Genomic DNA, 72,089 nt, shown 5'->3' with positions numbered 1-72,089 from the left:
TCTTATGTGAAATAAGGTGTTGAACTGATACTGTTTGCTGATAATACAAGCATAATTATTAATCCAGTAAAAGAAAGTCCAATAGAAAATGATGCAAATAAGGTCTTTGGAAAAGTTATTAATTGATTTTCTTCGAATGGGCTTGCTCTGAACTTTGAAAACTACCCAGTACATCCAATTTTCTGCTCCAAAAATTATAATTCCTTCAATAAATATAACACATCAAAAGAAGTCAGTAGCCAGGGTACAGCATACTATGTTTTGGGGTGTACATATAGGTGAGAATCTTAATTGGAAAATTCGTGTTTTGGATCTCCTAAAGCGACTAGGTTCAGCAGCTTTTGCAATTAGAATAATTGCCAATTTTGAGGAAGCAGAAATTAGTAAGCTAACATACTTAGCATACTTCCACTCTCTGGTGTCATATGGAATAATATTCTGGGGCAACTCAACACTTAGGCAAAAGCTATTCACTGCTCAAAAGAAAGTAATTACAATGACGTGTGGAGTTCACAGTCGCGCATCTTGTAGGCATCTGTTTAAAAGGTTAGGAATTCTTACAACTCGTTTACAGTACATTTACTCAGTAATGAAATTTTTTTCTCAACAATATGGACCAGTTTAAAATCAACAGCAACATTCATGATTACAATACCAGAAAAAAAGAAAGACCTACACTATCCTTACCTAACCTGTCTTTGGCACAGAAAGGGGTAAAATACGCTGCTACAAAACTTTTTGATGAATTACCAGATGAAATAAAATGTCTAACAGACAGCAGTAATAGTCTGAAAAACAAATTGAAATCATACCTCCTTGACAAGTCCTTCTATACCATAGATGAATTCTTGAATATGAGTAAATAAATCTGGGGATGTAATATATGCACTGTGTGCCTTTTAAGGGGATGAGATAGATATCAGAAATATTTCGGTGTAACACTATAATATAAACCAAACAAAAACGTGTTTCCTGTGCGCATTTCTTATCCATTTGACGTGTTCCACATCATGACGGTTTTTCCGTGCTATTGATCAATGGAACGAGTAACTAACTAACTGACCAGCAGTGCAAATGTCCATATGCAAGAACGTTTGCTAAACAGTCGTTGAGGAGATGCCGCTTGGTTCATCTTGGCGGTCAGTTGGTCAACACTTACACGTCTGCGAAACTGTCCTTCAACACTGTGATTTATGGTCCAGGTGTATCACAGTTACCAGAGGCCCGGTTTGGACAGCGCCATTTTGCCATGCACGCTATACTTTAATCCAGGGGCGGGCAAACGTTGCACGCGGCTCATGAGCACACAGCGCTGCACGTGTGCTGCTCGCGTGCAATCGTCGAACGGAGCAGTGGCGCCAGCCGGCAGGTTGCCGCAGTGTAGTTCCAGGCTAAGCTGCGGACGTTGAAGCGAAGCGACCACTACGTAGTGAATTTCAGTAACCGGAAAATGCAGAGTGAATCAAGGAAACGGAGAATTGGAGATTTGCTATCTTTTAAAAAGGAATGGGAGAATCATTTTTTCTCAGTGCAAAAACGTGAAAATTGGAAATGTATAATATGTGGCAGTATTCTCGCTGATCAGCGGAAGTTTAATATGGAACGCCATTATAATAAATTTCAGTATGTTGCCGTTCTTAGTGCAATGAAAGAGGAATTTATCAAGCGATTTGGGGATATATGTTACTTATCCCAAGGTTTTGAATAGTTCTCGAGACAATCTGCTGTTTCTGTAGATGATATTCATCCCAGTTTGCAAATGGAATTAATAGTTCTACAGCGTAATTCTCTCTGTCTGAGAGACAGGTTCCTTTTGGCAAGACGTGTGATACATTTTTATCACGACTTTCCACAGCAAGTTTCCTCGTCTCCATCGTGAAGCCGCGAAGATAATGTCAATGTTTGGCTCGACATACGTTTGTGAGAGATTTTTTTCTGTTATGAAAATTAATAAGTCTCGGTTAAGAGCAAACATCAGTAATGAAAATTTGCGTAACTGTTTGCGTTTGTCTGTATGTAGAAATTTTGTTCCAGACATTAAACGTATTGTAACTCCACCTGTGAAACTTAAATAAAACGTATCATAGGTAATAGGTACTCTTTCAAACGATGATTACTTTCAAGCAATCCTACTACCCTTATTCCTTCATTCAATAAAGCAGGCCAGGAAACAAAACGCATTACAGAGGAAGAAGTGGAGAGACGGTATGGTGGGGAGGGGAGAGAATCGGGTGGCCAGCTTGCCCCTGTGTGCACGCAGAACACCTGTTTACTACACACGTGCATGTGCACCGCACACGTGCAGAATTCCTGCCCGCCCCTGCTTTAATCAAAGCCACACGCGAACAGTTTACGAACTTAACCGTTTCGGAAACGCTTCCACCCTTGGCCCAAAAACCATTGTACTGCCCTTTAGGACGTCAAATAAATTTTTCTGTTTCTGCTTTAGAATAACGGCTGCATTGTTTTCCAAGTCCGCCCGAAACGCCTTACACACCTTCCACTGCGAGTGCTGTAACCTCCAGTCTGTGAGTGGTTATTGCGTGATGACTCTGAACATAGGTAGTGGTCGCATTAATGTGACAGGACCGCGTACATATTTCAAAGAATATTTAGGTTTCTGTTGATCGTTCTATAATATTGTCGTACATATATATTTCACGTCGTACAACAGTCAAGTCCAAAGTCATAAGCAGATATGTAGGTGAAGTACAACACTTCCCGTAAAAGCACGCTTATCACGGACATCAGAGTACAGATAGAAAAAGACTGAGCACCTGGACGGAGCATGCTCTTACTTATACTAATACCGAATATCTAATAAATTTCCTTTACTTTATGTCTATGGTCACAAAATTTTGTTATCAGACTACTGGTTTTGGTATATAATGACCATCTTCAGATCTGTTTTACAAAAAACATGCCTTAATGTACGCAGTTATGGTGCTATCGCCAAATGTTAAACGCAAAATCAGCATTTGCATCATCATATATATGTAAATAACTACATATGCAAGAGTAATCTTGTCAGTAGCACTACTGTGCAAAACAAGAAGGGGACGCTACTGCTGCGGACAAGATTAATCTTGCATTTGTTGTTATTTACATATAGTTGACGATGTTGGTGCTGATTTTGTGTTTAACATTTGACGATGGCACTATGGCTGCATTACATTAGGACACGTTCTTTATAAAACAGATCTTAAGATGGTCATTATAGACCGAAACTGGTAGACTAATGACAAAAAATTTGTGACCATAAAGTAAAAGAAAGTTATCCTATATTCGGGTCACTGTTTTATTTGCGACCACGTTGCAGCTTTTGAATACCGAATATTCCACAATATACAAACTTTACAAACATAAGGAATTACGAGTGCTTTCCAGCCATGGTACTTGACCGAGCGAGGTGGCGCAGTGATTAGCACACTGGACTTGCATTCGGGAGGACGACGGTTCAATCCCGCGTCCGGCCATCCTGATTTAGGTTTTCCGTGATTTCCCTAAATCGCTCCAGGCGAATGCCGGGATGGTTTCTTTGAAAGGGCATGGCCCACTTCATTCACCATCCTTCTCTAAACCGATGAGACCGATGACCTCGCAGTTTGGTCTCTTCCCCAAAAACAACCCGACCCAACCCATGGTACTTGACTGCGAGTGTTCATCAGAAACAAGAGTATCATCAGCAGTGACAGAGAGAAGTGCGGCATTTAAATAATCTGGCTCAATGGATGGGCAGTATTCTGCGGTTGTTTGCTAGTGATGCTGCTGGAGTTCAGCGACTATAGGAGGATACGACTCAGACCAAATTTCTTGTTGGTGTGATGAACGGCAACTAGCTCCAGATGTACATATCTGTAAGTTAATGCAGTTGAGAAGGAGAAACACCCGTAATGTTCGGTTACGGAATTAGAAGTGTCCTGCTTGAGGGAGTACCTCGTTTAAATATCTGGTCGATATGAAATGGAATGAACATGTAAAGACTGTGTTAGGGAATGCAACAGGTGGACTTCGGTTTATTGGAAGAATTGTGGAAAAGTGTGTTTCGTTTGTAAGGGCAGCCACAAATGGTTCAAATGGCTCTGAGCACTATGCGACTTAACTTCTGAGATCATCAGTCGCCTAGAACTTAGAACTAATTAAACCTAACTAACCTAAGGACATCACACACATCCATGCCCGAGGCAGGATTCGAACCTGCGACCGGAGCGGTCGCTCGGCTCCAGACTATAGCGCCTAGAACCGCGCAGCCACACCGGCCGGCAGGGGAGCCACATTTACGAAGCTAGTGCAGCCTATTTTTTCTGCGAGGATGTTTGGTATCCGTTCCAGGTCGGACTAACGGAAGACATAGAAACATTCGAGGGGGGCGCTGCTACGTTTGTTACCGGTAGGTTCGGACAACGCGCAAGTGTTACAGTGATCATTAAAACAAAGGCGTTTTTCGTTGCGACGGGGTCTTCTCATGAAATTTCAATCACCAGTTTTCTCCTCAGATTGCGAAAACATTCTGTTGGCGCCCACCTACATAGGGAGAAATTATCATCACGATAAAATAAGAGAAATGAGGGCTCGCACGGAAAAATTTAATTGCTCGTTTTTTTTTCCTCGTGCCGTTCGAGAGTGTAACGGTAGAGAGACAGCATGAAGGTGGTTCATTGAACCCTCTGCCAGGCACTTTATTGTGAAAGGCACAATAATCACGTGGATGTAGATGTAGATGTGGATGTGATGCTTCGGGTACTCAAATGAGAAATCCCTGAAGGAGAGGCGACGTTCTTTTCTAGAAACTCTATTGAAAAAAATCTAGATAACCGTCATTTGAAGCTGACTGAAGAACGATAATGCCGCTAACATACATTTGGCGTAAGGACGAAGAAGATAGACCACGAAGACACACGGCATACTAAGGGCTCATTCGGAGGCATATACAGGCTGTTCATTTTAATTGACGACATTGAAATATCTTGAAAACTACACTTCGGATCAAAAACAGTTATAATTCCAATTTGTTTGTCTCGGAGAAGGGCATCCAGTCACACCACACTCGACACCCTCCTCCCCCCCTCCCACTCCGCCCGCAGGTGGATGTCGTCGCGCAACTTTGAAATTTTCGATGGGTACCTCCGTTTTTTATTGCAGATTACGATTGTACGGAAAAATCTACATACGTTTTGTCAGAAGCATTTTCTTCGTTTCGCCATAGATGGCCGAGTAATCGGAGAAAAGGAAATGTGTACACAATCATACTTTACAACAAGCTTCTCAATGATGCTTGAATATCCAACGGCGCGTAGCATCCCCCCCCCCCCCCCCCCAACCGCTGCGAGGGTAGGACCGTCCAGTATTACGTTACCTCTAATTGGAAACCCATTCTCAACGTTGTATTCCTCCGACGTATCGAGCAGCGAACTACTCCACGCGGCACTGTGGCTGTGGTTCGAGGCGAACGATACTCTTATTTTCCAATTAGTGTAAGTGTTCTGAATTAGTACCCCCAACTTCAATACACTTAGTGATCCGCTTTTCCAATCACCGTACGGGGATCAGAAGTATATCTGCCGGAATGTGAGCGCATACGTTTCTGATGTGGTCGACTATGTCTTCACATCGTGTCAGCACTAGCTGGTAAACCTCATCTTTCAAAAATCCCCATAGATTAAATCCGTCGACATCAAATACGACGACTTAGCGGTCCAGTTAAAGGGCTACTTCTGGCGATCCACTGACCAGTGTGAACACGATCTAATACCACCCGTGCTTCAATTACGTAATGCTCTGGGCAACCGTCATGCAGCAAACACGTACGTTGTCGATCGTCCAGGGCAACATCTTAGAGTAGTACCGGTTGTTCCTGTTCCAAAATCGTTCGATATTTGGGTTCATATAATGTGCCTTCGGTAAAATACGGACTAGTGAGTTTGTCCCCCAAGATGTCACACCATACGTTAACCGACCAAGGACGTTGACGATCAATTTGCCATAACCAATGGTCACGGTGGTGCGTCAAGTTGTCTCCTGTTCAATATGTTGGAGGAATACAACCTTGCGAATGGGCTTTCCAATTAGAAGATACGAAGTAATGGCCTGTCCTACACTCTTAGCAGGAACGTGGGGTCCCATGTGCCACATTTACACTCTTCCGATTACAGCCCCATCTGTGGCGAAAGGAAGAAAATGCTTCAGACAATACGTATGTAGATTTTGCCGTAAAATCTTAATCTGCAGTAAAAAAGGGGATTCCATTGAAGATTTCAAAGTTGTCCTACGCCACGCAGGTATCAGGTGGGTAGCGGTCTGAGTGCTGTATCGTTTGATGTCCACCTCCAAATTGGAATCATAAATTTTTTTTCATTCGAAATGTAGTTTTCGAAATATTTCAATGTCTCCAGTTAAAATGTACAGCCTGTAGACAGTCGTATTTTCCTCACTCTACTTGACAGTGGAAAAGGAAAATAAATGACCAGTAGTGGTACAGTTTACCCTCCGCCACGTACCGTACGGTGACTTGCAGAGTATGTACGTAGATGTAAGTCTAGACCACCTGATTCGTTGCAGTTCAGTTTGAAATGGAGACTCGCAGCGCGCTAGCCGGCTACGCTAAACGCTACGCCACATATTAGGGAATACGTAATATGAAAGTGTCCGACGTTAGGATGGCAGTTTAGAATATTTTCATTCTGGGTGATTGTCAGTGACCAGAATAGCATTTCACCTGTCTGATATAGTTCCCGCTAGCGACAGACATATTGAAACCAACAAACAACGTATCCCTCGTAAGTGGAGGACCATTTTACAGTAAACGTGTTCGTGTGTCAGAGATGAAAACTTGATTTACGGCCTCATAAATGATATAAACGACGCTCTCTTATTCTTTCCTAGCGTTTACCCCGCCGTGTGGGCTCTGCTGCGCTCGTGAGTTGACGAACATATGTCACCGTCGTGGTCGCAACTTTTCCTGTTTAGATGCTCATCTTCGACCCTAAGGGAGGGAAGTCGTGTGTGCCGTTTGCCTGTGAATCTTGTAAAGTTCGTTCTGTGCCTTACTGCATTTTTTGCTGTTTGTATGTTTTATTATCTGAGGCAGTGATTAAAGACCGGCACAGCATTTGCCTAAGTGAATGTTCAAAATCTCCGAAAACCACATTCAGGTTGCCCAGTTTACCAGAGCAGCGGCCGCTCAACACTGCACCGAATCGATCGGGATCTGGCTCACCCCGTTATCTCGAAAACGAACTGACTCTATAGTTGTAAAATTGTGTACTTGTCAAACATGTTCACTTAGCGATGATCCCTTTCAAGGTTCACGTACGACCAAATATGTTCCTTCCATTGCTCACAACATATTTGAGTGTCATTTTCCGTGAGACTATGAAAGAGCTTAGCCCCCTAAGTCTCTCGGTGGAACGGAAGGTTTCTGTAGGTAGACATGATGAAACTTATCACAGCGTAAGGATACCGGTACGTGTTAAAATTGTAAAATATAAGACCCACTCAAGCAGTTACCGTTCGAAGGCCGCACAGTTCAGAATCGGTACGCCAATCAATTAAAATTTCTGTGGGCGTCAAGACAATCATCCCACTGATGTATCAGTTTCAAGATGCCCGGTTGGTAAATGTGTCCTGATGTATGAAGGAATCCGTAACTGCCTCACGTCCTCGTACGACAGGAGTGGCCGACTCTTCAGGGCCTTTTTATAAGGGACTGAAGGCGTGATAGTCCCATGGGCAGAGATCAGGACTACAGGCCGAGTGCTAGAATGTCTCCAACTTTAGTTGCCATAACTTCTGCGTTACGACATTTGCGATATGGGGACGTGTGTTATTATTAAGCAGCAGCAACCCTTGTCGTTTTCCCGGACGTTTCGACTTAATTGCACTCCGCAATTTCCCAAGAGTAGCACAGGTGATGTCACCGTCGTGGTCGGACTTTTCCTGTTTAGATACTCATCTTCGACCCTAAGGGAGGGAAGTCGTGTGTGCCGTTTGCCTGTGAATCTTGTAAAGTTCATTCTGTGCCTTACTGCATTTTTTGCTGTTTGCATGTTTTCAGGTTCCTTGAAATGTTTAGCAATTGGCCACGGTAAGCAAAGAACAGCTAGAGCATCACCTCTCCAGCAGATGGCTAGCTCTAAAACTTGTTGGAACGAAAGGAAAATGGATCCAACCGCTTTTGAACCCGTTTCCCAGTGGTGAAACAAGTTTTGCTCGCAAGCAACAATGTGCTCAAAGAGAATATTGCCTTCTGGTTTGAAACGCGTCACTTGCTTCAGGGAAACAGCCATCCAGTTTGTCTGTTGCTTTCAGCATCTGGGGTATCAACTGACTGCACACCTTACGAAGGCCTGTGAGGTAATGGGCGAAATGTGGCCGCCTGAAATTATTCGAAGTGCGGAGTTGGCGTGGCCGCACGGGCCGCTCGCAAGTTGGGAAGCCGGGGCTCGTCAGCAAACGTATGGTGCCGAACATTAGACGGAGATAGAGGGGTATTATCAGTGTTTGGGCCGTGTGGCTGGGTATTCCATGTTGACGCTGTGTCCAGGACCGTGTTTTGTGTCGATGAAGGAGATTTGTGTGCCAGTAGTGACAAAGATGGCGGACTTGGTGAAACCATAATGCCAGACATTTCACAGTTCATGGGAAGTTAATAATAGCGAGAGGAATCATGATACCTTAAAAAGAAACATGTAAATTACGATTATCTGCACAACGATTCTGATGTTGTAATGCGATTTTCAATATTTTTACTAGTTTACAGTATAGTATCTGACTGAAACCACCCAGCAACGAATTTCCAAAATCTAAATGGTTCATCCGATTTTGTCGATCGAGTGTCTTTAGAAAACTATTAACGTAAATTTACATTTGTATGAATTACTGGCATGAAACCTGAATAGTACATGAGTTATTGGAGGTCAAGGTGGCTGATTACTGTTGACTGCGTCAGGCCATAAGTAACTCCCAATTACACGAAAAAACGGTATCAGCACGCTTATAAATTTATTTATTCATCTATGTCTCTGTTTATATCCAAAATATATACCATTCATGAAGAAACTGATAAAATATTTACTGTGTTTTAGAAAGCACAAACACATTAGGCTACTGGCCTACTTTTGCTTCTATTCCTTTAATGTATGTTTATTTAATTTGTTTATGTATTTAATAATGTGTGTTAGAGCGTGTTTATGGTCCAGCCGCAAGAATATTCATTTAATTTCAAGTTAATTAAATGTAAATCCAGTATTTCGCTAGTGTTTCAACATGTTTGTGAGTGTGCATTGGCTTGGAGACATGGCGGGAGCACTCTAGCCAATCACAGCTCTTGTTACTACGGTAGGCAATACTGATGTCAATGGAGAGACTGTATGGAAGTGGGGGAGGAGCATTGGGTCACTTAGGACACGGGGATGTGCTGGACGGGAAAGCGCGACGGACAGTCACGGGAAATACTTGCTGAGTGTTGAGCAGTTTGCACATGGTGGCGGGAGATAGAAATACTTCGTAGTGCTGATTTGTGCAGTTGTGAGATTTCTGTGGCTTCTGCAGTGAAGACGAATTATCCGATTACAAGTGAATATCTCTCGAGCAATGTAGTTGCTCATAACTAATTGTGTGAAGTAGGGATCTATTGTTTCCCTGGTATTCAACTCATATTTTATTTAACTGCTGGACCATCGACACCAGTAAGTGGTTTGCAATAATAAACGGCATTCTTAAAGGTACTTCTGCTATAGTACTCATCATTAAAAGTCGTTAAAAATAGTACCTGCAGATTTTGTTTAATTGCAATCTTTCATCTATAAATTTCTATGTTACATTCAAAATTCGCAATTGCCGAGTGATAGGAACCTTCGACCATTCGATTCTACATCTACATCTACATCTATACTCCGCGAGCCACCTTACGGTGTGTGGCGGAGGGTACTTATTGTACCACTATCTGATCCCCCCTTCCCTGTTCCATTCACGAATTGTGCGTGGGAAGAACGACTGCTTGTAAGTCTCCGTATTTGCTCTAATTTCTCGGATCTTTTCGTTGTGATCATTACGCGAGATATATGTGGGCGGTAGTAATATGTTGCCCATCTCTTCCCGGAATGTGCTCTCTCGTAATTTCGATAATAAACCTCTCCGTATTGCGTAACGCCTTTCTTGAAGTGTCCGCCACTGGAGCTTGTTCAGCATCTCCGTAACGCTCTCGCGCTGACTAAATGTCCCCATGACGAATCGCGCTGCTTTTCGCTGGATCATGTCTATCTCTTCTATTAATCCAACCTGGTAAGGGTCCCATACTGATGAGCAATACTCAAGAATCGGACGAACAAGCGTTTTGTAAGCTACTTCTTTCGTCGATGAGTCACATTTTCTTAGAATTCTTCCTATGAATCTCAACCTGGCGCCTGCTTTTCCCACTATTTTTTTATGTGATCATTCCACTTCAGATCGCTCCGGATAGTAACTCCTAAGTATTTTACGGTCGTTACCGCTTCCAATGATTTACCACCTATGGCATAATCGTACTGGAATGGATTTCTGCCCCTATGTATGCGCATTATATTACATTTATCTACGTTTAGGGAAAGCTGCCAGCTGTCGCACCATTCATTAATCCTCTGCAGGTCTTCCTGGAGTACGTACGAGTCTTCTGATGTTGCTACTTTCTTGTAGACAACCGTGTCATCTGCAAATAGCCTCACGGAGCTACCGATGTTGTCAACTAGGTCATTTATGTATATTGTAAACAATAAAGGTCCTATCACGCTTCCTTGCGGTACTCCCGAAATTACCTCTACATCTGCAGATTTTGAACCGTTAAGAATGACATGTTGTGTTCTTTCTTCTAGGAAATCCTGAATCCAATCACAAACCTGGTCCGATATTCCGTAAGCTCGTATTTTTTTCACTAAACGTAAGTGCGGAACCGTATCAAATGCCTTCCTGAAGTCCAGGAATACGGCATCAATCTGCTCGCCAGTGTCTACGGCACTGTGAATTTCTTGGACAAATAGGGCGAGCTGAGTTTCACATGATCTCTGTTTGCGGAATCCATGTTGGTTATGATGAAGGAGATTTGTATTATCTAAGAACGTCATAATACGAGAACATAAAACATGTTCCATTATTCTACAACAGATTGACGTAAGCGAAATAGGCCTATAATTATTCGCATCTGATTTATGACCCTTCTTGAAAATGGGAACGACCTGCGCTTTCTTCCAGTCGCTAGGTACTTTACGTTCTTCCAGAGATCTACGATAAATTGCTGATAGAAAGGGGGCAAGTTCTTTAGCATAATCACTGTAGAATCTTACGGGTATCTCGTCTGGTCCGGATGCTTTTCCGCTACTAAGTGATAGCAGTTGTTTTTCAATTCCGATATCGTTTATTTCAATATTTTCCATTTTGGCGTCCGTGCGACGGCTGAAGTCAGGGACCGTGTATATTCATATTGTATACTGTAGATTCAGCAGTATCCGGTTTCTAATGTGGCAACCACGTACACCAGCACCTAGAGCGAGTCTGAGGGTACGTGGATGAGGATCACATTCTCTCTCTTTTTTTTTTTTTTTTTACTCCAGAAGTCTGCATTTTGGAGCTCATCTGGTTGAAACTGTGTAGAAATGGCAGTGTGTGCAGATTTTTGTCCGATCACAGCGGAATGTAGCAAGTGTGGAAGTTCGAAAATTCTACGACAAGGTAGCAGCAATTTGTGTAATGTAGTAGCAGAGGGGAAAGTTGTGTACGATTCACGTAAAGTTAATTTGTCGATGGAGGATAGTAAGGTTTCTGATGTGAATTTATGTAGTGATTTAAATGGTGTACCAGCAGACATGGTTGCTGAGATGAATATTTATGGTGATGATGGCTTGGGCATCGATGTATTGTTTCAGGAAGATAAATTGTTTAACAGTGAATTGATGTGTAATTTTGTTGAAGCTGCAAGTGTCGATGTTTTGGATTGGGAAAACAGTAAAGTTATGGAAGTTAGGGGTAGTGAATCGGTGAAATGTATGGAAGAACTAATAGAAAATTTAGAGAGGGCTGAAGTAAATAGTGTGGATGGGGATAGTTTGTGTAATGAAGTTCGTACGAATTGGTATATGAAGGAGGAGCGAGATTTTAGTGGGACTGATTGGCGTTGGTACGGCAGAACGTTACAGTCGTTAGTGCCGCATATGTGGAAACGAGAGAATTTTAAAATTACTAGAGGTTTAGAAACGGAAGGAATGAATTTGAGGGGAAGGCAATATTTAATGAATTATTTCGGTATGAGATTGAGGGATGGATAGAACAGGATGTGTGTATGCTAGAATTGGAAGAGCGGGGTCGAGAGGTAAAAAAGATTTATTAATGTAGAAATATTCAGAATGAAAGAAAATGGTAAAAAATACAGTTAATTATTCAAATTAAGGCGGGCAAAAAAGTGGTAGATGCTGTTCTAGATTGAGGTAGTAATGTGTCAGCGGTATCAGAAAGTTTTATGAAAGTGATGAAAAATAGCAATGTAGTAATCTTCCAAGTCACTAGCGTTCGGATTAAAACGGCAGTTAGTGGTATGAGTGAGCCAATAAAACAACCAATACTTTTAGAATTTAAATGTGGAGAAAATGAATTCGAGACAGAATGTTTTCTAGTGAGTGGTCTAGTAAAGGAAGTAGTTTTAGGTACAGACTTCCTGTGCAAATACAATACTTCGCTTAATTGTGTAGGGAAATGCCTACAATTTGAATTTAAAAATGAAAAAGAGCAAGTAACATTTAAAAGACATTTAACAGATGAAAATCAGATTCCTCATACCATAGTTACTGAGGGTTGGAGTGAGGAAGTCGATATGCATAACAGAATTAAGTGATTGATGCAAGTCAAGGGTATATCAGGAGGGGAAAAGAGAGTTGTGTGGGATGTTGTACCGCTATGAGGACATATTCTCGGATCGACCTGGTAAAGTTACCGATTCGAGTACTCTATAAAAGTGAAAACTCACGAACTAATAAAATGCGTATCGTTTAAAATACCCTGTCTCACAAAACCTTTAGGTCTAATAAATGTGACGGAGTTTATGCTGTATATAGAGAAAGGGGAGAAATGGAAAGCTGTTTTAATTTGTAATTAGTGGTAGTAATTTCGGAGGGATAATTTTATATGTTTTACTTGTTTTATTTCTGCAAGAGGGGGAAGAAATTTAGGCAGTGAGGGTGCTTGGAGGTCAGTGACCTCGTGGACTTAAGCAAAATATGTATTGACTTATGTGCTCTGTATAAGTGCGTGGCAAAGAATTTGGTGGTCAATTTGAAGGGTATTGATATTGAAATTGTATGTGCAAGCATTTTTGGTGCATTTAGGTAGGAGGGATTTATTAAAGACAATTAAATAGAGCTTGTGTGAATTTGAGCTTACTGTGATTTAGGCATTGGCCTTGCGACTTTGTTCCTAAAGTATCGTTTTCCATTGGAGAGAATCTTTAGCGAGGATCCTCTTTGGGTTTCGGAAATGGATTGTCGACGGGTTTCTACTTTTAGTTTTCGTTGTAGTCAGATTTGTCACGGTTAACGGTGGAGCTCGGAATTCAGAGACAGACACCATTTCTGTGAGGTACTTGGTCAAAAGACTGATGAGAGTTGATCAATACATCGTGCTAATATCTGTGTGAGCATGTGTAGTGCGACGGAAAAATTAGTGCAAGAATGCGCCTAGGTGCTGAGTGAGTGGCACAAGAATGGCTAACAAAATCGCACATAAGTGAAAATGCATTTAAAAAAAATTATTTCTTGTCCAATAAAGATAGATTATCCATAACTGAAATGCAGGTATTTATTTAATATGCCGTTTCATTCACAATTTGTGTTAGTTTAAATTTATTTTGAAGTTCATTCTGTTCTCACACCACTACAAAAATTTTGTAACCACTATTGGCCAGGCATTTTAGCCATTTAATTCTGTTATTTGTAATTTGTTTTATTTGTACTTGCATGAACTGAAGGGCGCTACTTCTGAACATTCTGACAAGCCAGAATCTTAATAATTGGAGGTGTGTTAGGTAATGGGCGAGTTGTAGCGCCCTGAAAATATTCTAAGTTCGGAGGTAGCATGGCCGCACAGGCCACTCGGTAAGCCGGGGATTGTCAGCAACCACATGGTGCCGAACATTAGCCGGAGCTAGAGGGGCAGCCCCAGCGTCTGGTCCAGGCCGACCGCGTGGCTGGGGACTCCATGTTGACGCTGTGTCAGGGACTGTGCTTTGTGATGATGAAGGAGATTTGCATGCAGGGAGTGCCAAAGATGGCGTACTTTGTGAAACCTTAACGGCACACATTTCACAGTTCACATAGAAATTAATAATAGCCAGAGGGATCATTAGACCTTAAAAATAAACATGTACATTACCATTGTTTGCATCCCAATTCTGATGTTTTAATCAGTTTTCAATCACTTTATTAGTTTAAAGTTTAGTATCTGATTGTAATTTATGCACATATAACACCCAGAAACGAATTTTCAAAATTCATCCGATTTTGTTGATCAACGTGTCTTTAGAAAGCTATTAGTGTAAATCTAAAATCGTATGAATTACAGGCATGAAACTTGAATAGTACATGAGTTACTGGAGGCCAAAGTGGCCGATTACTATTGATTGCGTCAAGCCATAAGTACTCGACAGTTACACGTAAAAACGGTAGCAGCACGCTTATAAATTTATTTATTCATCTATGTCTTTGTTTATATCCGATATATAGTATTCATGAAGAAACTGGTCAAATATTTATTGTGTTTTAGAAAGCACAATCACATTACACTACTGGCCTACTTTTGCTTCTGTTCCTTTGATATATATATACACTCCTGGAAATTGAAATAAGAACACCGTGAATTCATTGTCCCAGGAAGGGGAAACTTTATTGACACATTCCTGGGGTCAGATACATCACATGATCACACTGACAGAACCACAGGCACATAGACACAGGCAACAGAGCATGCACAATGTCGGCACTAGTACAGTGTATATCCACATTTCGCAGCAATGCAGGCTGCTATTCTCCCATGGAGACGATCATAGAGATGCTGGATGTAGTCCTGTGGAACGGCTTGCCATGACATTTCCACCTGGCGCCTCAGTTGGACCAGCGTTCGTGCTGGACGTGCAGACCGCGTGAGACGACGCTTCATCCAGTCCCAAACATGCTCAATGGGGGACAGATCCGGAGATCTTGCTGGCCAGGGTAGTTGACTTACGCCTTCTAGAGCACGTTGGGTGGCACGGGATAAATGCGGACGTGCATTGTCCTGTTGGAACAGCAAGTTCCCTTGCCGGTCTAGGAATGGTAGAACGATGGGTTCGATGACGGTTTGGATGTACCGTGCACTATTCAGTGTCCCCTCGACGATCACCAGTGGTGTACGGCCAGTGTAGGAGATCGCTCCCCACACCATGATGCCGGGTGTTGGCCCTGTGTGCCTCGGTCGTATGCAGTCCTGATTGTGGCGCTCACCTGCACGGCGCCAAACACGAATACGACCATCATTGGCACCAAGGCAGAAGCGACTCTCATCGCTGAAGACGACAAGTCTCCATTCGTCCCTCCATTCACGCCTGTCGCGACACCACTGGAGGCGGGCTGCACGATGTTGGGGCGTGAGCGGAAGACGGCCTAACGGTGTGCGGGACCGTAGCCCAGCTTCATGGAGACGGTTGCGAATGGTCCTCGCCGATACCCCAGAAGCAACAGTGTCCCTAATTTGCTGGGAAGTGGCGGTGCGGTCCCCTACGGCACTGCGTAGGATCCTACGGTCTTGGCGTGCATCCGTGCGTCGCTGCGGTCCGGTCCCAGGTCGACGGGCACGTGCACCTTCCGCCGACCACTGGCGACAACATCGATGTACTGTGGAGACCTCACGCCCCACGTGTTGAGCAATTCGGCGGTACGTCCACCCGGCCTCCCGCATGCCCACTATACGCCCTCGCTCAAAGTCCGTCAACTGCACATACGGTTCACGTCCACGCTGTCGCGGCATGCTACCAGTGTTAAAGACTGCGATGGAGCTCCGTATGCCACGGCAAACTGGCTGACACTGACGGCGGCGGTGCACAAATGCTGCGCAGCTAGCGCCATTCGACGGCCAACACCGCGGTTCCTGGTGTGTCCGCTGTGCCGTGCGTGTGATCATTGCTTGTACAGCCCTCTCGCAGTGTCCGGAGCAAGTATGGTGGGTCTGACACACCGGTGTCAATGTGTTCTTTCTTCCATTTCCAGGAGTGTATATTTATTTATTTTTGTGTATGTATTTAATAATGTGTTAGAACGTGTTTATGGTCCAGCCGTAGGAATATTTATTTAATTTCAAGTTAATTAAATGTAAATCCAGGTTTTCATATGTGTTTCAACATGTTTGTGAGTGTGCATTGGCTTGGAGGCATGGCGGGAGCGCTCTAGCCAATCACAGCTCTTGTTAATACGGTACGCAATACTGCAGTCAATGGAGAGACTGTATGGAAGTGAGAAAGGTGCATTGGGTCGCTTAGGACACGGGGGAATGCTGGAATTCAAGGTGCGACGGATGGTCGTTGGAAATACCGCGAACGGTGTTGAACAGTTTGCGCATGGTCGCAGAGATAGAAATATTTCGTAGTGCTGACTTGTGCACTTGTGAGATTTCCGTGGCCTCTGCAGGGAAGACGTATTGTGCGTTCTGAAGTGAATATCTCACGAGCAATGTTGTTGCTCATAACTAATTACGTGAAGGAGGAATCTATTGTTTCCCTGTTATTCACCTTATATTTTATTTAATTGCAGGACCATCGACACCAATAAGTGTTTTGCAGCAATAAACGGCTTTCTCAAAAGTACTTCTGCTATCGTACTCATCATTTAAAGTCATTAAAAATACTACCGGCAGATTGTATTTAACTGTAATCTTTCCTCTATAAATTTCTATGTTATATTCAAGATTCGCAATTGCCGATTCATGGGAACGCTCGACCAATCGCTTCGTGTGTAAATTCATATTGTATACTGTATACTCAGCAGTAATTGGCTTTTAATACGGCAACTACTTATCCTAGCCCCTAGACAATGAAGCTAGCCAAAACCTTTAATGTTTCAACTGTGAGTCTGACGGTACGCATTTTAGGGTCACATTTTTTTGAAAGCCCAAAAGCTTAGCTCCAGCCAAATAATGTGTTGTACGCTACCGGGGCTGTGCCGAGATAGTTCGCTAGCGCAGGAATGGTTATGCGCTGGCTCGATCTAATCGCATCATCTGTCGCCCGCTTGTTGTTGTCAGCAATGTATGAGGCTTGCCTCCCAGATCTTGTGTCGAATGGCGACCATTACGGAATTTGGCACATCAGTTCATAACGGTGGTTTTCGAAAGACATGCTTCCCGATGCACATTCTTCATTTTCCGATCTATGTCTACCATTATCTGTCTTTCGGCATTCAAAAGGAGAATAACAGCACTCAACTCCTGTTTAGACGAATTTCATAGTACATAGCCGTAGTTCACGTTACAGTATTTACCACGTGCTCGTCGGACAGATACCAATGCCACACTAATGCCTTCCCCACAGCCTCTGCTCATATAACGGCATCAGTGTCGTGCTGGGTCGCACACACGCTGCAGCAACGCCTTCTAATGAGAACTCTCTTGCATGTACTAATGTTCTTTGAGTAACAGGTTCATAGGAATGCGAGGCGTACCGTTACTTCTCTGGCGATGAAATATTTAGGAAAGACCCAAGTTAAACGCCCACTTTATGTAGCATAATCGCCGTGGAAGAAACTTTAATCACCCGCAAGGGACATCACGCTAATGCCGTTTAAGGCCGTCTTTCGCCTAGATAATGATTCCAGCTTGCCGAGGGATGGAATCCAGATGTTTCTTTAGCTATGTCATACAGAGCTGAAAAGAATCACTGAAGCTTAGATTCCGTACAGGTACGCAGTACCGGGGTTGAGAAATGGTTGCGTTCGGCTCTGTGAACATATCTGTTGACATGGTGGACGACGGGAAGATCCAAAGTATACTCATCCATGAAAATCATGAAAGTGTAGGATAAGTTACGAACATAGGTCAACGAAGATACTGAAATAAAGATCCTGTTTGAGTTCATGGGAACCCAAGTGAGTGGGTCCAAGTCCTAGTATGATAAACACCCCCAAAAGATGACAAACGACGTCCGACTTGATCTACATTCTTAATTCACTTTGGTTGAGGGCTTCATTCAGCCGTCGGTGCTCTCCGCGCTTTCAATAATTTTAAAACAGACAAAATCAGATCACACCACACGGCTTCGGATTCCATATTGCTGGGTGCTGAGAATCTGCGAATAATGATGTTTTGCGTGGACATCAAGCCTTCTCAGGATCGTAGTATTGGTCTATTAGTAGCACGCTTGTTAACACGAAAAGCAAAGACCATGTAACCACAGGCAGAGTCATAAAATATTGATATACAACTTCCAGTATATCTAATCATACCGTAGCTATACGTTAATAGTATTGATATAACGGAGGAAGGCATTAAGTTGGATGGTTGACCATGGAACTGTGCCGGCCGCGGTAGTCTAGCGGTTCTAGGCGCTCAGTCCGGAGCTGCGCGACTGCTACGGTCGCAGGTTCGAATCCTGCCTCGGGCATGGGTGTGTGTGATGTCCTTAGGTTAGTTAGGTTTAAGTAGTTCTAAGTTCTAGGGGACTGAAGACCATAGATGTTAAGTCCCATAGTGCTCAGAGCCATTTGAACCATTTTGAACCATGTAACTGTAATGACGACTCAGCCATCAGAAAATACCTTAAAAAGCCTTCGTTCACTTATAAGAGACAGGAATCGTGAGGCCAAACAAAGTATCAACCATTTTCTTGCTGTTGCTCTGTCATCTCCTCAAATTGAGGGTTAAGCACCTCGGAGGACCTAAAGCTCCACTCCTATTAGCATAGAAATAACGAAGTCAAAACATGCTGCACCGAGAGTGTGCTGCCGCGAACACTGCATTCCGGTGGATATACAGACTGCAAGATATAAGCATGCGTCCCTGATAAATGTCCGATGCCAAGGGGAGTGAAAACCATTTTGTCTCTTCTTAGAGTTCGAAAGGAAGAGCGCCTTGGTCGAATAGATGGCTTGACCGGCTACAGCTTGTTGTTAGCCTCTTCCATGCACTTTCTTTCCGATACAAACATCACTCTGTTTGTTACCCACGATACGATTATCTGCAGCGGGACGTTACGATGATACTGTGGTATTGTCCTGGCATGATGCCTTTCGTTGCTCTGTCAGCTCATTCCCCTCGACTCCTTTTACATGAGGAGGATAGTGACCGGGGCCATCTGGCTAGAAACATTTGCCGAATACCCTGCATAGTATCAGACTCCCACTGTACGTAGTTCACTTCACATATTCGCTCGTAAACTGGTTGAGGTGGACCTACATTCACTGAACAAAAACAAATCCTGTTGGGCTCGAAATCGACTGTCATTGACAAGGCGCAATAATAGTCTCCAGTCGTTGTCCTTCTACGACCACTTCTTGTTACGCCGTTACACCAATATCAGTCAGACGCATTCCCGCTGTGGTCACTGGCACATCCAGACTTGGTAGTTCCTTTCTTCCATTTCACTTCACGTTGGCTCATCTGAGTCCATTTACTTATTTATCTATTTATTTTTGAGTCCTCAGTCTAATGACTGGTTTCATGCTGCCCGCCACGAATACCTATACTGAGCCAACCTATTCATGTCATAGTAGCACTTGCAATCTACACTCCTGGAAATGGAAAAAAGAACACATTGACACCGGTGTGTCAGACCAACCATACTTGCTCCGGACACTGCGAGAGGGCTGTACAAGCAATGATCACACGCACGGCACAGCGGACACACCAGGAACCGCGGTGTTGGCCGTCGAATGGCGCTAGCTGCGCAGCATTTGTGCACCGCCTCCGTCAGTGTCAGCCAGTTTGCCGTGGCATACGGAGCTCCATCGCAGTCTTTAACACTGGTAGCATGCCGCGACGGTGTGGACGTGAACCGTATGTGCAGTTGACGGACTTTGAGCGAGGGCGTATAGTGGGCATGCGGGAGGCCGGGTGGACGTACCGCCGAATTGCTCAACACGTGGGGCGTGAGGTCTCCACAGTACATCGATGTTGTCGCCAGTGGTCGGCGGAAGGTGCACGTGCCCGTTGACCTGGGACCGGACCGCAGCGACGCACGGATGCACGCCAAGACCGTAGGATCCTACGCAGTGCCGTAGGGGACCGCACCGCCACTTCCCAGCAAATTAGGGACACTGTTGCTCCTGGGGTATCGGCGAGGACCATTCGCAACCGTCTCCATGAAGCTGGGCTACGGTCCCGCACACCGTTAGGCCGTCTTCCGCTCACGCCCCAACATCGTGCAGCCCGCCTCCAGTGGTGTCGCGACAGGCGTGAATGGAGGGACGAATGGAGACGTGTCGTCTTCAGTGATGAGAGTCGCTTCTGCCTTGGTGCCAATGATGGTCGTATGCGTGTTTGGTGCCGTGCAGGTGAGCGCCACAATCAGGACTGCATACGACCGAGGCACACAGGGCCAACACCCGGCATCATGGTGTGGGGAGCGATCTCCTACACTGGCCGTACACCACTGGTGATCGTCGAGGGGACACTGAATAGTGCACGGTACATCCAAACCGTCATCGAACCCATCATTCTGCCATTCCTAGACCGGCAAGGGAACTTGCTGTTCCAACAGGACAATGCACGTCCGCATGTATCCCGTGCCACCCAACGTGCTCTAGAAGGTGTAAGTCAACTACCCTGGCCAGCAAGATCTCCGGATCTGTCCCCCATTGAGCATGTTTGGGACTGGATGAAGCGTCGTCTCACGCGGTCTGCACGTCCAGCATGAACGCTCGTCCAACTGAGGCGCCAGGTGGAAATGGCATGGCAAGCCGTTCCACAGGACTACATCCAGCATCTCTACGATCGTCTCCATGGGAGAATAGCAGCCTGCATTGCTGCGAAAGGTGGATATACACTGTACTAGTGCCGACATTGTGCATGCTCTGTTGCCTGTGTCTATGTGCCTGTGGTTCTGTCAGTGTGATCATGTGATGTATCTGACCCCAGGAATGTGTCAATAAAGTTTCCCCTTCCTGGGACAATGAATTCACGGTGTTCTTATTTCTATTTCCAGGAGTGTACCTCCTGAATTACCCGCTGAATGTATTCCAATCACCGTCTTTCTCTGTTCTAACCGTCTACAGCTCTCTCCATTACCATGGAAGTTACTGTGTGCTGTTTTAACAGATGCCCTACCATCCTGACACTTATTCTTGTCAGTATTTTCCTTACATACCACGTGAACTCTATCACTGGTGAAGGATCACGTGATCGCCTGATGCGAGTTAGGCACCACCTACAGCTCTACAAAGCGACCAGTGTGTTTTTTTTTTTTTTGGGAACTGACTAACATTATGAAGAGGCAGTTGTTCTTCACTAAGAGTCTTTTGAGATCCATTAATTTAAAGTTCAGTGCAAATAATGACGTGGGTAGAAACTTTAGTCATCACATACCCTATCATGACTTTTCTGCCCTAAATTTCGAGAAGAATTTTTTTTTCATGAATCGAGGCAACATTCGCCAGTGCGTGTGCTACCACTCTTTCTTTCATTAATATCTCGACTCGTTGACTCCACCTTCTAGTTGGCTCTTTGATATTGTGCATCAAATTCAGTATTTATCCGGAGTCAGCTGTCGGGAAGTTTTATTGCTGTCAATGCTTCTGCTGTTCTCTCGCTTACAGCTCACAAACGAAAATTTAAAATAAATATCGTTGATTGACGCGGTTATCTGTTGCGCAGTCCTCTGTATATTATTTTCACTGGAATGCAGCTTTATGAAACGCTTGAAAAATATGACTCCCGTAAAGGAAAGGCTACGGGTTTTGTAATCAGCATGACAATGAAAGAGTTTAATCTCCGTCATAACAGATATGCTACAGGAACTAGATGTTATCCGCATTAAATGAACTGCAACTCACTTTTATCGAGTCCTAGATCGAAAGATTTATAAAAGACTTATATACTATTTTCATTTCTTTTAAAAAGAACTTTCTCGTTTATTGCTCATCACTCAGTTTTTCTGACAACTTTAGCCACAAACTTTTATATTGCCGTCACTGTGCATTTATGAAGGCATTTCTTTAACGTTCGAAATAACAGAATACTTTTTTTATATTAAATTCTATAAAAAAAGGGGACCTTTTCCCTAAGCTGTCGTATTCAAATCTTATTGAGGCTACTATTCCAATCTATTAAATGGGATGATTTAATTTTACTCCGGTTGTATAAACTCATTTACATCTCCAGACAATTTACACCAATGAGATAAATCAGTAAGCTATGATGAAGACGAGCCTGATACTATAATAAAACACATTAAGGTAACTGCAGATGGGTATGATAGCGCTAAACCGGTCGAATAGGTAAACTAAGCTTTTGAAAGCAGTTTTACTTCACGAGTTCTCCATCAACAACTCTTAAGAACACTACAGTGGTCTAAACCCCTCTCCCCCAAATTACAGTGGAAAATTACGTCGTCATTGACAGTCGTAGTCTCAACATGTACTCAGAAAGTCATCCACCGGTGGCAGAAGAATAGCTCAAACGACGGTGAATAAGGAACGCAGAGTAACCATCCTTCCAGTCGAGGATTCGGGTCTCATGTGGCCCTCATCCTACGGACTAAAAACTTTTTTTTGCGCCATCAGTCTTCTGTCTGGTTTGATGCAGCCTGGCACGAATTCCTATCCTGCGCCAATCTTTTTCCGTCATAGTAACACTTGCAACATACGACCTTAGTTACTTCCTGGATGTATTAAAATCTCTGTGTTCCTTTACAATTTTTACTCTCTACAGCTTGTTCTGTTGCCATGGAAGTTATTCTCTGACATACTAACAGATGTCCTATCATTGTATCCCGTCTTCTTTTCAGAGTTTTCCATTGTATTCGTTTCCTCGTCTGCTCCGCGGACAGCCTCTTTATTTCTTGCTTTATCAGTCAACCTAATTTTCTACATTTTTTGTAGGACCACATCTCATACTTCTATTCTCTTTTGTCCCGGTTTTCCCTCAGTCCATGCGTCACTACCACTCGCTGCTTTGATGCAAACTTACATTCTCAGAAGTTTCTTCCTCAGGTGGGACCTATATTTGATATTCGCAGACTTCTCTTTGCAAAGAATGCACTTTTTGCAGTGCTAGTCTACTATTTACGTCCTCCTGGCTCCGTCTGTCATGAGTTATTTTGCCGCTTAGGTAGCACAATTTCTTAACTTGATCTACTTAGTGATCCTCAATTCTCATGTTATGTATATCACTGATGTCATTTCTGAGGAGAAGGAGGAGATTAGTGTTTAACATCCCGTCGACAACGAGGTCATTAGAGACCGTGTTCTCATTTCTGCTACTTCTCATTACTTTTGTATTTCTTCGATTTACTCTCAGTCCATATTCTGTATTCATTAGAGTGTTCATTTCATAAGCAGAACCTATAGTTCTTCTTCAGTTATACTGAAGATTGCAATGCCATTAACGAAGCTTATCGGCCGGCCGGAGTGGCCAAGCGGTTCTAGGTGATACGGTCGCCGGTTTGAATCCTGCCTCCGGCATCGATGTTTGTGATGTGCTTAGGTTAGTTACGTTTAAGTAGTTCTAAGTTCTAGGGGACTGATGACCACAACAGTTATGTCCCATAGTGCTCAGAGCCAATTTGAACGAAGCTTATCATTGATGACGTTTCACGTTGAATTTTAAAGCCACTTCTGAACCTTTATTTTATTTCCGTCATTGATTGTTCGATGAACAGATTGAACAGTAGGGCCAAAAGACTATATTCCTGTCTTACACCCTTTTTAATCCGAGCAATTCGTTCTTGGTCTTCGAGTCGTAAGGTGCCTTCTTGGTCCTTGTGCATACTGTACATTACCCGCCTTTCTCTATAGCTCGCCCCATTTTTCCCAGAACTTCGAACATCGTGCACCATTTGATGTTGTCGAATGATTTTTCAAGGTGGACAAATCCTATGAACGTGTCTTGATTTTTCTTCACCGTGCTTCCATTATCAAGCGCAACGTGACAACTACCTCAGTGGTGCGTTTACTTTTCCTAAAGCCAAACTGATCGTCATCTAATAGATCCTCAATTTTTTTCCGTTCTTCTGTATATTTTTCTTGTTAGCAACTTGGATGCATGAACTGTTAAGCTGATTGGACAGAAATTCTAGCACTTGTCGGCTGTTGTGTGGATGATATTTTTCTGGAAGTCTGATGATATATCGCCGGTCTCATACATTGTACACACCAACGTGAATAGTCGTTTTGTTACCACTTCCACCAATGATTTTAGAAATTCCGATGGAATGTTATTTATGCCTTCTTCTAAAGCCCTTTTAAATTTTGACTCTAGTATTGCATCCATTTTCTCTCCCTGTCGACTGTTCGCAGCTCTGGATCACGGGTTCCCGGGTTCTATTCCCGGCCGGGTTGGGGACTTTCTCTGCCCGGGGACTGGGGGTTTGTGTTGTGCTCATCATTTCATGATCATCATTATCATTCGTGACAGTGGCTGGATTGGTTTGTAGAAAAACTGAACCGTGTAAGAATTGGGAGTTTGTACGGGCGCTGATGACCGCGCAGTTGAGCGCCCCACAAACCAGACATCATCATCATCATTCCTGTCGACTCCTATTCCCCCTTCTATAGAGTCATCCAACAAGTCCTTTCCCTCTTCTTCTGTAGAGTCATCCGAGAAGTCCTTCTCCTCATAGAGGCCCTCAGTATACTCTGTCCACCAGTCCGCAGTCTCCTCTGCATTTAACAGCAGAATTTTCATTGCACTCTTAACGTTACCGCCAGTGCTCTTAAATTCACCGAAGATAATTTTGGATATTCTATATGCTGGGCCGATCGTGCTGACCATGATCTCTTTTCCGAATCTTTCGCATAGTTCGTGCATTCTTTCGCCTTAGCTTCGGTGCACCTCTTATTTATTTCGTTCCTAAATGGCTTGTATTTCTGTATCACTTTTGTACTTCTTTCTGTAGTCGATCAGTTGAAGTATTTCTTCTGTCACCGATGGCTTCTTATCAGTTACTCTTTCTGTACCTATGTGTTGATTCCCAATTTTCTGTGACTGCCCTTTTTAGAGACGTCCATTCCTCTTCAGCTGAACTGCCATCTAAGGTATTCATTATAGCAGTATAGTATAGAACCTCAGAGAATGCGTATCTCTTCTTTCCCCAATACTTCTGTATTCTAATTCTTCCTTTACAATCCAGTATCTGATTTCAGAATCTCTGCCTGACCATGATGTAATCTCACTGAAATCATCCTACATTTCCCTTAGCTTTCCAAGTATACCTCGTCCTCTTCTGACTCTTGAATAGAACAACCAGTATTAGTAACCAAAATTTATTGCAGAATTCAATATCCTTCCTTTTCATTCATTTCTACTACCAAGCCCACAATTTCTTCTGCTCCTTCCTCTAAAGGCGCATTTCAGTTCCGGAAGACTATTTGCTTTTCGTTTCTCTTTACCTGAATTACTCATTCAAAATCCTGATATACTTCATGTATCTTTCCATCTCCTGTTTGCTACGTCAGCATGTATATTTTAAATATTTTGTTGGTGTTGGTTAGCTATTCATGTTTTTGTATGTCCATGCTTTTAAGAGTACGTCTCTTGGGCGACGGCCGTTTACTATCGTGACAAAAAACAAAAACACCTAAAGCCGTCCTTATGATTTTATTTTATTTTGTCCCTACCAGTTTCGACGTTTCACTGCGTCTTCTTCAGGCTGTCTTGATGCGGTACGCGTTCATACGATCCCCATGCATAACCATCAGTTGCCAGCAATACTGGATTCGCAACTGATGGGTTATGTATGGGGACCGTATCAACCTGTACAGCGTCAAAACAGCCTGAAGATGACGCAATGAAGCGCTGAAACTGGTAGCGACAGAATAGAATAAAATCACAAGGACCGCTGCAGGTGTTTTTATTTTTTTGTCACGACATCACTGAAGTGTTCGCAATAACTCAGTCTCTGCCCATCTTCATATTCATAACGAATCTTACTTCCCTTACTATCGTTATAACATTTTCTGTTGCTGTCGATATTACCTTGTCTCATGTGAGCAGAAATCCTTATGTTCTTCTCATTTTACTTCAGTTACACCAACTACCAAGATAGAGCCTTTGCATTTCCCTTTTCAGATTATCTAACTTCCGTAGCACATTCAAAATTCTGACATTCCACGCCCCAATTCGTAGAACGTTATCCTTTCGCTGATTATTCCATCTTTTACTCATAGTCATCTTCCCCTTGGCCAATTCCTTCATAGAGATCTGAATGAGAGACTAGTCCGGTTTCTTTTAACAATGGTGAGATCATCATGAAACGTTTTCATTGATGCTTTGGTTTCCATTACCTTCTGAGTCATGCCGTTGATCACTGCTGATTCTTCCATCTTTCAGGGCCAGTTACCCACCATAAGGACAAGAGAGTGCTCTGAGGATGTGTCCGCTCCTCCGCCCCCTTTGACAGGACCGTTGGCGGAGTGAGAGTGACTTCTTTTACCGGAAGTATTTGGCCACCATTGCTGATGATTTTTTTCGATCGCAGGACTGAAGATGTTTTGGTTAGTAGTCACAGGAGAGTTGAACCTTCTAACGGCATTGAAAAATGTCGCCCAACGATCCGTAACAGGCCCATCCGAAGAAAGTCATCTGAATTCTCAGTATTCGGTACAAGCCGAGGCGTGTTACTAAAATGTGACGTGTACCACAAAGTGGTAAGTCAGTCCCACCTAATAGTGCAAATACAGCAGGAACAATCGCACTTGAAACAGTATTAAAGGTGATTACCGAATTACAGACACCGCAACGCATGATTATGAAACTTGGAGGTACTGCGTTGAACACCAACATCAAATAAACGGGAACTTTTTCGTACATTCAAGCGAATAGTGCCCCAGTAGGACAGTGAGATTGTTTTTTTTATATGTGATGTCAGTATTCCGCAGGAGTAATTTGGGCCAGATGCAACCAAAAGAGAGTTGTTATATATCTCGCACGATGGGAACTCAACTGTCCAGCGCACAGCGTGGCTTCAAAATGGGAGACAGACACCACACGAAAAGTTTATTTGACGTTAACATGGCAGATTGAGGGAGAAAATTTGCGTGGGTACAGTTTGAGGGTATCACATATTTTATTAAAGGAGAAAGATCTTGAAAAATATTCCCTGAGCTTTGAGAGGGGAAAAGTATGTAGCGGACATCCACGTCGCTGCAAGGACCTCCAAGGCGAAAGGCCTGCGCCAGACTGGGTTATACACAAAATTTTGCACCATCAGCAAATAACCACGGCTGCCTCTTCCCCCCCCCCCCCCCCCTCAGCACGTGCCATTTTATTTTCCGAGGTCAAAGCACGAATGTCAGCTAGACGCAGATATGGCGCATCGAAGTCAGTAGAATCTATATGAATACGTAAACACACGTGTGGCCTCTACTCTCTGCTAAATATCGGACTACCATGCACGACAAAGAAAAAAGAAGAAAAGAAAAAAGACAAACCGATACGTCCGGGCTCTGCTCTTAAACGCGATTTTTATCGCAAGTCACGTGCAGGTGGCAGTACGATGCGGGCTGCCAACCCTAATGTTTTAATCTGGTTTAGCAGGTAAATGCCGTGCGCTGCGCGTCGCGGCGGCCGCCTTTGTGTCGCGCCACTGATCCATATTTAATGAGACGGCCCCGACAAAGCGGGCCAAGACACACGAGCCGCCCGCCTCATTACCTGCCTGCAGTGTTGCCACACTCACCACTCCAAAGTCATTCCAAGCAGAATAGTTCCACTCCTATACCCACACCTTCACCGATGTTGAGTTTCTCCCTTTTCTTACTATTTAGCTAAAGTGTTTACGACGGGATTCACTCCATCGCGTCATCTTGCAACATATGTATCATGTTATCTTACCACAACTAAAGCATCCAAGTCCTCAAACAGCTTCTGTCATAATTTTCAGTGTCAGTAGTCAATTATAAATTTTTCTCTTGACATCACTTGTTTCAGTTTAACATTGTAAAATCCAAAGTCAGTATTTGACCCTTTCAAAATGTCAAAAATGATTTTCTCACATTTCCTGTTTTAACGGATGCAAAATACAATTCGTTTCTAAAACTATCTATTATTTAATTTCGACGTTTTTCTGCGTGTTTTGTGTCTTACCAACGTTAATTTTCAGTTTTTTTATATCATTTAACTTTATGAACCACTCTGTAATGGTGAAGTTCAATTTCAAGCATTATTTGAAGACAACGGCTTTTTATCTTCTTGTGCTTTTTTTTCGCGTTGGTTTAGTGTATGTCATCGCTCACTAAGTCCCACCAATTTCTGTTTATTTTTATTCCTCCTTATTTCTGCCCTTGTTTTGCCTGCCAGTAACATACTGTCTCTCGGTACCAACAAGTTTTCAACTCTTGGGCATTTTACGAGTATATACCTCCAAACATTGCTTGGAGTAAGTGACAGTACTCGTTATCTTCCACATGCCTGTCGAACCACGTTTCATGTTTCACTACGATCTGAAGTCCTTTTCTTCTTCCAAATTAGACAATCAAATCACTCGAAAACAGGAATACTCCACACAGCAACCCTTTGAATCCATCATCCGTTGTTCGGAATTTCACTCTGATTATAGCAATAATTTTCATTCTATTAAAATTAAATTCGACGACGGTGTGCTTATAACCGGACCGTGCAGTTACCTGAATCGTTTTCTGTAACCTTTTTATGTCTGTCGACAAAACTAGTGTGGTAGTTGATTTAATGTAAATGTGCGAAATGGCACACTACAAGGAGGCGCGTAGGAAACGCATCACACCCTTCTTGTCATACTTGGCCATCCCCTTACTATGTCTTTCGTACTTAAGTCCTAACGCGTGTGATACCACTTCAAATGTTTCTAAATTATTTCCCTGGCGCCAGCCTGCCTACGTTTTATTCTTTGAAGACGTGACAAGAAATCGTACAGGAAGCAAGTGACCATATTTTGTTACTGGAACAGTATAGTGTATGTATAACACGTTCTCGGATATCTTGGTACGTCATTTCAGTGCAAAACCTCCATCTTTCTGCGATTACCTCCATCGTCTTTACCATGAGCAACTGGTTGTCCAAACTGCTGATTTGGTGGGTTTATATAGCCCAAAGACGGCCTCTTATTGGCTGGGGATTACCTCATACTGTCGCAGATGGCGCCAGCATCCATGCACAAAAGATATTATATCCGCTGTCCTGGTTGAAGATTTTCTCTCACATTCTTATCTAGACAGCCTCTTTAATTACAGAACTACAGTATGTAGGCACCTGGGACAAAACTTCTGTTTCTCCAATCAGTATTTTATGTTCGTTTGTGAGACTGTGTACAGAAACTGCGGATTTCTTAAGTTCTCGATTTTTTATACGTCGATGATCTACACGCCTGTAGGAAACGGTGTGGATGGACTTACCGATGGAACTACTTCCACACTCACACTTGTAAATCCCAGTAATCCTGAGGCGGGTCTGCCCGTAATAACACGTCGCATTTCCTTTATCTTCTTAGGAGGTCGAGAAATAGGCCTGACATCTCCTCTTTCCAGGATTCTGCTTATTTTGCTGGATATAGCGTCACAGAAGGAAGAGAATGCATTCAGTGGCTTATCACGTGTATGTTCAACATTTTCACGTTTCCTTTTCTTGGAGACCGCTGACTTCATACCACATGCGCCAATGCTGTTCTATCAGAACACATATTTCAGATGATTAATTTCGGAATCCAAGTTGTCCTCAACAGAAACAGTTTTTGCTCTACGTACCACTACATTTAATGCTTTTCTTTTCTCGACTGGATGGTGAAAACTCTGGGCGTTGGGATATAAATCAGTGTGTGTCGGTTTACGTTACACTGAGTGGCCGAGAAGTGCATCCGATTTTCGTTATAGCAAAACATTTAGAAGTGGCGGCGAAATCCCTTGGCTAGCAGGCCAGAGCGGTTTAGGTTGCGGAAAGGGGACAAAATGAGATTGCTGTCAGTTGCACCCAACATACAAACTTTATTTATCCACACACAATTTTGCACAAGAATTCAGAACACTCAAAACTTTATCGATCTCCTTGATTAACCTTAAATCGGCGAAAGGCAACCCTCAAAATCCAAGATGCAAGGCCAACGTAAGAAATTGACTTAGAAGGTTCTTCTGGAGGTGTCACCCAGAAATATTTTCTAAACCTTCAATCTAAACAGGCTGAAGGCCTTAGCACTTTAGTTTTAATAGAACTCGGCTGGAGGCCGCATACTAAGCAATGAGAAGTGTTTCGATCCAACGGCGGAAAGCCTTATATTAAAACAATTGAAGCAAATTCGGCTGAAGGCCCCATACAAAACATCGCACTCATATATCTTAAGGGCAACACAAGAACATTAATTTGAGAGATATTAAAACTCGGTTGAAGGCCACACTCCAGCACAATAATTTAACAGCGTAAGGCCGTACATGATTTGATGTAAAATTCGGCTGAAGACACCTATAAGAACAACAATTTCATGGCTTAAGGGAAAGACAAGAACATTAACCCAGGATATATTAAAACTCGGCTGAAGACCACACATCAACCATCATCATCTTGGACAGTTTCCAGCCACTGGCTGGGTCTGTCGGGAACACAAGCCTCTCCATCATGTTCTGTCTTTCCACCATTCCCCCTCTTACACCTTCGGCCGGTTCTCTCCTCTTCTCATCACACATTCCTTCACTCCCTTCACCCATCTATCTCTTGGTCTTCCTCTGGGCCTCTTCCCCTCCAGTTGCAGATCAAACATCCTCTTTGGAATTCTTCCCTCATCCATTCTCTTCATGTGTCCATACCACTGCAGTCTTGATTTTTCTATCCTGTCCTGTACTGGTTCCTCCTTTAGTCTTCCCCTCACATACACATTTCGCAATCTGTCTCGTCTTGTTACACCCAACCTGCTCCTCTGGAACTTCATTTCACTAACCTGTATTCTACTTTTGTCGCTTTTGTGCATTACCCATGTCTCACTTCCGTATGCCAATATGGGGACAAAGTAGGTTCGGTATATAATTCCCTTGGATTTCTGTGGCACCTCCTTGCTCCAAATAAGCCCCATAATGCATTTGTAGAACTGCCCTGCTTTTATGCACCTTTCATTTATTTCCATTGCGTTTCCCCCCTTACTTTCAATCATGGTTCCCAGGTACTTGAAGTTCTCTACCACTTGTAGTTTTTCCCCTCCACAAGTTATATCCACATTTGGCCTATTCTTGTTCCTTGTTGTGAAAATTATTTCACTTTTCTTTGCAGAGAAATGCATTCCATATTGTGCTGCCGTTGCCTCCCATGCATCTAACTGCTCTTGCACCTCCTTCTGGCAATTTCCCCATAACATCAGGTCATCGGCAAAAAGCACTGCTTTCATTTTATGATCTCCATTTGCATCTGAAACTTGCTGTAGGATTTCATCCATAACAGTAATAAACAATATAGGCGAAAGTGCACTTCCCTGTCGCAGCCCATTTTCCAGCTTGAACCATGCAGTACGTTCCCTCCCCACTTCCACACAACTCTCACTTCCCTCATACATTTTTCTGACTTTTCGTGTTATCTCTTCATCTATCCCTTTTGCGTTCAGCCCATCCCAGAGCTTGTCCCTACAGATACTGTCATACGCCTTCTCAATATCTAAAAAGGCCATGATTAAGTCCTTCCCGTACTCATAGTGCCTTTCCTGCAGTTGCCTTACCGCAAATATGAGGTCCGTTGTTGATCTTCCCGGTCTGAAACCGTACCGCTCCTCTTGCAGTCTACTTTCAATACTGCTTCTTATTCTCTTCTCCAGGACATTTTCATAGATTTTTCCACAGTGGCATAGCAGGGTGATTCCTCTGTAGTTCTCACATCTCCCTTTATCCCCTTTCTTGAAGATCGGGACTATAATTCCTTTCTTCCAATCCTCAGGAATTCTGTTCTCCTTCCACACCACCCTCAGCACTCTGTATAGCCACTGGGTTCCTACTTCTCCTGCTGCTCGTATCATATCCACTGTTACTTCGTCCCAACCTGGTGCCTTGCCCCCTTTCATCCTCTTTATGGCTTCTTCCACTTCATTCCAAGTTAGATCATCAATTTCCCCACTACTATAATCGTCTGCTGCCTGAGGCTCTCCATCGCTGTTAGTTACCCGCTTGGCGGCATTCAACAGATTTTCAAAGTACTCCTTCCAAATCTTTTTGAGCTCATGCATTTCCTTCACAACTCTTCCATTATTATACATGATCCTCAGGCACTCGCTTCTGTCGTTCCTCTTATTTCTTACCATGGTGTAAAGTACTTTTTTGTTCCCTTCACTGTCCTCTTCTAACATTCTTGTCCATTTTTCCATCCAAATAACTAAAACTCAAACAGGGAGGTTACTATGTAACAGACACGGGACGCTGCTCAGAAGTTCCAAGGGTCGGCCTGCAATTATAGCACTAACGCCCGTTTAGGCGAGACAGGTAGCGTGACAGCTCTTTATCGGAAGGCAACCCAACCGACAGACGGCCGACCGACCAATGAACCAAATCAGTTCCGCTCGACAAAACCGGCAAAACGAATACAAGATTTAAATACAACGACACACAAAATATTGGCGCCCACAACGACCAACAACACCTTAGCCGTCGAACTCTGCTGGTCCGTCCGCGACTGCTGCTCCGTCGCGACTGCGCTGCTGGTGCGTCTCAAACTGACTTTCTTCCTTCGGACGGACGACGTCCCGGAGACACGGTCTCATACCCAACCATTCAGAGGTAACACAATCGACGTCTCTGCACAGGAAGGAACCGACCAAATACACGTCGTCGATTGGACGACCGACCGAACGAGCAAACAACGGTCGTCCCCGCTGGTACGGGCTGTGCCGACCCCACAGGGGCTCCGTCCCCAACGGGACTGCTGCTGCGTTCCGAGTGCCCTCCTGGTCCTTCTCCAACTGACATCCACACACACGATGACCCGGAAATACACTCCTGGAAATAGAAATAAGAACACCGTGAATTCATTGTCCCAGGAAGGGGAAACTTTATTGACACATTCCTGGGGTCAGATACATCACATGATCACACTGACAGAACCACAGGCACATAGACACAGGCAACAGAGCATGCACAATGTCGGCACTAGTACAGTGTATATCCACCTTTCGCAGCAATGCAGGCTGCTATTCTCCCATGGAGACGATCGTAGAGATGCTGGATGTAGTCCTGTGGAACGGCTTGCCATGCCATTTCCACCTGGCGCCTCAGTTGGACCAGCATTCGTGCTGGACGTGCAGACCGCGTGAGACGACGCGACGCTTCATCCAGTCCCAAACATGCTTAATGGGGGACAGATCCGGAGATCTTGCTGGCCAGGGTAGTTGACTTACACCTTCTAGAGCACGTTGGGTGGCACGGGATACATGCGGACGTGCATTGTCCTGTTGGAACAGCAAGTTCCCTTGCCGGTCTAGGAATGGTAGAACGATGTGTTCGATGACGGTTTGGATGTACCGTGCACTATTCAGTGTCCCCTCGACGATCACCAGTGGTGTACGGCCAGTGTAGGAGATCGCTCCCCACACCATGACACCGGGTGTTGGCCCTGTGTGCCTCGGTCGTATGCAGTCCTAATTGTGGCGCTCACCTGCACGGCGCCAAACACGCATACGACCATCATTGGCACCAAGGCAGAAGCGACTCTCATCGCTGAAGACGACACGTCTCCATTCGTCCCTCCATTCATGCCTGTCGCGACACCACTGGAGGCGGGCTGCACGATGTTGGGGCGTAAGCGGAAGACGGCCTAACGGTGTGCGGGACCGTAGCCCAGCTTCATGGAGACGGTTGCGAATGGTCCTCGCCGATACCCCAGGAGCAACAGTGTCCCTAATTTGCTGGGAAGTGGCGGTGCGGTCCCCTACGGCACTGCGTAGGATCCTACGGTCTTGGCGTGCATCCGTGCGTCGCTGCGGTCCGGTCCCAGAAGTAATACAGTTCATAATGGGAGATGAAAATCTAATAGCCATAGGGGATTGGAATGCGGTTGTAGGAGAAGGAGTAAAAGGAAAGGTCACTATAAAATATGGGCTTGGGACAATGCGCAAAGCACATACATCACTGCCACTATCTGTTGAACACCGTACTTCTTCGTCACACATTTGCAGACTAGTTACTGGCTGACTCAACGCCTCCCTTACATTGCTAGTGTCAGGACACTCCCCTAACAAATCGTTCACAACCTCCCTTTTATCGAAACCTTCCCTGTTTCCAGAAATTACACAGATTTTTGCAGAAGTACCCTCATTACCTTTCTCCCCCATACTAACTATTCAGTCCACTAATGACAGCTCAAAATTTTTCCGGCGTTCTCCCTTTCCTCTGTCTCTTCCTTTCTTTTCTTTACAGTTAATTGACTGCCCCCACTTTTGTTACAGTTTCCTGCCTCTCCCTTGTAGCCTCACAAATCTCGTCGTTTATAGACGCAAGTATTTCTTCTACACTGACATCACTAATATCCCGTAATTCTGTAGCTTCTGTACTTTCTCCCTCCCCAGAACATGACTCGATTTCAACTTGGTTGCTAAAGACTTTCTGGCAATCAGGTTCTGTCACATTTCCTGCTAATACATTACCCATTTCGTCTGTAATACAGTGCTTATTTTGTTTATGTGTGTCCAAAAATCCCCTAAACCTCCGTTAAATGTATAGATTTTTATGTAACTTGTTTCGTCTGTTGTTACTACCTTCTTCTGCTCCTCACTTATAATCTCTGTAGAAAGGGAGTTGCTAGCGGGTTCAAATTATTACTTCCCATCTTGTAGATGCTAGCCCTTTCTCAGAAGGCATTTAGTTTGACGAATTCTGGGACTTTGTACGTTTGGACACATTTGCTGTCGCCTGGGCGCAACATCATCCTCTCACACCGGAGAATACGATCGATAATTGTGCTCCCTGTTTTTTCGCTTATCGTTTGCTGGATAGTGCCACCTCCTAGCATCTCTGCCCCTGCTATTTCCACGGTACACGCCAATTCTGTAAATGTTTAAGTTCTGCCACGTTTCTGCATTATTTGGTGGTCTGATATTACGATTTGCATGCTCCTCCTCCTGCAACAGCTTCTCAACTCCCTCCAAATAACTTATGAATTTATGTACGTCATCCCTCGGAGCAGCAGTAATTTTGTTTCGCCAGTTCATGGGCAGTTTACCTTCCAGGCCCATAACAATTTGTTCTGGCTCTATTTTATTGCTTAAACAGAACAAATCTGTCATCCACTTTAACGCGAACTTTCTTACGATTTCCTTTCCTGGGATTAAACTTTCCCCCAGCCCAGAAGCTATTTAGCAACTCCATTTGTTTTTGCTTGCCCCAATATCGTACTGTTCAGTAGCGAAATCCCTGAAGTTCCAACCTCCCTCAAGAATTTAGACATAATAAACCCTATTTTTTTCTATCTGACCACAAACTAGGTAGAACACTTTGAAAATCATACCAGAATTCTTTTCGATGAACATTTCCTGCTGGGTCAAGACTTAAAAATTGCCTTGTAGTAACATATGATATTTCACACGATTTTACTACAAAACTACACCCACTATTGTTAGTTACATATCTGAGGTTAGTTTCAACTTAGCATAATCTACTTCTACGCTCATTCAACTTATTTTCAACCTCTGCTACCTCGTTAGTTAGCTGAAGAACATTTTGTTCAGACACACCCACTCGGTCAGACATAATTTTATTTCATTGTTACATTTGGCGTATCCAGCACTGATTTCACTGTCTTACATTTTTGTAATCATTTACACACATTAAATCTACCGCCGCTATTTTGACCTCTACTGTCTGCACACTTTCTTTTATCAAATCTACTATTTGTTTGTTTCCAGTAGCGATATATGGCGCCACGCCACGGGTGGTTACATTAAGAGTGCAACGGGAAGTCCACTGTTAAAAGCAGGGGAGAGAGCAGATAGGTGGAAAGAGTAGACTGAAGGCCTGTACAAGGGGAAAGACTTGTTTGATGTGACTGAAAAAGAAACAGGACTTGATTTAGAAGATATAGGGAATCTAGTATTAGAATCAGAATTTTAAAGAGCTCTGTACGATTTCAGATGAAATAAGACACAAGGGTAGATAAAATTCAATCAGAATTCCTAAAATCGTTGGGGGAAGTAGCAACAAAACGACTATACACGTTGGCGTATAGAATGTATGAGTCTGGCGACGTACCATCTGAATTTCGGAAAAATTTCATCCACACAATTCCGAAGACTGAAAGAGCAGACAAGTGCGAGAATTACCGCAAAATCAGCCAAACAGCTCATACATCCAAATTGCTGACAATAATAATATACTGAATATTGGAAACGAAAATTGAGGATGTGATAGATGACAATCACTTGGGCTTTAGAAAAGGGTAAAGACACAAGAGAGGCAGTTTTGACGTAGCGTTTGATAGTGGAAGCAAGGCTAAAGAAAATTTGGGACACGTCCATAGAATTTTTCGACCTGGGAAAAGCGTTCAGCAATGTAAAATGGTGCAAGATCTTCGATTTTCTGAGAAAAATAGGGGTAAACAATAGGGAGGGACGGGTAATATACGATATGCACAAGAGCCAAGATTGAATAAGGAAGGCTCAGGAGTGGAATTACAATTCAAGGTGGAAGTATATCAATGACATGACATTACTATTCTGAGTGAAATGAATTACATGATGTGCTGAATGGAATGAACTGTGTAATGAGTAGAGAAAATGGATTGAGAGTAAATCGGAGAATGACAGAAGTAATGAGAGGTAGCAGAAATGAAAACAGGAAGAAACTTAACATCAGGATTGAAGTACATGAAGTACATGAAGTACACGAAGTTAAGCAATTCTGCTACAAAGTCTGCAAAATAATCAATGAATGATGGAGCAAGGAGGACATCAAAAGCAGACTATCACTGGCGAAGAGGGCATTCCTGGTCAAGAGAAATCTGCTAGTATCAAACATTGGCCTTACTTTGAGGAAGATGTTTCTGAGACTGTACATTTGTAGCACAGCATTGTACTTTAGTAAAACATGGACTGTGGGAAACCCAGAACAGAAGAGACTCGAAACATTTGACCTGTGCTGCTACTGATGAATGTTGAAAATTAAGTGGACTGAAAAGGTAAGGGATAAGGAGGTTCTACGCAGAATCGGAGAGGAAAGGGATTTGTGGAAAGATAAGGAGAAGGGACAGGATGGTAGGGAGTGACTTCCACGGTACTAGAGGGAACTGTAGAGGGCAAAACTGTAGAGGAACACAGAGATGGAAATACATCTAGAAAATAATTGAGGGCATAGGTTGCAAGTGTTACTATGAGATGAAGAGGTTGGCACATGGAAGGAATTCGTGGCAGGCGGCATCAAATCAATCAAACGACAGATGGCTCACTATTGGTCTCCACAAGCTCATGCGCTTGGCCAAAATCCAGAATCCTTATCCCATTTTCATTGACAGTGACTTCCACCCCGATAACTGAGTGGTCAGCGCGACAGAGTGTCAAACCAAGGGGCCCGGCTTCGATTGCCGGCTAGGTCGGAGATTTTCTCCGCTCAGGGACTGGGTGTTGTGTTGTCTTCATCGTCATTATGTCACCCCCATTGATGCTCTAGTCGCCGAAGTGGCGCCATCTCGAAAGACTAGTCAAACGACATTTCCATTTCCATTGACAGTGCCGTATCCATTGCCACATTAGTCATATGCATTTCTTGCTGATCCTGCATGAGACTGAGGTCGCCTCCTATTATCAAATATTCTTCGGGATCAGTAGTGCGTGGAAGAGTAGCTTCATCATCGCATCCGGCTTGCGGCGCGTAGCTGGACACAATTCGAAGTGTAGAAGTGCCAGACTCGATTTTTACACTCATGAGTCGATCAGAGATCGATATACATTTGTGCCACTGTCATGATCTTGTCATTAGTGACAATATATGTGCCATTAGAGGTGCTGTTTGTGTCGTTATAGTAGAATTTGTATCCATCGTCGATCTCTCGTGCCTTCACTCCTTTCCATTTCGTTGCTGGGATACATGCAATGTATATGTCTGGTTTTTAAAGGTTTCAGATAATCCCTGGCTTCTTCCAGGCATGGTTCCTACGCTGACAGTAGTATTTCGCAGGTGGACAAGCTATTTTAGCCCGCCTCGTCCAGTGGCATGTAGCCCTTGTCCAGTGCCTACGTTTCCCAGATGATGGGAACGCGCTACACTTGCGGGACAGGTCCTGGCATTCATACTCAATTTTCGAACACACATGCTTTCATGAGGCGACTGATGTAGGCTTCAGCCGATGCGTCGCTCCACCTGTAGCTGGAGGCATTTTATGCTTGCTGCCAAGTATCAGGAACAAGTAGCTCCTCTGGAGAACAGACGCCTTTCGCAGCCGCCTCACCGGGGCACAGATACTACTCGATAATGATAGATCCTCTGCTTTATCCACCATTAGGACTTACTCCTCCGCCTTCAATAACGTTGACCATCTTCTGCTGTAACCCTTGCAGCGGCCCTCTCGAGGAACTGCCAGCTGTGCCAACTGTACCAAGGTTTTTTTAGGAGGTGTTACTCCTTTATCACTTTCCACTTTGTCCAGGCATGTGACGGGCAGAGCGTGGCTTCCCAAATTTCGTGTCCGAGTTGACGGGGTTATTCGATCTGCCTGCTTAAGACAGTAAAAATTTGTCTTCCCGCACACCTCTTTGCATTACGACGTCTCATTTACGTTAAATTAACTAATGGACTATTTTTGTCGTTACACATAAAACGGATACATCGGAACATTCAGATAACTGTCTGCTTTCGTTTCACAGTAATTGTGCTGATGGTTATCAAGCCCACAGCACATCCTGCCGCGGTAGTTTGCTACGCAGTAATTTTACTGATGTAAACTAGGGAAGATTGTATTAAACATTAAGTAAAACAGTCATCAGAAGCAAAATACATTAATATAGGGGTTCCGCAAGGTAGCATATTAGGCCCAATACTAATCCTGATATACATCAATGACTTTCCCTGTGCAGTTACTAATTGTGAAAAAATTGTCTTCGCTTATGACAGTAATATTATCAGTCAATTCTTAGCTACGGCATTCTTTTCTGGCTAAATACGAACACAATTTTCAAACTCCAGAAAAGAGCTGCAAGAATAATAACCAAAAATAGAAGCCGAGTTCATTGTAAACATCTGTTTAAAACACTGGGGATTTTACTGCTCGGTGTGGATACATTTACCAGTCACTTGTACACATCAAAGATAACATTGGTAACTACTGCACAAGCACCTCTGTCAATGACCGTGGAACAAGAGCTCGACTCAACATACATTTACCAAGAAAAAATAAACGAAGCAATAAAACTGAACAATAAATTACCAAAAGAGATGAAAGAAACAGCAAAAATACTCTTATTTAAGAATGCAACTAAAAAGTACCTGTTATGCAATACATTTTGTACATTGAAGAATTACTTAGATAAAGTAGAGTAGGGGTTTGGTAAAAAAAGTTTTATACAAATAAATAATAATAATGATTATAAAAAATCTATCGTTCCACATAATACCTTCAGAATATGTTCTTTTTCCCTTCTTCTTTCCTTTTCGAAGAAAACTTGCCCACAAGTTATGCATATCACAATTATCACCTCTTCCTCTTTCTGAGCTCAATATCTCAATCATTACAGAGGGATGCTGACTCAGCTTTTCAGGATAGCACATGGGAAGTTGCGGCACAGAAAATGGCCCAGCGATCACCAGTGTGTGCGTGTGTGTGTGTGTGTGTGTGTGTGTGTGTGTGTGTGTGTGTGTGTGTGTGTGTGGGCGTGCGTGTGTAATGAGTGAAGTGTTATGAAACAATGTGTGTATATGATTCTTCAATGACTCCAGGCGTATATTATGACGAAATAAATCGCGAGTGAACAGCCTGGTATGAGTGTGCATAGGACACAATATTTCGGCAATGGACCACGTTGCCATCATCAGGTGCGCTGATGTACTGACTGGCGGTGGGCCGGCGCCATTTATATATAGGACAATCCCCCTCCTGCTCCTCCCTCAGGCGCTTCCTACGAGTCGGTGCGGTCCGCGCCCCGCGCGTGGCCCAGGTACAGCGTTCGTTCTCCCGCCGTCTGGGAGCTGCGTCCTAGGTCTTCTCGTTCAGGAGATCTCTGATAAATATCCTTTTTCTTCTTAAGCCGGGTGATCGCGGGTCCCCACGCCTTGCTAAGGATGTAACCGCTGTCACGATTTCGTTGTGGCTCCCTTTCTCTGATCTCTATGGCCTCTTTGATGACACAGTCCCAGTATTTGGAAGTCTGTGTCAGGACTTTGGTCTGGTCATAATCCATGCTGTGGAGATCCGACAGGCAATGCTCAGCGATTGCCGACTTACTGGGCAGTCTAGTGTGCCGTTGATGTTCTTGGCATCGGTCCTCAATGGTACGAATGGTCTGCCCTATGTATACACTGCCGCATTGGCAAGGTATCTGATAAACCCATGATTTACGTAGACCAAGGTTGCCCTTGACACTACCACGAAGGCTCTTGGTTTTGCTTGGAGGACGGAAGACGGTTTTCACTTGGTGTTTACGTAGAATGCGTCCAATTTTTCCGGATGAAGCCACACAAAACGGAATAATAGCCAATGCCGCTTTCTCCTGAGGTTCATACTCAGTTTCCGCCGGTGCTGCAGGTGTGGGATGTAGAGCCTTCCAAATGGAACATTTCGAGGAGGAAGCTCTTGAATCAGCACATCTAAGACCGACCTGTTTCCTTAGATATGTGGATGATACCTTCGTTATCTGGTCACATGGAAGAGATAAACTGGCAGACTCCCTCACACATATCAACTCCAAGCACGAGAATATTAAGTTCACCTTGGACATCGAAACGGATGGGATGTTCCCTTTCCTAAATGTTTTGATTATAAGAAGAGCGGACGGCACTTTGGGCCACAGCGTGTATAGGAAGAAGACGCACACCGATTTGTACCTACATGCGGATAGTTGCCACCACCCGGCACAAAAGAATGGCGCGCTCAAAACTCTTGTACACAGAGCTCACACCATTTCCTAAGGGACAGTCTCCAACAAGAAATGGACTATCTGAAGACCGTGTTTCGGAGGAACGGTTACAAGGAAGGGCAAATTTGGAAGGCTCTACATCCCACACCTGCAGCACCGGCGGAAACTGAGGATGAACCTCAGGAGGAAGCGGCCTTGGCTATTATACTGTTTTGTCGGGCTTTATCCGGAAAAATTGAACGCATTTTACGTAAACACCAAGTGGAAACCGTCTTCCGTCCTCCAAAAAAAAACCAAGAGCCTTCTTGGTAGTATCAAGGAGAACCTTGGTCTACCTAAATCAGATACCTTACCAATGCGGCAGGCAAATGCCGGGATGGTTCCTTTCAAAGGGCACGGCCAACTTCCTTCCCCGTCCTTGCCTAATCCGATGAGACCGATGACCTCGCTGTGTGGTCTCCTTGCCCAAAACAACCAACCAAACAACCAACCAATGCGGCAGTGTATACATAGGGCAGACCATTCGTACCATTGAGGACAGATGCCGAGAACATCAACGACATACTAGACTGCTCACTAAGTCTGCAATCTTTGAGCATTGCCTGTCGGAACTCCACAGCATGGATTAAGACCAAACCAAAGTCCTGACACTGACTTCCAAATACTGGGACTGCGTCATTAAAGAAGCCATAGAGATCAGAGTGAGGGAGCCACAACTAAATCGTGAGAGCGGTTACATCCTTAGCAAGGCGTGGGAACCCGCGATCACCCGGATTAAGAAGAAAAAGGATATTTTCCAGAGTGTACCGACTTCGGGGGAGGAGGGAAGAATAACGATAGCGGTGCCGGCAGACCCTCCTGAACGAGAAGACCTAGGACGCAGTGCCCAGACGGCGGGAGAACGGATGCTGTATCTGGACCGCGTGCGGGGCGCGGACCGCACCGACTCATAGGAAGCGCCTGAGGGAGGAGCGGGAGGGGGATTGTCCTACATATAAATGGCGCCGGCCCACCGCCGGTCAGTACATCAGCGCACCTGATGATGGCAACGTGGTCGATTGCCGAAATATTGTGTCCTATGCACACTCATACCAGGCTGTTCACCCGCGATTTATTTCGTCAATGTGTGTATAGCGTGTGCAGTGACTGATAGTAAGATATGAGTGAACAGTGTATCATTACATTACTTAATAAGTAATTTCTAAAGAAAAGTATTGCATACCAAGAGTAAATCGGATGATTGTCTCTAACTAGGAGTCTGTAATTGGATGCGTATACGAATTAGCTTATTTTAAATTGGTCTAAACTTCTAAATACTTTGACATGTGCTATAGCCATGCGAAAAGAGATGTACAGATGAATAAATCTACTACTACTACTACTACTACTACTGCTACTGCTACTAGTAAATAGCATTGCATCGTTTGATTGCCTTTGTCAGTTGCGTATACGAGTGGAAGCAAGAACAACGACGACGGGAGTTCCGTCGCAGATGCTGTATGCTGAAAGCTGGAGTTCGTTGACATACAACCGACAGCTACATCCCGGACGAAGAAGCTGCCCTCATTTTGCTTGTTTCCTCAGTTAATTATTTGTATATGACAAGAATTCTTGATACTGAAAGAATAATGTCTTGTATTAAACCAGTGCAACAGTACTTATGACAACTGATCAGTAGGGGTGGGCGTGGGTTAGATAGGGGCTAGGAACTGAAATGTATAGCACAGTTGTGGAAGTTGTTGAGCAATTTCAAATTAAATTGGTACAAATATGAGTAACAAAGTGGAAAAAACGAAGGGAATTCGTGTTAGTTGATTTTCCCTTCACTTCTTCGCAGAACAGCTTCATAAAACAAATTTAAGCACAATATTCTGTATGTTCTATACAGAGAAGTTATTCTGTTAAGCGATTCTCCGATAAGGGCACCATCAGAGTACTTACACCCTGATGATGGCCTCCTAAGTCGAAAATCCGTTAACAAAAAATGTGAATACTGTAGTCCATAGACAAAACTGAGCTTTTAGTTTTTTCATGAGTGTGACTCATTTTTCGTATCCGTACACGTAGGGGGATGATGAGGGTGAGTGGTGAAATGGAAAATTTATCCGAGTTGCGCCTGATTGTTGACAACACATGACATTAGGTCCTCTACTTTTATGGTAGGATATGAAATGTGAAGACGTGTAACAATAATAGAAGGGGTCTGAAACTGCAGTCGAATAAAAAAAAAAATGTAACGTGATGATCCCAGTATTTCGAGGAAGTACATTATGTGCTATTCAGATTGACTTTGTTATGAAAAGGTAGCGGCCATGTAGATTTTACTTGCTACAGGCTTCACAAACCGTTAATATCGAATGCACGTAAATAATTATGCACGCGACTAGTCATACTGAAGAGGGACGTGGTGAAAATTTAATCATACAGAACCGTCACACTTCGCAATAAAATTATTTTCTCGGTTTATGTGGAAAATTAAGAACAACAGCATTCGTTTCGTTTCGTTGCGTCAGTGTTGGCCACTAGTAAATTGAGACCGATGATAATTCCAATGTGCGGCGGGTCCCGGCGGAGGTTCGAGTCCTCCCTCGGGCATGGGTGTGTGTGTTTGTCCTTAGAATACTTTAGGTTAAGTAGTGTGTATGCTTTGGGACTGATGATCTTAGCAGTTAAGTTCCATAAGATTTCCAAAACATTTGAACATTTTTGATGGTTCCATACATTACTACTAGAAACAAGTAATACAAAATAATATTAATTTCTGAAGCAGGAACAGTTGAGATTAGGTCCCATCACAGAAAATTGTAGTAGGTTTACTTGTTTTACAAGTTACGCCTCAAGTGCTTGAGGGATTTTCGGATCCTAGCTGGGCATATATATTAAAGACTTGAGAATGGTAATGTACGTGGAGACATATGCGACAAACCATCAAGTATCATCGGATGTACTGAGAAGAAACATATTAGTTTGCGTCAGCCTGCTGAGAAAGAAAGAACTGAGTCATAATATAGTGAAGTAACGCTTAACAATCGAGATTTGACCCAAATTATGAAAAACGGCGAAGCATTAGCAAGAAATGTTGGTGTAACAATACGACAAAAACTGGTATGAAAATGTGTTCCATGAGCCAAAGAGGGAATGTTTCATAATCAGCAATCCAGGCTATCATCACGTAACACAACTGCTAGCAAACACTGGCATAAAATATACGGCAGACATCATAGAAACAGGGAGTCTGCTAGGATAGTCTCGACGTTTCCATTGACAAAGATTTCTGAATTTGAAAGATAAGGTTTCCGATTTGTGTAACACAAGCGGATTGACGAAATAGTCGCATCATTCGTGAGGAAAGGTACAGATTTCATGAACACCTGTAACCAAAAGCTATATGTTCATCACAAACATGACACTTAGGATTATCGGTTACATTTCCCGTTGAATAATTAACTACACCGGTTGTAGTTCACGAAATTATTCGTCAGATTTCAACGTTTGCCCTAAGTTGTTTGACGACTGTGTTGGTGTGCATTTAAGGAGAATCCTTTTCTGACTATTCCTAAGAGATTTATGAATGTTCTTCAACTAGATGTTGTCAGTGAAGATTATTTCTAAGATAATTTGTTCATATATTGTGTTTTATCGTCATATTTTGCTGAATGATATTATTCACCACACTTTTAGTACTAACTTTGGAGTATTCGCGTGCCTGCTTTTCGGTTTCAGTGAAACTTCTTTCCGATTCATGAAGTTCAAGTAATCTCTGTTCACTGTTTCTTAATGGCGTTTATCCTGCTCTATCTTGTGATACTGTCGTCGTCTTCTCGCACGGAGGATAGTGATTATCATTAAACGATGAGGATGTCGCGGCAGAGAATGATAGAGGTTAGAAATTAGAGAAAATTTCATTAAAACTTACTCATATTTTCTCGAGCAAGTTGAGGTCACGCCAGCGACAGATGCGGAAGCAAGAAATGAGGCATTATGTCGCAATTGGGTCAGGTAGACAACACTGACTGCCGACAAAGGAACAAGAATTCAGCAAAAAAGCGAAGGGAAAACCAAGGGGAGCAAGGCAAGCATATTCGTAATTCTTAAAGTATGTAGCAAGAAACTTTATCTATTTCATGACATCACATTGAGAGAGGTCGACACAGCAATTAACAGTCTGTTAAGTGAATGAACCAGAATAAGAAGGACGCATTCGATCATTATGAGGCAAGTTTTGCATCATAGCCTCACGCTAGCTCCAGCTCTCCAGCTCTTGTCATGAGTTGATCACCTGGATCGATGGTATTCACGGTAATAGCACTCGATACCATGGTTAAAATACTATAGTCAGCCTCTGTTTGAGTTGATTCAGCACAGTCTATGAACTAGCCTAAGATGTATTCGATATGATTACCTTCACCGGATGAACTTCACGCTGCCCGCCTCCTCCACCTACTGATGAAGAAACTGTCTTCCGACAACATCACAGAATGCTGCCAATATCGGACTTCAAGGGGGAAACCAGCAACGGGCACACAGACGCCTTCGGGTGCTGAAACCTACCAGGTGTAGGGAGGGGATCAACCGACCACCCGCCTACCGACACCACGTACGTCGCGGATGGGTCATCAAGGGTCATTGTAGAATTCGGAGTGGGACAGAGTACGCTCCGAAGACGGTGCGAGAACCTTTACCCCGTGCCGCTGGGTTCGCTCGCAACTTCTCCTGGGCGCGCAAACGCTAACTCGACTGACTTTAGCTAGAATCCGACCTTCATCGGAATCAGCAACAGCCGTGGCTGCTGCAAAAGAACGACAGTCTGTAAGCAATGTGAATAAATAATAATATTTGCCTGGTGTTGTCGTCGCTTGACAGGTTCCCATCAACTATCCCGAATTCACGCAGAGGTGTCTCTGCTCGGCCCTCTGTAGTAAACGTATGAGACTCATGCCTGCCCAGCTAGCCCTGCTGTCTAACACGCTGCTTCCCGAGCGCGAAGGCGTGCCGGTACCTGGTAGGAATCCTCCTTGCAGATTAGTGTCGAGGTCCGGTGTGACGGCCAGCCTGTGGATGGTTTTTAGCCGGTTTCCCATTTATCTCGGTGAACGCGGGCTGGTTCCCCTTATTCCGCTTCACTTCCACTATGTCGGCGATTGCTTTGGAAACACTGCCTGCACGTACGCGTACACCGTAATTACTCTACCACGCAAACATTTGGGGTGACACTCGTCTGGTATGAGACGTTCCCGAGGGGACACAGGAGGCCGAAAATAGCCCTGCGTTTGGTTGTAGCGCCGGAAATGCATATCCTCCTATTTCCATCTATTGCACTGCAATTTTTTTCCTTATTTTGTTTCCTGAAGATAAAACACTTCTGTGTCTTTGTATATTGTAATTGTTTTACTATTTGTATATATATATGCATTTATATCGATGTATAATTGGTTTGTTTTGTGAATATTATTTGTATTTATACGCTGGGTCTGGCCTAGGGAAAACTATACTATCGAACGAATACATCGATAGGTCGTGTGGAGAACGAAAGTGTTTAGGATCTTTGGTAGTGTTAACTCTGCCGCGTGGAGCGCGGGGCAGAGAGAGTCTGGCTAGAGCAGTGAGTGGAGCAGGTGTGTTGTGTGACGCTCCCGCGAGTTGCCGCGCGTTTGGGGTTGGGCAGCATGTAATTGCGCTCGACTGGCTATAATAGTTTCTAGCACAGTGTCGCGGACGGGAAGCATTAGCTGGCACATATCAAGAGACTGATTCGCCCGGTGACCGTGTCGAGAAGAAGGCGCGCCAGCATCCAGCTTCTGCAACAGCGACGGCCGACAATGAGTGACTGTCGCCACCTCCTCGATCGACGACTTCAAACCTTCAATCAACCAACAAGGAAGACTAAAAGCACGTAAAGTTTCAGAACTGTATGACAGACCTCAGCTTTTAAAATTGTTGCATCACAAAATTACAGCAAATTAGCATGAACCTTCGTTGCTCATTGTCCCAATTGCATTACCAAGCAGGGTCCCTTCCTTTTCCGAAATGAACCCGAGTGTCGTTGAAATTCAAACGCCAGCATTAAAATAATATAATTCGATCTCACTGCTTTAACTTCAGTTAAATTATTCATAGCTGGCTACAATATTTAGATTACACGAGCACAAATTAAGAGTGCGAGTTTTGTTAGCATATTTTAGCTTACCTGTGACTGCAGCTCAGCTTGGTACGTACTAAATTTTACTACTGTTAATTGTTCAGAATCATTTAATTCAAGTTCAAAGTTATATCTCTTATTTCTAAATTGCGTAGATTCAAGTAGCTTTTCAAATGATTGTTGAGGTAGCTCAAGACTAACTGTATTTTACTGAATTTCGATATGCTTCAGAAACAAAGTTCACTACTAATTTCAGTCACTAAATGAACTTTCAATTTTCCGGTTTTATTAATTCTTTTGCTAAATTAAGTCAGAGTGTAGCGAAATTTATTACTTCTGACAAACTTTCAGTTTTCACACTACACGTGTGAACCTTCAGTTGCCACGCTTCTAGTGCTATTTATATGTGTAATAACCTTTCTTTTTCAGTTACTATAGTAATTGTCCTTAGGACAAATCTCAAATATCTAATTACCGCTAGTTAATTGTTGACGTAACGGCCGCACATTTACTTTCTTTATTAACTTTACCCCTTTTCAAAATTAATTTCCACCAGTTTCATTTGCATTTTTCCTTTCATTTAGATGGAACCCTTTCCTCCCTCTTTACCGACAGATTAACTTCGGTGACGATTGCTTTTCCCAAATTTCCATTAGGTACACGCGGTTTAATTTTTCACTGTCATTAAGGTCGATAAGTGAGGGGGTGGTTACTTGGTGTGGGGTGGCGGTGGAGTGGGTGGACTGCATATCTTCTGAAAACGGTTCATCTTTCTGCGAACTGCTTCCCTATGCATTAGCTGTATCAACTAAATCCGCATGGAGCTCTTCATTTATCTCTTCATACCATAACCTGTTTCCAACGTGAACAATTTCTGGTGTACCTGTAGTCTTTTTTCTCTGAAGGAAAATTATGAAGGTCATTCGGAAAACGCATTTATGCAACGAACAATATAGGAAAATCATAAAAGTATGAGACTCATGCCCGCCCGGCTAGCCCTGCTGTCTAACACGCTACTTCCCAAACGCGAAGGCGTGCCGGTCCCTGGTAGGAATCCACCCTGCGGATTAGTGTCGACGTCCGGTATGCCGGCCAGCCTGTGGACGGTTTTTAGCCGGTTATCCATTTTTCTCGGTGAATGCTGGCTGGTTCCCCTTATTCCGCCTCACACTATGTCGGCGAGGGCTTCGCAAACACTGCCTCCACGTACGCGTACATCATAATTACTCTACCACGCAAACATTGGGTGTTACACTCGGAGACGTTCTCGAGGGGGGGGGGGGGGCGAAAATAACCCTGTGTTTTTTTGGGATGGCGGTGGGGTGGGTGGACTGCTGTGGCCTGATAGGGGATAGTGAACCACTGAGGGCTATGGCGGGACGAAGCCTCTCCGTCGTTCCTAGGTCCCCGGTTCAATACACAATACACATGCAATGGGACTCATACTTTCATCTATTCCCACATAGGGTCGCCTAGAGCTATGACATACTTACACTGTCAGGTATACTTAACAGTTTGAGTAGTTGTCCATCATGTCATGCGACCGCCCGTTATTTAATATGTTAACAACTTATTTTACCCTATATGATACGACTGGTTGTCTACTACGCACTTTGTTTATCTTGACACATGGAATCTCTATTGCAGACGCTAACATTCACATATGAAAACAAAAATAAAAAATAATGCTGGCACTTCATAACTGGCAACCTTGTAGAATACAGCGTTAATATTCACAAATAGTTTCATTCACCAAGAGCATATTTAGAAATTACGGAGACAACTGGCAAGTCTCACTAAAGTTAGAAAGCTTCTCATCTACTGCAAAGAATGTATGTAATCTGCATCAAGTGAATGAAGTATTTTCCCATCGTTCGGATACTACGCTCCCTCTCACGGGACTGAAAATTGCCAGTTTTATAGCTTACAGCTGCAATGCTGCTCGTACCTGTTGATAAGAAAAGGATAGGAACATCCTTTGGTTTTCACAACGCGAAACTTGCGGCAAAGCACTGAAGAGTATTGCGCCGTCCCACAGTATAAATGCTCGTTTTTATCGGTCACAAAAATAAATCATTATGGCGGGGTTTGGATACCAACTTTGGATTTTGCTATTCTTAAAATTCATGCTTGTTGTGGCGTTTTCCCTGTCAGAATAAAAACTCACACCTATATGAAACAATAGGATTAACAGTGTTAGTGCTGCAACTTAATTTAAAGCGTGTTACGTACTGCAGAGAAACAATTGATTATATACTTACACTTGAATTTTTAAATAAAATAAGACATTTCATGACGCATGAGATAAAAAATTCAAGCAGCGAAGTTTTTTTTTTTTTTTTTTTCGTGATGAAATGAAGCGGTTAACATTTCATAGGGACAAATGTTTCGTACAACAAAATATCTGATGACCTATGATGCCATTTTATGGTTGCAAATAGGTATCTGTAGATCAATTAAAGGCGCTCATTTCCTTTTGTGCTGTAAGCTGCTATATTCACTGTTACATGTATGTGAGGGATCGGATAGGTGGTAAGACTACATTATGGCCGTTCACGAAAATGAGAAACGTTCTGACAATAATCCACAAAAAGATATGGGTGTTGATCTCTAAAACAGAAGATACCTAGTACTAGAGTATATGAAACATAAATTCTGAAATCAGATATTGTATTTAATAAGGCAAGCTGAGGAGCAGATATGGACTCAGATCACAATTTGGTAATGATGAAGATGAAGTTCAAGAGAACAGTTAGGAAGTATTCGCACATAATGAAATATCATACCGATTACCCAAGAGGGTCCGCAGCTCGTGGTCGTGCGGTAGCGTTCTCTCTTCCCGCACCCGGGTTCCTGGGTTTGATTCCCGGCGGGGTCAGGGATTTTCTCAGCCTCGTGATGACTGGGTGTTGTGTGATGTCCTTAGGTTAGTTAGGTTTAAGTAGTTCTAAGTTCTAGGGGACTGATGACCATAGATGTAAGTCCCATAGCGCTCAGAGCCATTTGAACCAGTTTACTCAAGAGGCTTTAGACACTGCGATAATGAATCCGACAGTAGAGAATTTAGTAGGAAAGGAATGGACTTCGTTAAAAAGGTTGTCACAGAAGCTGGACACACAAATTTAAGTGCAGAGAAGGTAACACTGAAGAAACCTTGGATAAGGGTAGAAATATATACTTAATATGACCAGTTAAGGAAGGAAATGCTGAGAAAAGTAAGGAATATAGAAAATCAAGTCAGTTACGGATAAAATACGTAAAAAGGAAGTACAAGGATGCAAGAAAAATGTGATGATATCGGAAAGGAAATGGTTCTCGGTAGGAGAGATTCAGCACATACGTAATTCAAGATATATTTCTGGAAATACAAAGGTGCGAAACGTATTTAACTGTATAATACAGAAGAGAGAGTAGATAAATGGAGAGAGTAGTCAAGGGTCTGTACGTGAGGGGGCGGGGAGGGGTAGAGGGCCTGAAAACTTGCTAAGGGTCAGAATGTGATAAAACGTTTGAAGACTTGCGTTCAAATAAGACAGAATGTAAGTAGGCTGTTTAGGTTTTTTTATTGGTAACGCCACCTCTGTATAAAAAAATCACTGGCTGTGCTGTGTGCAGTCTGTGGCTGCTTTGCATTGTTGTAATACTCGCCATTCTAGTGTTAGGCAGCTGGCTGTGAACAGCGCGTAGCGTTGCGCAGTTGGAGGTGAGCCGCCAGCAGTGGTGGATGTGGGGAGAGAGATGGCGGAGTTTTGTAATTTGTCATGAACTGCTATATATATGATGATATCAAGGTAAATACATTGTTTGTTCTCTATTAATATCTTTCATTTGCTAACTATCCCTATCAGTAGTTAGTGCCTTCCATAGTTTGAATCTTTTATTTAGCTGGCAGTAGTGGCGCTCGCTGTACTGCAGTAGCTTGAGCAGCGAAAATTTTTGTGAGGTAAGTGATTTGTGAAAGGTATAGTTTAATGTTAGTCAGGGCCATTCTCTTGTAGAGAATTTTGAAAGTCAGATTGCGTTGCGCTAACAAAACATTGTGTGTTGAAAGTCAGATTGCGTTGCGCTAAAAAAATATTGTGTGTCAGGATAAGCACAGTCTCATAAAATTGTTCAAAGGGGAAGTTTCAAGAAGGCTCCTGGACATCTAGAGTCACAGGGATAAGTGGCGGCTGAAAGATAATTCAAGTTACTGTGTGTAATATGGGAGCAAAGTCAGACCACCAGACTTTCGGAAGAGAATCATCTACACAATCACGAAGATAGCATAGGTGCTTAAGAACCAGAAGTATCACCTTAACAGCTCATTCAGCCAACTGCTAACAACAACAATAAAAAGAGGAAAAAAGAAAATATAGAACTGTTACATGGCTTTGGGAAAGTTAGAGACATCATATTTAATTCTACGCTTCATAGTGGAAAAAAGCCTTAAGAATCTTTTGTAGGATTTACTGACCTGAAATACTCGTAGAAAATTGTGTACATTATGCTCAAAGACTGACAATACGAATACGTAAAACGTACCAAGGCAAACACTGAACAACAGGAGAACATGAGAAAAGCACATCCACATCTACATCTACATAGATAAACATTATAGTGCATGGTGGAGGTACCTTGCTCCACTATTAATCACTTGTTTTTCCTGTTTCATGCGGAAAAGGAGTGAGGGAAAAGTGATAGTCTGTGTGGCTTTGTACGAGCCCTAATTTCTCCTATCTCCGTGGTAGTAACGCAAATGTACATTGGCGACAGTATAATCGTTCCACAGTCAGCTACAAATGCCGGTTCTTTAAATTTTCTGAATAGCGTTCCCTCCAGGAATTGCTGTTTGAGATCCCGAAGCTTCCCTGTAACACTCGCATGATGATGTAATCTAAATTGTTAAGGCTTTCGTGGCCACTTGTTGAGAAAATGCCTGTTGGCTTCTGCCTCGGGTTCTTCGGGAGACGTTCGTCTTATGATTTTTCCGACGTTTCGCCAGCACGAGTGGCTGGCTTGTCGAAGTAACACCCTCCATTGCTGGTGGTGGACTGCAGTCGAGCTCTAGTCCGCAGATTATGTGTACTTGGCGCACCAACGTCCAAGGGCTTCTCCGCAGCCATTTCCGGTGTGGTTCTCTTGCTACCTGCGACGGACGTTCGCTGCAGCACGAGAAACCGGATCCGTTTACCCTGAAGCTTTTTTTTATTGTTGATGCTATTCTCGTGTTTGTCTACTTTATAGCTTCTGGGAACAAGCGGGTGCGGCAGTTTTTCTCTGCAGCTAGAACTTCCGTGTTGGCAAATTTTACTACTTTGTTGATCTCACACAGCACGTGTTGAGCCACAGCACATTTCTCCACCTGATCCAACCTGCGATGTCGCTTATGATTTGTGATGCTAGTGTTGATTGATCGTCTAGTCATTCTTACATAAACTTCTCCACACGTGTATGGTATACTCTGGTCGCTGTTGACGTTCTTAATAGCTTGTCGGTCGAAGAACACGAGATAGAAGGCAACAGGCAGTTTATCATGATCTAATCCGCTAGTAAGAAGTCTAGCAGCTCCTGGACTCATTAAATATTTTCCTTTAATCTGACACGGTGGGGATCCCATACATTCAGCCAGTATTCAAAAATGATTCGCACTAGTATTCTCTACGCGTTCTCCTTTTCAGCTGTACCACACAGTTCTAGAATTCGCCCAATATATCGAAGTCGACCATTCATCTTCCTTATCTTACGCACCCGGTCCATTTGATATAGATTTGCAATGTAACACCTAGATGTTTAATCGACGTGATTGTGTCAGGCAGCAAACTTCTAACACTGAATTTGAGGATTACGGGAATGTTTTTCATGCATGAACACGTATATATCTACTCTTGGAGCAAGCTGTCATTCATCACACCAATTAGAAACTTTGTCTAATTCATCTTGTGTGCCCCTTCAGTCACTTAACAGCGAAACCTTCCCGTAGGCCACAGCATCATCAGCAGATAGCCGCAGCTTGCTGTGCTCCCATCGCACTTCCCTTGAGTACTCCTCTGATACTCTCCTTGTCGTTGATGAAGAATCGCTATCGAGGACAACGTTTGGATTCTATTACTCAAGAAATCTGTGAAGTAATCGTGTACCTGGGAAACTATTCCATATTCTGGTACATCTCCGTTAACAGTATGCAATGACGCACCATGACAAATATTTGCTGGTTATCGATGAATATGGAATCTGTCAGTTGTCCTTCATGCAGTTCACAGGATATCATGTGAGAAAACACAGAGCTGAAGTTCGTACCAGCTAATCCTTCTAAATTTTTGCTCATTGCCGGCCGGAGTGGCTGAGCGGTTCTAGGCGCTACAGTCTGGAGCCGCTACTGTCGCAGGTTCGAATCCTGCCTGGGGCATGGATGTGTGTGATGTCCTTAGGTTAGTTAGGTTTAAGTAGTTCTAAGTTCTAGGGGACTGATGACCTAAGCTGTTAAAAGTCCCATAGTGCTCCGAGCCATTTGAACCATTTTGCTCATTTGGACGGAAGCTTTCCCGACTGAAGGACATTTAGTACATACGAAATAAGATTATCTTCAGGAATTCTGCAGCAAGCTGATGTTAAGAATATTTTTCTGTATATTTGCGGCTCCGTTCTTTTACCCTTCTTATAAATAAAGGAGAACCATTCGTTTTATCCAGTCGCTTGGGAGTTTTCGCTGGGCAAGAGATGCGAAATAAATTCAAGCTAAGTGAGGGATAATGACGTAGAATACCATCTGTAAAACTGAATTGGCATTACTTCCGGTGTTAGCGATTTATTTATTTCACAATTCCATCAGTTGTTACTCCACATCAGGGAGGCTCATTACTATCACTCCATGCGGGCATCTGTGCAACTGTCAAACGACGATTTTTCAACGTGAATGATTTATTCAATTCGAGATTTAAAACTTCTGTTTTCCTTTTGCTCTTTTTCTACTGCCACACTAGACTGGTCAACGAGTGCCTGAATAGAAGCCTTCCACCCACCTAGCGATTCTGCGTAGGACCAGAAAATTTTCGGATTCTCGGCAAGATCTTTTGCCAAGGTACAGATCTATTCACAGACTCACGAATTTCTACCAAGTTTAGCCTGGCGTCATTTGTGCATTCATTATTGAACAGTGTTTGCATCGTCAGCAATTCCCGTCTTTCGTTGTTACACTAAAGAGCCAAAGAAACTGGTACACCTGCCTAATATGGTGTAACGCCCTCGAGAGCACTCAAAAGTGCCGGAACAGGACGTAGCATGGACACGACTAATGTCTGAAGTAGTGCTGGAGCGAACTGACAGCATGAATCCTGCAGGGCTGTCCATAATTCGGTAAAAATACGAGAGGGTGGAGATCTCTTTTGAACTGCACATTCAAAGCCATCCCACATATGCTCAAAAACGTTAATGTCAGGGGAGTCTGGTGAGCAGCGGAAGTGTTTAAACTCAGAAGAGTGTCCCTGGAGCCACTCTGTAGCAATCCTGGAAGTGTGGGGCGTCGCATTGTCCTGCTGGAATAGTCCAAGTCCGTCGAAACGCGCAGTGGACATGAATAGATGCAAGTGATCAGACAGGAAGCTTACGTACGTGTCACCTGTGAGAGTCGTATCCAGACGTATGAGTGGTCCCATATCACTCCAACTGCGCACGCCGTACGCCACTACAGAGCCTCCACCAGCTTGGACAGTCCCCTGCTGACATGCAGGGTCCATGGATTCATGAGGTTGTCTCGATAGAATTTGAAACGAGACTAGTTCGACAAAGTAACATGTTTCCAGCCATCAACCGTGTACTCTCGGTGTTGATTGGTCCAGGAGAGGAAAAAAATGGTTCAAATGGCTCTGAGCACTATGGGACTTCTGAGGTCATCAGTCCCCTAGAACTTAGAACTACTTAAACCTAACTAACCTAAGGACATCACACACATCCATACCCGCGGCAGGATTCGAACCTGCGACCGTAGCGCTCGCGCAGTTCCAGACTGTAGCGCCTAGAACCGCTCGGCCATCCCGGCCGGCCCAGGAGAGGAGAAAAGCTTTGTGTCGTGCAGTCATCAGGAGTACACGAGTCGGCCTTCGGATCCGAAAGCTCATATCGATGATGTTTCATTGAATGGCGCGCAAGCTGACACTTATTGGTAGCCCAGCATTGAAACCAGCAGTAGTTTGCTAAAGAGATACACTTCTGTCACGTTCAACGATTCTTTTCCTTCGACGTTGGTCTCGTTTTTCAAGGATCCTTTTCCGGCCGCAGCGATGCCGGAGGTTTGTTGTTTTAGCGGATTCTTGATATTCACGGTACTGTCGGTCGTACGGAAAAATCCCTACATCATCGCTACCTCGGAATGCTGTCTCTGATCGCTCGTGCGCCGACTGTAACACCATGTTCAAACTCAGTTAAAATCTTGATAACCTGCCATTGTAGCATATATTGCTGGTTATCCTCGCGTGCGTTTACAAAATAATAACTGAACATGGCTGACGTGAGCATAGCAGTTCTGACAGAATACAGGGTGAAAAGTATTTAAACCGACAAACTCTGGGAGGCTGTAGGGGATATCAAAACAAATATTTTTCCCTAATGTCATTTTTCCCTATGAGGAGTATATAAACCGTTAGAGGAAGATTTCTTTGGCGGCAAATTAATTAAACCAACAAACACTTTTCCATTTTTTTATGACCAAGAGACAACACATTAACACAACCTAATGTCAGTTACGGTAGATTTTCAAAAATGCCTCCATTGACACGTAAACCAATGTTACACCTTCGGATCATGTTCTGTCTGACACGGGCGAAAACCCCAGGATTACCCTGAATTGTTCCTGCTGCTGCTGCTGCTACTATCCAGGCAACCAGATCCTCTCTGATGCAACAGGAGTTGCGTAAACAAGGTTGCGCATCCCACACCACACAAAAAAGTCCAGAGGGGACATATCTGGGGATCGAGCAGGCCATGGTACAGGACCACCTCTGTCAATCCACGTTTCTGGGAACCGTCGGTCTAGGAATCGACGAACACGAAGACTGAAACGTGCCGTTGCCCCGTCATGTTGGAACCACATGCGTTGTCTTGTAGGGAGCGGGACGTCATCCAGCAATTATGGAAATGCTCTGGTGAGAAAATTGTAATGGTGCCTGCCATTTAATGGCCTAGGTAGCAGATACGGTCCAATTAAACAGTCCCCAACAACACAGAGCCACACATTTGCACGAGTGCTGATTGAAGGATCCCGCTCCACATGCTGCAAGACAGCTTCCTCAGATTGCAGCGTTCTTACCATCCGACGGCGTCCCTCTCCAGGTAATCTACAAAATCACCCCGTCTCACGCAGACGTTGGTTCACAGCAGCAAAGGTCGTATGATGCGGGATACGGCGATTAGGATATTGTTGTTGATAAACCCGCTGTGCAGTTCGTCTGTTGTGGTGCGCAACGTAGTACGCACCAACCATATCAGTGTACTCAAGCCTGGTGTATCGCTCCATCAGTAAACAGAGACAATGCACTACTACACTGGTGGACAACAGTTACCTACAACTGAAGAGCGTAATACGCCCTCTAACAAATGAAGATCGTAATACGGCCTCAAAAAACTGAAGAGCGTAATACATCCTCTACCGGTTTAAATAATCCTCATAGGAAGAAATGACATTAGGGAAAGATATTTGTTTTGATGTCCCAACCAACCTCCCAGAGTTTGTCGGTTTAAATACCTTTCACCCTGTATAATAACATAAACCACTACAAAAATGCCTAAAATGAAAATTGATGAATCCGTTGTTACATATATCAGTGTTATTGTCTGATTAGGTTTGTTCATATCTGGGATTACGTTCATTCAAAGCAGGTGTTTCGAGAGTTATCTATGTATTTCAATGAAGTATTTTAGACTTCTGGCTTGCTTTTATCAAAGTGTTTTGCGATGGTTTTCCTGCGCATTCTGACTTCATGGATAATTTGACTGTTTTCTCGAAATTTTCCCGTCAGAGGGTTTCTTGAACATCGAGCAGGAGGCCATTTGGTCTCACGCCCGTTGACGTGGTTTTCACCTCGAGAGTGGCTTCGTGGGTTATGTAGTGGCTCCCAGCTAGGTGCCGCGAGAGAGCCGTACTGGGACGACAGGAGCCGGGACAGTCAGCCGTACAGCCACTTCGTCTACATACATACTCCGCAACCTACCGCACGGTGCACGGAGAAGGTACCCTCTACCATAACTAGTAGCCTCCTTTCCCGTTCCACTCATAGACAGACGGAGGAAGAAGAGACTGCCTGTTTGCTTCCGTATGAGCCATAATTTCTCGTATTTATCTTGGTGCTCCCTTCGTGAAACGTATGTTGGCGGCACCCGGATCATTCCGCAGTCAGTTTCAGACTCTCGTTCCCCAAACTTTCTCGGTAGTGTTGCTCGAAATGAATGTCTTCATCCCTCCAGGCATTCCACTTGCGCTCCCGAAGTATATCCGTAACACTTGCATGCTGGCCGAACCTACCGGTAACAAATCTAGGAGCTTGCCTCTGAATTGCTTCGGTGTTTTCTTTCATTCCGACCTGGTGCGGATCCTAAACACTTCAGCAGTACTCAAGAATAGCTTAGGCTAGCATCTTATACGCGGTCTCCTTTACAGATAAACTACGCTTTCCTAAAATTCTCCCAATAAACGAAGTGGACCACCTGCCTTCTCTACAACATTCCTCACTAGCCCACTCCATTCCACATCGCTTCGCAACATTACGCCCAACGTTCTTTATCCGAAACACTATCAATTCGGTAAGATTTTATTACACTTCCACATCTCTCCTATGTGCATGGGAGTCACAAAGTATTCTCGCATACGTAGGATAAATTCGGAGATTGAAAGTTGTCACCAACACTTATGATGATTTCCACACTAAGAAACGAATCATATTCATAGCAGCACTCTGCCCTCCATTTCAAAATGAACTGCCCCGCCATTGAACCCGATAGCGAATGGTCCTCAGCAAGACTCTAGAGACTCTCTCTATGTATCTTGTAACTTTTCACTGTCTTTAACTAGTCCTCCATGCAGCATAGTCTCAAATTTAATTCTGAACTGACTAGAAGTAGGGGGGTGGGGGGCAGCAAAACCGCTACATTCGACGTCTCATGAAGGAACAGAACGAGCTGAGTTCCAATTAATCAATACTTTTCAATATTTCACTTTTGGAAAGAGCATAACACGTGTTCCAGACTTGCACAGCTGATGGATACTAGTGACAAGGACTGGTATTTTCATTCCAATACCGTAACTACCGTTCTACACAGACTGTTCCATACTAATCTTACGTCATCCATCCAATTACACAGGAACTCTTAATCTCTTCAAAAATGGAACACTGAGATATCTTTTACCTGTCAATGAGGAAGAGGAAATTAAATGTGTAGGTCATCACCTTGGGAGAGCTTTTTGGAAACGCTCCACAATGCTGAAAACCATTCCAGTTTCCATATGCTGTGATGTCCTCCACATTTTTTTCAGTAACAAACACCGCCCTTGTGTTTTATTTGAACTGTCTTGTATGTTGTGAGAGTAGCTAACGTTACACCATGTGATGTCCATCTTTCTGTGGGAGCCAGTGGATCAAAACTGACACATACATCAGGGTCATCGTAGAAAAAATGAGCGGCAGTGTACAAGTTTTACTCATACATTGCTTCGATTTCCTCCAGTAAAAAAAAATAATTATTTATCAAACTTATTTATTTATTCGTTCGGTATATACAAGGCAAATATTGCAGTGTCATTACAATCCACCAGGAAATTACAACGCTACACAATGCTACTTATAGTTTTGAGCCAATCTATGGCTAGGTCAGGCAAGTAATGTATGTCCTTCAGTTCACCACTATATCCTACCACTTCACACACCAGTAGGTGGTCCATTGTCTGGATTTCACCACATTCACACACGGGACTCTCCGCAAGTCCCCACTTATTAATTAGATGTTTGCATCTTCCCACGCTTGTTCTAAGGCGATTTAAGGCAACCCAGAGCTTCCGAGGGAGATCAAAACCATTTATCTTTGAAGTGTTGGCAGAAGAGCCAACACCGTGTTGCTAGAGGAGGCCGAAATGCACGCGTTTAATTACACGCAGACTGGCGTGAGGTCTGGAACAGGACGATGTCTTGAGAATTGCAAATAAAGTACGTAGATGATGTAATACTTAACTTTAATACATAATTGGTGTACATCGCTCTTGATGATACAAAAGTATAATAAGCTCAATATAACTGGTAATGGCGCCTTGCTAGGTCGTAGCAATTGACGTAGCTGAAGGCTATGCTAACTATCGTCTCGGCAAATGAGAGCGTGGTTGTCAGTGAACCATTCCTATGAACGTCGGCTGTACAACTGGGACGAGTGCTAGTAAGTCTCTCTAGACCTGCCGTGTGGCGGCGCTCGGTCTGCGATCACTGACAGTGGCGACACGCGGGTCCGACGTATACTAATGGACCGCGGCCGATTTAAAGGCTACCACCTAGCAAGTGTGGTGTCTGGCGGTGACACCACAATCTTCTTGCTGGGGTCATCGATAAGCTTTTGGTTCTTGTGTGTCCCTTTGCGCCATGATTCCCCCCAGGCTAGCTTTGGGTCGAAGTCCCGCAATTCCCTGCCAATCTTCCAAAAGGGGGACCTAGATTATAGCCTGTTGATGGGTGATAAGTCTTGGTGTATAGGGAGTTCTGGATTGTGTACGATCTTCCTATAAGCCGGCCGAAGTGGCCGTGCGGTTAAAGGCGCTGCAGTCTGGAACCGCAGGACCGCTACGGTCGCAGGTTCGAATCCTGCCTCGGGCATGGATGTTTGTGATGTCCTTAGGTTAGTTAGGTTTAACTAGTTCTAAGTTCTAGGGGACTAATGACCTCAGCAGTTGAGTCCCATAGTGCTCAGAGCCATTTGAACCATTTGATCTTCCTATATATTCTTGAGGTCGCCATGGAGCGCCTTATTTTAGGGGGTTCTATGTTGGCAAGGACTGGGAGCCACTCACATGCGGTTGCCCTAAGTGTGCCTGAGATAATTCTCATCGTCTCTTTCAATTGGGAGTCTACTTTATTTACATGCGCACTTTTCGCCCAGACTGGTGAACAATATTCAGCCACGCTGTACACGAGGGCTAATGCTGACGTCCTTAGTGTATTAGCTCCGCACCCCCATGATGTTCCGGCCAGTTTAGAAATAATGGCTTTTCGAGATTTTAATTTCTGTTTGGTGTCTTCCAGATGGGAACTAAACGTTAGTGTACGGTCTAATTTTACTCCCAGATATTTGGGCTTATCTTCATGTCTGATATGCCGGTCATTCAGGGAAAGCTGTAGTTTCCTGCTTGAAGCTCTGTTATTAATGTGCATTATGGTACTGGTCGTTTTATTGGGGTTGGGATGCAAATGCCACTTAAGGTAGTAGGTGTTCAGCGCTTCAAGGTCCGCATTCAAGGTTTTTTCAAGATCTTCGAAATTTTTGCTTTGGTATGCTATGGCCAGATCATCCACATACGCAAATTTACGCGACCTGGTGCTCGGCATATCAGATATGTATAAATTAAAAAGGGTCGGCGCCAGGGATGACCCCTGCGGCAGGCCATTGTTTATGACCATGCTTTTGCTGCTCTTTCCATGGAGATAGACCTTGATCTTCCTGCCTGTCAGCATATTTTCTTAGTAATGTGTACGTCTGATTGCATTTGATAATTCGAGTAAGCTTGAGCAGTAGTCCTTCAGTCCAGACAGTGTCATAGGCTGATGTAAGATCTATTAATAACCAGGCCCGTTTTCAGCTTGTTCTGATAGCCTTTCTCTATATATGTTGTAAGGGACAAAACTTGTTCACAGCAGTTCCTTCCCATACGGAACCCTGCTTGATAGTCCGGGAGGTTCGCCTCAATGTATGGTTCTAGTCTGGCCAGTAATATTCTCTCAAATAAACTTCCTGGCAGATTCTCTCAAATAGTTTGTAAGAGGTACAAAGCAGTGACATCGGTCTATAGTTCTTTGGATTATCTCCATCCTTCCCTGGTTTCAGTACCGCTATTACCTTAGCTTCTTTCCATAACTTCGGGAGTGCACCTGATTTAATGCATTCCGTGAAGAGCTTGGCCATCCATTTCCTCCCAATGGGTCCCAGCTCCCTCAGAAATTCTGGGAGGATTTCGTCGGGTCCGGCTGCTTTCCCTGTTTTCATTAATGTTAGGGCCTGGGTAATCTCCTCGACGTCTACTGCTTTGACAATATCTAGATTAGTTGGATTATTGGCTAATTCCTTGGTTAGGTTCCTGGAGATCCTTTTCTTCTCCTCAGTCTTCAGGCGTATTTTGGAGGTCTGTTTCATGGCAGTCGCTATTTCGGATGGGTCAACATCCACAGCCGATCTTCGAGGTGTTATGGCACCACCCAGTTTCCATAGTAGACCCCAGCTCTTCCTGCTAGAATCGGTAAAGTCCAGATTCTCCATTGCCATCTTCCACCTGTTCCTACGTTCCTCGTTCATAGTGTTGATCAGTCGTTCTGCAGTCTCGTCCACGCCACTCCTCTCGTACTGCTCTAACAATGACTCGCACTCCTCTGACCAGCAAGGAATGTATTCCCTCCGGGCCCCTCGGGGGATAGCCTTTAGGGCCCCTTTATATATCATGTTTACAAACCTTTGGTAGTTCTCTGGACTTGGTGGTATTCGATTTATTGTCTTGTCAATAAAAGATTTATATTTCCCCCAATCTGCTTTTCTCAGATTCCACCGTGGAACCGGGGGGCTCTTTATGATCGGGATGGAAAGGCCGATCTCCACAATAATCACGAGGTGTTGGCTCCGTGGGAAAGCTTCAAGGACTCTTCTTGTAGCTTGCATTGGTACGCCCGTTGCGCCACGTGTGACAAAGGTGAGGTCAGGTGTCGTCTTTGTGCCCCATACTTTTGAATTAAAGGACGCTCTGTCCTTGGGATCAAACAGGAGGTGTAGGTCCCGGTTGTCAGCCCACTAACTTAGTCCAACGCCTTCCGGAGTGGATCTCTGATATCCCCATCTGGTGTGCTGGGAATTAAAGTCGCCGGCATAGATTGCTGGATGATTAGCCTGCGGTAAGATTCCTGTAGGCCATTGCTGCGAAGGTGTAGACATTGTAGATTGTCATCTCTCCCAGTTTAATGCCTATTGCGTGTGGAACCGATTCCACATTGTTCTCGATGTTTCCTAGAAGCTCATTTTTCACCAGGGTCGCCATACCATGTTTGTCGTGTCCTGAGTATCCCACGTTGGTGAATCCTGATATGCATAATCGTTCGATGTTTTCATCCGTCAGGTGTGTCTCCTGCAAGAGTACGCTCTTTCTCTTGTTACAATTTTTTCAAGGATTTCTCCTTTCGTCCTTGTGTAGCCTTCTATATTGATGTGGCACACTCTCACCATCTTCGTGGAGTCATTCCGCTTCTGAGTCGTTTGCCTTCTTGTGGGCCGGGAGGCATTTGAGCGTCCGGTCGCCGGAATTGTGTAGACTTTTTGCCGCTGCATTTTACTGCAGCGTTGCCCGGGGAGCACCATCTTGGAGGTTGTCTACACGTCGCTCCCCAAACTGCTTATGAAACAACTGAGGAACCCTCTATTGCGATTGATAATCTGTGGGATATGTTGTCCCTCCAGTACAGGCGAATAAAGTCCATGGAGGTGACTTCGATCACTGGTCACTTGCTCCAGTGGATCAATACATGTATATTTAATGGGAACACCACATATGCTCGTTGTCTACTCGTTGATGATACTTGTTTTGAATGTACTGGGAGAGAGATCCGAGGTAAAATCTTATATAGCTCTTAACCGAATGACGTTAGCGAAGTTATATAGTTTGTAGGTTTAATCCAGTGGATGTTATAATCAGGAGAGAGAGAGAGAGAGAGAGAGACAGACAGACAGAGACAATGCTGTCAATGAAGACTCTGGCACAATTACATTCCTGTACTTTTTACTTTAGTAATTATTTGAATATGATAAAGGAGATTGGGACACATAGAAGGGGATATCAATGCAGGTATATTGTGCATCATTGCGAATTTCCTCCTGTAAGTTAGTGTGCTACTTTGTCATTGTGAAAGGTCCCTACCTAGTCAGTGATGGATGGAGGAGTAGACACCCTTCTAACTAATGGAACAGTGCTGTCGCAATGTGATGGGATTTCGAGAAAATTAGCAGCGGGTTTGTGACCTGGCGGGCGGCATTTCGCACTTTTAGAAATCAGGACGATTTATATGCAGTGTATCGAAGACTGAAAGACACTCTGACGAAAGTGGAGTTGAAAAGTGAGCTCTGTAACGTCTCTTGTAAGTACTGTGGACAGACATGTTACAACCTCTGATATACGTCTCACGAAGTGACTGCAATGAGAAAATTAGGGGCTAATATGAAGGTTTTTACTGAGAAAAGTTGCATCTTCCGTTTTCTCGATAAATAATTTATTCTTCACTGAGTTTTGTGCATCATGTTCTGTGATGAACGTATGGATGCTATTCTGTCATTCTGCACAACGGATTAATCTGAGATGTACCCTTTACCCTGTGGCTCCTGCAAGATGCAATTTCCACCCCCACACTACCACAGAAGTCACACAGCCGCTCCTAACGTTCTAAAGAGAGATGCCTGAAAAACTTTCAGCAATAAATATCTTCAGGAGTCGTCCACTGTAAGGAAATGACACAAAAATTCACAAAATTACTTACGTAACTATTGAGATACTTGGGTACAGGAGCAGTGCTAGTTAGTGTAAGAAAAACATGAAACTAACAATAATTATTATTTTTTTGCAAAAATTCTGAGAAATCACAAGGGCACTTTTAGTTATGAACTGAACAAGTTATTTCCGGGTTCTTTTCAGAATGTGAAGTTACCTCTTAAGGATAGGAATCGCTAATGAAATTTCTATACAAAGTTTAAGATTGTTATTGACATGGCAGAATGGCTGAGAGCCGCGCCTACATAACATGAATAATTATCCGTTAGAATGTTGGTAGGTACGGTTGAGGCTGTCACATGTGAAATGCAGTGAAGCGTACTGTTGTGGAGGAAATATGGGGCTCGCAAGAGCTGTAGCGCACAATACCATAAGCTGCGATGACTGCTGTCTGCACCGCTCGCTGCTGACAAATAAGATAACTCTCGTTCTATCTGGATTGACCTTCGCCAGTCAAACTCTCCCTACGCCTTGATGAAATCAAGGACTGCTATTCGCCCCTAGTCTAACTATTGCCGTGGTACACCGGTCAGATAACCAGTCCACCGCAATGCCACTCAAAAATTCGCTCGCAGGCGTTTAACTATAACTCTGTCCATTCACACCGCACAAAGTGTGGCGGCCAACACGGTGAACAACGCTTAGTCGCAAGGACTCAATACAGAGTCGCACTCCGATTCACTCTCGACAGAGGTGCTCTCCCAGTGAAGTACTGAAGAGAGACTAGTTGCTTGCTCTTTGATTACATGTACGAACGCACATGCTCTCGTTACGTGTTCTCGCTCCAAGAGCGACATCGGAACGGCCCCTCTCCACGCCAGACGTGAAGGGATATATATTTTGGTCCCTTCCATTACTCCCTCAACTCAAGGCGTCATGAATATCGTCAGACAATCAGCATTGCTCTTCTAAAATGGGAGAGTGACGTTTCGTTTAAGGCGATCAATCTGGAAATCTGTAGCATCGGCGTTTGGCGTTTGCTGTCTCCCTGTGAAAACCTCTGAAGCTGCATGTTATGTTTGTAAAGAATGCGTAGGTAGGGCGCTCCCACACATTGTAGCGGAATTGGCTTTTAAGCCGAACATGCGGTCATTCTCCATTTCACTCGGGCAAATGCTATCTGCTCTACGGGCAGTCGCCAGCCGACGTAGATAGGTTGACTCGTCCTCTGAAGGGACCGGCCTCCGGTCGTATGGTTTGCCTCTCCCAAACTGTGACCATCGTGTCTTGAATGTGTGTGTGTGTGTGTGTACGCCAGCCTCGAGTATTTCAACCTCGGTTTGCACTTCCGATTTACTTGTTATTCGCATATCGTTTACATGAATTCATACTACATTGCCTTTATCTTATCGAGTTTGGGTTCGAATGAAGCGTCTTGATGTGTGGAATATGATTGCGAGTGCGGAATATGTAAGCAATGAAGGTCTGGAGACCACGACGTCTTACAATGTTAACAGATAAACTAAACTGTCATCTGCGTCTATATACACACCTCGCAAGTCATCTTATGGTGCATGGTGCAGGGTACCCTGTACCACTAATAATCATTTCCTTCCTGTTTCAGTCACAAATAGGGTGAGGGAGAAGAGGAGCATCTATATACCTACATATGTGAGCTAAATTCTCGTATCTTATCTTCATTGGTCGTACACGAAATGTATGTTTTCAGCGGTAGAAACTTTCCACAGTCGACTTCAAATGTCGGTTATCAGTATCTTTCCTCGAAAAGGAACATTCCATTCCCTCCAGGGATTCTCTTTTGAGTTCGCGAAGCATCCATTGCTTCTACAGGGCTGTATTTCAATGGAAACCCATGTCTGCTGGCTCAAACACGTTTGATTATGGTGGCAGTGGCCGCTGTTTGCTAGTGGACCAGCAGCGGTGGCAGGGGCGGGGGCAGAGGCACCGTGGCGGCGGAGAAGCGAGGGGTACATCCTACTGCCCCCATAGACCGACAGGTCGCAGCAGGACTAGCGCGGGAGCAGTATACCAGTGTTCTAAGCGACAAGGCAACTGATAGAACATGATTAGCATTTGGCATCTTCTGCTGTTTGGCGACTGCCACCCATTTTACTGTCAGAGGAAGTGACTTCTTAGCCTATAGGAAGCACCCAGAGGCAGACTCTAATGATCAATTTAATTAATTAATCAATTTAATATAAATGACAAGCTGTTGGGCTGGTGGAAGCGATGATGAGAGTACCATGGATATGCAGCATTTCATTATGATGATACCTTTTAAAGAAATTTCTGTCTCTCACCCACAGAGGGAGTGATGACCATCATAATAAAATCAGCTACATTACAGAATGTATAAAGTGATGCACAGTATTAACCTTATTTTTACAACTCCTCTGTGCTGCTGCCTTAAGCGACTTCATAGCTGATTGGACATTTGGTTACTTTAAGAGGCTTTGAAAGTGAGCATGCGTCCTGTGACTGAGGTAGAATACGCTCTTGGCACTCTGTCATGAGCCAAAAATTAATATTCTAGTCCTGTGATGCAGGATGGAACGGATACTATGCTGTTTAGAACAGATTTATTTTACTTGATGAGAGAATACTTAGTGGAAATTAGCCTAAGCCTTACTGCTGTACATGATTTTCGCAAAAAGTGACGATACTTTAGCGACGTGAAAATGCATGTATGCTCCAATTTCTTCAGTCTTAGGAAATACCCCTTATAAAAGGGAGGAAACTGCACTTCAAATGAGATGTTTGAGGTGTATGGACAGATTGGATGAAATGGACTTTTTAAACTGTGGAGAGTCTACTTGTATGTCTGGGTTGGCATTGCAGTTAGAATGATACATCGAAGCCGCACCTGCTTGTCTTGCCGAGAGCTGCAGTCTTTGGCAGGAGTGGTCACGGGGACTTGGCCAACAGGAAGCCATGGCTTCATCTGTGACAAAGAATGCTCCGATTTGTCAGCCCACATCCAGGGAACAACTCTTGGCAGTAGCGTACTCTGTGTGCCTGAATAGCGAAGTATTCAGTATGCTGGTTGAGAGGTGACAGAACCTGATGCACATGTTTCAAAAGAAGATTCCCATTGGTGAGTGTTTGTGCTTGTCGATTATTCCCATCTTGTAAATTGACCAGTTGACTGCTTGTTGGACATGGCAACAGTCTCTCCAGCCACTGAGCGTTTGGCAGAGTTGGCGTGTGGATATCTGGAGATATTCACGCAACTGCCAGTGCAGATGATGCATTTGTGGGCCTCTCCCAACCGGTATAACTGCAGCTGCCCTGTAGTCAATGGATGGTGCTTGCTTTTCGATCATGTGTGTGTGTGTGTGTGTGTGTGTGTGCAATCAGAAGGTTTTTATCACCAGATGTGTTTAGTGGAAACATTGTGGTGGAGGAGACTGCCTGTGTTCTAAAATGTCAGTGTGTACAAGAACTCGATTATGCTCTGTGATATTATCTATCTGTGGCAAAAATTCAATTGATTTGAAAAATGTTTGCATATGAAACTAAAAAAAAATTATTACAAAGAAGAATCATTGTAAGATGGTGGAGAGTGTCTTAAGTGATTTACTTGACTCATGTAAATTCTTAAAAAATTGATCTCATAGGGTAGTGCAGATGGTCTACTTCACACAATTTTTGATACTGCAATTGCATCAGCTTTCTCTTTATCCCCTACCATAGCCAATAGGAACACAGTTTTCTCAGGAGGGACGAAAACCTTTATTTGCATTTCTGGGCTATCTGGTTCATGAATGTGTTCCTACAAACAGGAAATAACCTTATGAGAAAGAAAGAGACAGGAAGCGAGTCTGGACTTCCTGGATCAAAGCAATACCATCACCTGATACTTTCTTTTGGGGCCATAAGAACAAATGTAGCTTCTTTGGGCATGTAGGCACATTACTTCGGTCTTCAGGTTTGAGATGCAGTTATTACAACAGGACGCAGCCACTTTAGCGAGAGCTGAGGTTTGTTCCCAGGTATCAAATGACATCAAATTTTGGTCCTTGGTTAATCTCATTTAGTATTGAAAATGATGGCTAATATACCACACTTCATTCTAATCCTAGGTGCTTCCTGTTTTACATCATGGGAAGTGGGGAAGCCGGGGTGGGGGTGCAGACATGAGATCTACCCAGAGGGAGACCTGTATTCCACAACATGATTGAATAAAGAGTATGCAAATTGAACTGAACAATGTATTATTGTCCCTGATGTGACTTTCGTGACATCAGATCATTCCTCTCCAGCACAAACTGAGTCTTTTTCCACCAATTCTCTAGTAATGGAGGAGAGAGGAAATGGGTAATGGGAAGGGTGTGTGGGAGAGGGGAGTGGAATGCTATGGGATTTGCCAGAAGGGGAAAAGTGTCTGTGAACTGAACTGCGGAGTGGTGACAATAAATTTCCCTATTCACAGAGGAGCTGGAGGAAGATACACGGGTAGGGGGAGAGTTGGAGGATTTTCTGTACGAGGGGCTATCCTCAGGTACTCAAAATCAATTAGTGTAAGAATGTGTATCCTCAGGGAGTCTTAAGTCAATTAACATCACAATTTGTTAAGGGGATGGTGAATTGTGGGGAAAACCACTTAGCAGATGCAGGTTGAGGGAACCTGGTGGGAGGAGGGGTTGGGGTTATAGCAAAAACCACTTAGCAGACAATAAGGGATTAAGGGGGGAGGAAACAGGTGGTATAATTGATCGATATAATTATTTAACATATCAGTTTCATATCAAAAGTGAACCAGAAATCGCTTTGGTCCTTTACTGGCGATAGATGCAGAACTATAGGCCAGTATTCTAAAAACCGGTTTGCTTCATAACGCTTGAGTGTATTCAAATTTCGAAGGTGATAAGTTTCCTTCAGATAGAAAATCTTCTGTGCACAAATAAGCAGGTATTTATGAGACATCATTCTTGTGAAAATCAAGTTTATGTTTCCTCACGTGATATCCTGATAATCACAGATGAGTGACAGCAGGAAGCTTATTTTTTGCAGGAGTCCCAAAAGCAGTTTGGAGGGTGCCCCACTGGAGACTGTTGTGGAAGGTTTGAGAATACAAAATAGGTTCTATGATATATGGGTGCCACAAAGACTTTTTAACTAACAATACCAATACATTGTAATGAATGGAGAATGTTCATCAAAGACAAGGGTGCTGTGAGGTGCAGGGAAATGTGATACACCACTCTTGTTCTCTATATACATAAAGGATCTGACAGAGTGGGCAGCAGTCTGCAACTGTATGCTGATAGCACTGCAGTGTATGGGTAAATGTCCTTATTTATTGACTGCCTGAGGATACACAATGGTTCCAACAGATTTTCTATTTGATATCATGAACGACAGCTGGCTGCCAATGTGCAACAATGTAATTTGATATTGTTATATTATTCGAATGCAGTATTTATGGTCAAGTCGATTAAATATCTGGGTGTAACGTAGGAAGGCGGTATGGAGTGGTATGTGTGGTTGTCGGTAAGGTGAATAATCATTTTCGGTTTATTCGGAGAATTACAGGGAATTGAAGGTCATCAATAACAGGGACCGTGCATAGGACTCTTGTACTGTACAAAAAATAGTTAAGTGCTGCTTGAGTGTTAGAGATCCCCAGCAGGTTAGATTAGAAGAAGACATCCAAGTAATTCGGGGGCGCCTGCCACATTTGTTGCCGATAGGTTCTAAGAGCACGAGAGTATAACTAAAATGCTCCATGAAACAAACAGGAATGCATGGAAGAAGAAGGTGTTATTTTCGCTAAATACTATTAAGATATTTTAGATAATCATTACTTCCGACCAACTGCTGGACGCTTCTAAAGCCACCAACGTACATTTCGCTTATGGTCCACAAAGAAACGAGAAAACAGTATTCTTACAGAAGATATGCAATTTTCGATGGAACACTGCATCGTACTTCTGAACAACCAATGCACTGTATTTATCCGCTGAAGTCAACCAAGCGACTTTCAGTTCAGGTGTCTCCCCTACACAGGACTATACATAACGAGTATACGAGTGTAGGTTTTAGACACGTGGTTACATGGAAGACTTAGTCTGGCCGTGAGTCGTGTTCGGATAGCCGAATGAAAGGCGACCGCTCGCGATAAGCCAGAAATGTGAGTTAGAGTCCCGGCCCGGCACATATTTTCATTGTCGTCATTCCATTATACGCCTGATGGTTGTCCATATTCACAAATTCGTATACATTTCATATCTTTCGTATCGGCTGTAGATGTTGCAGTCCCTGTTCATTAGCAAATGAATGCATACCAGAACAAGACTGCATCGTTCTTCTGAGCAACACAGGCATTGCAATATCTTACGAAAGGAAACGGCCAGCATTGATACAAGGGACCCTCCGCCATGCACAACGTGGTGGCTTGCAGAGTATGTATAGGGGCCGAACAAGAAGTTTCCGTTCGAAGACCACACTAACCCCTTCCCTACATGTCGGTGCTTACGCAGCTGCATTCGAGTGGCGCTGTGATGCATGCACTTTGCAGTAACGCACTCAAAAGGGCTCTTTTTATCACCCCTTATACTGAATATAGGAGGCGTCACACATACAGAGATGCACAAGTAATCAGGATATTACAATCTGTTCGCATATATATTGTCGACACCGTTCTGAGAATTCGATGCCCGACAGCGCCAAAACTATAGAGCTGTTTCCCTTTCCCAGTTTTCTGTCCTGCATTACGTACTAACTGTCAACAACTGTGATCATTATTTGGCTTTATATGGGGGGAGGGGTATAAAGACAAATATTAACCGTGGCTGTCGAGCTATAGAGATATTAACATATACTACAAAACCCTGGAGTAAATAATCGTCACTCAAGCTGGAATTTAGCTCACTAGAGTACATAGACGTTATCTTACAATAAATTGTAAGAGTTAATTTTGGAAGTTATGTCATATCGACGGCGATAGCGCTAGAGACGATCTGGAATAATACAATGCAAATGCGGCAACATCACAACATTCCGTCATATGACAGCCACTACTACACAAATGCCTCCTCTTGACTTTTACATGGACATGGCTTACGACCTCAATACTAATTTATTTCACTCCCACATGTTTTCTAAATTCATTCGCCCAGCATGCAGCAACGGAAACTTTTTATTATTTGGCCGTAATTGGGTATTACTGTGTTCGTGGTGGTCGTCAGGCCAGTGACGAGTGAGGCTAAAAGAATAATGTGTGACGTAACACCTTTTCCCCATCTAACAGCGAGACAGACTTTCACCTCCTACTTTTATGCCCTTGGACCGCGAAGAAATCAATCTTCCCCACCCACTAGCAGGAATGTGAAAGTCCGCGGGAACTCTAAACATGATATTCTGTTTAGAACCAAGCGGGACAGAAGTTGAGGTATTCCTGTCACACAATTACATTTGTCCAGTCAACGGTGATAAACTGCCTTCCTGCTGTAGACCAAATATTACACATGACAAATGCCTCAAGAAGTTCAATAAAGGCAACGAAATCTAAATCCAGTCCCGAGAATGAGAATGAGAGCTAAGTGCGAGAGTTGAACAACAGGAATCGACATACATTAGCAGAAACAGGAGCGGCACGTTGAAGCTTACTGCCCTCTTGTTGATGGTCTCATGAAGTTGAAAGCGAGGGAAGCATTCGGTGTGACTGTATGAGAGAATGCATCACATTTGCTACGTACTCACGATCGCTAAACGTGTTAATCCACAACTATCTGCTCCGGAACGATGCCGCTTCAAAGCTGGTGTACAGTTAGCTGTGTTATCTTACGGTGGTAACTTCCTCTTTGTGGCTATACATGAAGAAAGAAATCTATCATCATCAAGTGACTGCTTACGTCTGCGCCCAGAGATTGTTTCACTTGCTTTTGTTGTCGGGTGCGGAACCATATAATACACACTACCGGCCATTAAATTGCTGCACCAAGAATAAATTCAGAGGATAAACGGGTATCCATTGGACAAATATATTGTACTAGAACTGACATGTCACTACATTTTCACGCAATTTGGGTGCACACATCCTGAGAAATCAGTACCCAGAGCAACCACCTCTG

General features: G+C 43.7%; 1 protein-coding gene across 1 annotated transcript; it reads right to left on the bottom strand.

The window, feature by feature from the left end:
* Positions 1-27,709: 27,709 nt before the first annotated feature.
* On the bottom strand, positions 27,710-62,183 carry LOC126260712 (uncharacterized). Its single transcript, XM_049958049.1, has 2 exons — positions 61,374-62,183; positions 27,710-27,847 (listed from the first exon to the last, which is right to left on the bottom strand). The coding sequence occupies exons 1-2, from the start codon at positions 62,181-62,183 to the stop codon at positions 27,710-27,712; spliced, it is 948 nt and encodes a 315-aa protein (XP_049814006.1).
* Positions 62,184-72,089: the final 9,906 nt, after the last annotated feature.

This window comes from Schistocerca nitens, chromosome 5 (genome assembly GCF_023898315.1).
Source record: "Schistocerca nitens isolate TAMUIC-IGC-003100 chromosome 5, iqSchNite1.1, whole genome shotgun sequence".
Lineage (NCBI taxonomy): Eukaryota > Metazoa > Arthropoda > Insecta > Orthoptera > Acrididae > Schistocerca > Schistocerca nitens.
This window is presented reverse-complemented; position numbering and strand designations above follow the sequence as displayed.

Excerpts from the sequence above, each read along its gene's own strand:
- LOC126260712 (XM_049958049.1), bottom strand. The coding sequence starts at position 62,183 with ATGCAAGCTACAAGAAGAGTCCTTGAAGCTTTCCCACGGAGCCAACAC. Across the intron at positions 27,848-61,373 it reads AGTTATGGAAAGAAGCTAAG|GCAGGTAATGAGGCGGGCGG; the intron begins GTAATAGCGGTA and ends GCAACACTGCAG.